We start from the raw sequence: 72,089 nt of genomic DNA on the forward strand, positions 1-72,089 counted from the left end.
CTGAGCAGTACGCATTTGCATACTAGCATAATGTATCTGATGCTGGTAACTTTGATAAGGTTGATGGGCATAACCATTATAGTATGGTTGTTGATAACCATTTTGGAAATGTGGTTGCCTGTTACTTACAAAGCCTTGTTGCTCAGGTCCTTGGTATGATTGCTAGAATTGTAGTTGTTGATATTGTACCAGCCATGGTTGTTGGACCATTTGTTGTTGTCCAATACTGGATGATTGACCAAGATGTGGAGTGATAGTACATGTTCAAGCCTGAGTCATTCCAGGTAAGGAGGCACTAACCTGAGGTTGTGATTGAATCGTGGAGACGAGGGGTTGTTGTATCGCAATTCAAGAGATTTGAGGTTGCTACACAACAGGTAGCACTTGTACTTGTGGTACAATCACAATAGCAGGTGTAGTGGGAATGTTCGACACAGGTTGGACTGGTTGCATTGAATATACAACCCTTGGTTGTTGAGGCAGTATTGGTGCCCAACCATTGGATGTAATTCTAGTTTTCCTTGAATTTTGTTGTAAACTCTCATATGGTTGTTCTTTAGGAGGGAACAATGAAAAGGCATACTGCCCCCCATATGGCGGCAATCCAGTGCTTAAAGGGTAGATTGGCCTTTGAAGACATATTGGATCAACTTGTTGAGTTTCAACATAAGAAATACTAGATGAGACTCCAGATGAAGAAATAGGAACAAACCTTGTCGTCGAAACAATCCCTGAGTGGACTCCGGCTTGCTGTTGATAACTAGTCAGGACAAATGGTATACCACTAAACATTGTAGCAACAGCAGCAAGAAGTTCCGTCGTAACCATGTCAATTGACACAGTCCTAGATGTTGATGGTTGCTCAGACATATTTAGTCTATCCAAAATATTTCCTAGCAATTCGATAGGAACTTGCGATAAAGGATGATTAAAAGAACTTACTTCTGTAGTAGAAGGATATAAGTGGATCCCAGTTCCAAGATGCAATGGAGTACTAGATGGAAGATCCTCTACTATCTCTTCTATGGAAATCAGTCCAGGTGAAAGAGGTAGACCGTCAAGTCTGTAAAATATTTCTGGAGCCAAAGAAGGTATAGCTTTTGTAGTAACAGATACTGGAGGAGTGGCACCTTCTAAATTCTGGAATTCAACTTCCAGATGTTCAGGTAAGTGAACTTCAGTCTCTGATTCAACTCTAGATGGAGCTGTCTCAGGTATAAAAGTGCCTACCATTACACTAGGATCAGTTCTAATGTCCTCTTGTAACCGTGGACCTTCTTCTGTAAAGGCAGATGTACCAAAAATGATCGAACTAACTATAGTCTCTAACGATGTTGAAACACAAGTTTCAAATAAATCAGGTTAATTAGACTCAGTTAAACAAGACTGTTTTTCTTTGAATGGTTTCATCTCTAGAGTCAAAGATGGTGTTGGCATTATGTTTTCTGGTATGACTGTATGTTACAGATGTTGTACTCGATGGCAACTCCAGTGGTAAGGCTCTCAGTTTGTTGAAAATTAAGAAGGACGCAGGCAATCGGTTCAGAAAGTGCGTCCCCGCAGGTATACCATGCAGAACCCGCATCCAGGGACGCCGGCTAGCCGTTCAGGGGGTGCGTCTACCCAGTGCACACATTTCAAGGCAGAGAAAAGCACGTGGGGGTTTCTTGTGTGGTATCTAGCCGACGGTTTTGTGTTTCTATGGTGTCGGCTCGTGGTATTGTTCCATGTTTTGGGGAGGAGCTTGCCTATATAAAGCAAAGGAGTTCATTTGGATTGTGCAATTGTCTTGGCTTGAATATCTTATTTGGTGAGATCTAGTCCAGATCTAAGAGGGCGAATCTTCTAATGGACTGTGATCTCTATGGCGCATGATCAGATCTGTAGATCTGACTGTTTGGGTTTGTCCTGAAGCCTTCATATCATTTATATCTAAAGGGTCGCAGGTTCAGTGAAGGGAAAGTGCGCCGGGACGCAGGTATTGTAAAGGGCAAGTGCGCCGAGATGCAGCACAGTAGAGAGAGACCTGTGTGGGGACGCAGGGCGATCAAGGTTCAGGTGCGTCTCTGAAGCAGAAGGACGCAGCGCGATAGTGTTTTCAGGTGCGTCTCTGTAGCGAAGGACGCGGCGCGATAGTATCTTTGGGTGCGTCCCTAAAGCAACAGAACGCAGAGCAGTCAAAGGAACAGTGCGTGGGCACGCAGCGGAGCAGAAGGATATCTGCGTGTGGACGCAGAGTAGCAGAAGGTTAACGGCGTCTGGTCGCAGGCCACAGAAAGAAACACTGCGTCTCTGTTTTAAGATGTTCTGTTGATTGAATTTCTCTATTGATAAGGTGTTCTGGGTTAGTTCTGTTATTGCTGATCTGATATCTGTAGTGATCTATATCTGTTATGTACTTGTTGATCATTTGATGCTTTATGAAAAGAAGTACGGGGTTGTAGCTCCCTTCCAGGAGTAGACTGGAAAACGAGAGAGAGAGAGAGTTGTAGCTCTCTGCAGGTTGCAGCCTGCGTACTGGTAAAGGACTACACCAGTACAAAATCATTGTAAAAGAAGTTTCTAAATTGAAAGAAGATAGAGACATATTGCAGTAGGTGGTTTTCACCCACATTGGGTTTCCACCTTACATCTTGTGTTCTTTGGTGTGACTATCTGTTTTTCATGCTCATTATTTTATGGTACTGACATGCTAAAATAATTCAAAGATCAAATAAGGAAGATTTATTAAATTGCTAGATAATACTGATTCACCCCCCCTCTCAGTATTATTTCCAACAATTGGTATCAGAGGAGGTCCTTCAGAGAAGCTTGATCGCTTGAAGGTAGATCGTTCATCATGAGCAACTACGAGAGAGAAGCATCAATCAGGCCACCGATTTTTGATGGGACAAACTTCAATTATTGGAAGGTAAGAGTTACTGCATATCTTCAATCTCTTGGTACAGAAGTTTGGGACATTGTAGAAACAGGCTATGCTTTTCCTTCAGCTACTCCTACAGATCCAGCTGAGAAAAAGAAGTATGAAACAAATGCAAAAGCAGTCAGTACTCTATTAGGAAGTATATCCCAAACAGAATTCATGAAGGTAATGCACTTCAAATCAGCAAAAGAGATATGGGACAAAATGGTCACGAGCTATGAAGGAGATGAACAGGTAAAACAAGCTAAACTTCAAACTCTCAGGATTCAATATGAGACTCTCAAGATGTATAATGATGAAAGTGTGGCTAATTATTTTCTTCGGGTAGATGAGATTGTTAATTGTATGAAAAATTTGGGTGAAGAAATAAAAGAGGCTATAGTAGTTCAAAAGATTCTAAGATCATTATCCCCCAAGTTTGAATCTAAAGTATCTGCAATAGAAGAAAAGGAAAATCTTCGTGTTCTCACTATGTCTCAGCTACATGGAATTCTAACTGCTTATGAAATGAGAAAGGGAGGTCCATCAGACAGAAGGGAAGCTACTTTTAAGGCATCAGGCAAAGAAGATTACTATGAAGCAAGCCATGTTCCAGAAGAAGAGGAAGAAGAATCAAATTTTGTCAGAAATCTTCAAAGGGGTTCTGGAAGGTTCAGAGGTAAGCTACCTTTCAAATGCTTTGCTTGTGGAAGAGTAGGTCATTATGCTGCAAAATGTCCTTATAAGGATAAAGGAAAGGAACCTGCTAGATGGAACAAGAAACAAAGTGCAAATAAGAAAAGCTACTACACCCATGAAGATAGTGATGGTTTATCAAACAGTGATGAAGATGAACAAGGTAATAAATATAAGTTGTTAATGGCATTTGAAGATGATGATTATGAGGATGCTGTAGATGTGAATAACCTCTATGATGAAATTACTAGACTCAAGAGATGTATAGAAGAAAAGAATGTGATCATTGATACTCTACAATTTCAAATTGATGAAAAAGAAAAACATCTTGAAAAACTAGAAGATGAAATTGTTGGTCTCAGAAAAGAAATTGAGAAAACAAAAGCTATTAATCTTAAGTTTGTCAAAGGATCTGAAACTTTGGATGAGATTATCAATGTGCAGCGGTCTCCTCTAAACAAGACAGGTTTGGGTTACAATGGAGAAACCTCTCAAGCATCCACCTCAAAAAGTTATCTTGATGCGGCAAGAAGAAATGAGCAGAAGAACAATGAAGATAATCAGGTAAAGCAGGGACAAAATACAAACAGAAACTATCAGGGGCAATCCATCTTAAGGGTGAACAAAAGCTACAACCAGCCACAGGTAAAATCTTCTCAGTTTGGTTCAAGAATAGATGAAAATAGAAATTACAATCAGTTGGCAGGTAGATTCAATAACCGCAGAAGCTTCTTCAATGGACAATGCTTTTCTTGCCATAATTTTGGTCACAAAGCAGCTCAATGTGTTGCATATAAAACAATCATGACTAGGGAAGCTCAAAAACAAAGAAGTATGACAGGGATGACAAAAAGGACCTATAACAACTTTTCGGTTCTTGAAAATGAAGTCGAATGTTCTATTTGCAATAACTTTGGTCATGAAGAATCTGAATGCAGGAGCAGGTTTCAGCAGAAAAAGGAGCAAGCCTCAAGCACCAAAACATGGAGAATAAAGGAACCTCAAACAGAAAGATGTGGAATAGCATTTTATGCAGAGGGACAGGAAAATCTATGGTACATTGACAGTGGATGTTCGAAGCATATGACAGGTGATAAAGAAAAACTTGAATCTTATTCTGTTCTAGAAAAAGGAAAGAAAGTCTCTTTTGGAAACGATAGTCCTGCAACTATAAAAGGAAAAGGCATTGCTCAGTTAAAAGGAAAGGTCAAAGCTGGAAATGTTTTGTATGTTGATGGATTGAAGCATAATCTTCTAAGTGTCAGCCAGATGTGTGATCAAAGAACCGAGGTTATTTTCAGATCGAATGGATGTCTTGTTCGTGATCTTGATACAGGTAAAACAGTACTCAAAGGCAAAAGAACTCCAAATAATCTGTACATATTTGAAGAAGGACAACAACAATGCTATCTAAGCAAGGATGAAGAGCACTGGTTATGGCATCGAAGGTTGGGACATCTAAGCTTCTCACAAATAAGGAAAGCATGCAAATATCAGGCAGTTCGCGATCTTCCAGATATCAAAATTCCTGACAACACCATATGCAGATCATGTCAGTTTGGAAAACAAACCAGGACTAACTTTCCAGAGAAAGAAGGATCAGCTAGCATGCCTCTTGAGCTAGTACATACAGATACATGTGGTCCATTCAGGAAAAGAACACCTAGAGGAGAGGAATACTTGATATTATTTATTGACGATTTCTCCAGGTTTGTCTGGTTAGGACTTATGAAGCACAAAGATGAAGCATTCGAAAAATTCAAATCCTTCAAAACCTTGGTTGAAAATGAATCAGGTCACAAAATTAAGTGCCTCAGATCCAACAGAGGTGGGGAATTTACTTCAAATGAATTTTTCGATTTCTGTGATGAACATGGGATAAGGAGAGAATTCTCTACAGCTAGAACTCCTCAGCAATATGGAGTTGTGGAAAGAATGAACAGAACAATCCAACAAATGGCTCGTGCTATGCTTGATGAATCAGGAACTCCCGCAACCTTCTGGGGTGAAGCTGCACATGCTGCGGTTGTTATTCTCAACAAAACAAATGTCCGGGTGAACAACACTCAAACTCCTCATGAGCTTTGGAGTGGCAGGACTCCTTCGGTAAAGCACTTCAAAATCTTTGGGAGCAAATGCTATATCAAGAATACTGATGAGCAGCTTGGCAAACTTGAACCTAGAGCAGATGAAGGCATTCTTCTTGGCTATTCTCCACATAGCAAAGCATACAAATGCTACAATAAAAGACTTGGCAGAATTGTTGACAGCATTGATGTAGTGGTTGATGAGAAGGGATATATTCCTAGGCAAGTACATCATGAAGATATAGAAGAAGATGAAGGCTACCCTCAAAGACAGAATAATGAAGAAGAAGAACCCCAAGGAGAACCTCAAGAAGAACCAGAGGAGCAGACAAGAATAGAAGAGAAAACTCCATCCAGATATGTTCAGAAGAATCATCCAGAATCTCAGATTGTGGGGCAGAAAGAAGCAGGTGTACAAACAAGAAGAACAGTTGCAGAAGCCTCAAGCTATTTGGCATTACTCTCCTCTACTGAACCACAAAATGTGAAAGAAGCATGCAAAGATGAATGTTGGGTGAAAGCAATGGATGAAGAACTTGAGCAAATCGAAAAGAACAACACTTGGGAGCTGGTTCCTAGACCAAAGGATAAGAATGTTATCGGAACAAAATGGGTCTTCAAAAATAAATTGAATGAAAATGGAGAAGTAATTAGAAACAAAGCCAGACTTGTTTGTAAAGGGTATGCGCAGCAAGAAGGAATAGACTTTGAAGAAACTTTTGCTCCTGTTGCAAGACTTGAGGCCATCCGAATGTTCCTTGCTCTCTCAAGTTTTCAAAACTTCAAAGTATTTCAAATGGACGTGAAATCAGCCTTTCTGAATGGAGACTTGGAAGAAGAAGTGTACATTGAACAGCCAGATGGGTTCATTCTTGGAAATGATCCAAATCTTGTATGCCGATTGAAAAAGGCTCTCTATGGTCTCAAACAAGCTCCAAGGGCTTGGTACTACCGGTTGGACAAATATCTTCATCAACAAGGTTTCTCAAAAGGTTCAGCAGATAGCAATCTGTATATAAAAGTTGAAAATGACAAATTGCTAATACTTGTTGTGTATGTAGATGACATTATTTTTGGCAGCAATGAAGAAGCTATGAGTCAAAGCTTTGCCTCGGTCATGCAGAAAGAATTTGAAATGTCCTTGGTAGGAGAACTGACATATTTCCTTGGTTTGCAAATCCAACAAAAGGAAGGAGGAATCTTTTTATCTCAAACCAAGTATCTCAAGCAGATTTTGAAGAAATATGGCATGGAAGATGCAAAACCAGTATGTACACCCATGGTCACAGGATGTAGTCTCAGTGCAAATGATGAATCTGCAGCAGTACATCAACCAACCTACAGATCTATGATTGGAAGTTTACTATATTTGACAGGTACCCGACCGGACATCATGCATGCAGTTGGAATAGTTGGAAGATTTCAGGCAAATCCGAAGGAGACTCATCTTCAGGCAGTAAAAAGAATTTTCAAATATCTTCAAGGGACTCAAAATTATGGCTTATGGTATCCTAGAGATACAGATCTTACTCTTCATGCTTATACAGATGCAGATTGGGCCGGAAGCGTGGATGACAGGAAAAGCACAAGTGGTGGTGCGTTCTTTATGGTTCCAGACTGGTATCTTGGTTCAGCAAGAAACAGAGTTCCATTGCCTTATCTACAGCTGAAGCAGAATATGTTGCTGCTGCATCTTGTTGCACCCAACTCCTTTGGATGATGCAGACTTTGCAGGATTTTCAAATCACTTGTACTCCACCAATCCCCATCTTATGTGATAATACAAGTGCAATCAGCATCTCAAAGAACCCTGTTATGCATTCAAAAACCAAGCACATACCAATCAAGTACCATTTTCTCCGGGAACAAGTGCTTGAACAGAAAGTCAAGTTGGAGTATGTTCCTTCCAAGGAACAAGTTGCTGATATTCTCACCAAACCATTGCCCAGGGACACATTTGAATACCTCAGGCAAAAGCTGTGGGTTGTTGATGCATCATCTTATTGTTGAACATCTTCTTATTGGTGGTACAAGGCTCAGGGGGAGCACATAATGCATTGTTGGCATTATGGAGAAGGAGATCTTGGAAATAGCTGCAATATGTCTCTATCTCTTTCATGATGGATTTCTGGTTATTTGTTGCAGATCTGGAGGAGCATGAGCTAAGGGGGAGCATACCCTTTGCCCTTGATGTCAAAGGGGGAGAATGAAGCTGAAGCTTGTAAGGTTGAGGTTGCCATCAAGTCCAAAGGGGGAGATTGTTGGCATTATGTTTTTTGGTATGACCGTATGTTACAGATGTTGTACTTGATGGCAACTCCAGTGGTAAGGCTCTCAGTTTGTTGAAAATTAAGAAGGACGCAGGCAATCGGTTTAGAAAGTGCGTCCCCGCAGGTATACCATGCAGAATCCGCGTCCAGGGACGCCGGCCAGCCGTTCAGGGGGTGCGTCTACCCAGTGCACACATTTCAAGGCAGAGAAAAGCACGTGGGGGTTTCTTGTGTGGTATCTAGCCGACGGTTTTGTGTTTCTATGGTGTCGGCTCGTGGTATTGTTCCATGTTTTGGGGAGGAGCTTGCCTATATAAAGCAAAGGAGTTCATTTGGATTGTGCAATTGTCTTGGGTTGAATATCTTATTTGGTGAGATCTAGTCCAGATCTAAGAGGGCGAATCTTCTAATGGACTATGATCTCTATGGCGCATGATCAGATCTGTAGATCTGACTGTTTGGGTTTGTCCTGAAGCCTTCATATCATTTATATCTAAAGGGTCGCAGGTTCAGTGAAGGGAAAGTGTGCCGGGACGCAGGTATTGTAAAGGGCAAGTGCGCCGAGATGCAGCACAGTAGAGAGAGACCTGCGTGGGGACGCAGGGCGATCAAGGTTCAGGTGCGTCTCTGAAGCAGAAGGACGCGGCGCGATATTGTTTTCAGGTGCGTCTCTGTAGCGAAGGACGCGGCGCGATAGTATCTTTTGGTGTGTCCCTGAAGCAGCAGAACGTAGAGCAGTCAAAGGAACAGTGCGTGGGCACGCAGCGGAGCAGAAGGATATCTGCGTGTGGACGTAGAGTAGCAGAAGGTTAACGGCGTATGGTCGCAGGCCACAGAAAGAAACACTGCGTCTCTGTTTTAAGATGTTCTGTTGATTGAATTTCTCTATTGATAAGGTGTTCTGGGTTAGTTCTGTTATTGCTGATTTGATATTTGTAGTGATCTATATCTGTTATGTACTTGTTGATCATCTGATGCTTTATGAAAAGAAGTAGGGGGTTGTAGCTCCCTTCTAGGAGTAGACTGGAAAACGAGAGAGAGAGAGAGTTGTAGCTCTCTGCAGGTTGCAGCCTGCGTACTGGTAAAGGACTGCACCAGTACAAAATCATTGTAAAAGAAGTTTCTAAATTGAAAGAAGATAGAGACATATTGCAGCAGGTGGTTTTCACCCACATTGGGTTTCCACCTTACATCTTGTGTTCTTTGGTGTGACTATCTGTTTTTCATGCTCATTATTTTATGGTACTGACATGCTAAAATAATTCAAAGATCAAATAAGGAAGATTTATTAAATTGCTAGATAATACTGATTCACCCCCCCTCTCAGTATTATTTCCAACAGATGGTTGACTCACTAGTCTTCACGAATGATGGGGTTTTGATTGAATTTCTTCCACGATTGAGGATTACTTGATCAACTCAAAATTAAAGGGGAAAATGTTATTCTAATTCAAATAAATTTTAAGACACTTCAACGCAACTTTGATTTTTCAATTTTTAAGATTCAAGAAAAAGATAAAGGTGACTCTAGTCGCCTTCGATTTTTAATGAGCCTGAAGTGAAAAGTGCTTAGATGGACATTTCCTTTTAAGGAGTTGAAAAGGAATGAAAGTGACTACTCTGGAAATATAGACAGAGGGATTACCAAACCGATCGCAAAACTACAAAATACACCTTGGTGATCAATGATAGAGAAATTACCAAGGACTTATGTACAGCAGTCAATCTTCCCAAATGCTGTGTTTAGTGCATTGTGATCGATAGGGCGGTAGACACGGCTTCCTAAGGATAAAGGATATCAGCCTATTGTGGTCTCCCAACATATACTAGATGCTACGGGGAGCACAAGTCCATACTGGTACTTGTCGTATCAAAGAGGAGGAATCACCCAACCTTTGATGAAAACGATAGTTACCAAGTTTAGGACACTGGAACATGTCTCTAGCCTAGAATTCTAGATGTGTTGCGTTAGGTTCCAAAGCGTTTTTATGTTCAATAAGATTTATTTTAGAGTTGATCTTGCTTAGAAGTTTGTCTTTCAACGTTCACCACGTGATGTAGATGTACAATTCCTAAATATGCAATCTAAAATGATAAATAGTCAGTTATTTTCTTTTAGCAATGAAAATCCTAGCTACAAAGGAAAGAAGATTATGAATTTTCTTTCAGCAGAGAGCATAGAGCACACACTCAATGCACTTTCCTAAATCGTATTCCACATGCAGTCAAAATGCAAATGCACATGCATGTATTTGTTTTTCATTTCCTTAATGTGTGAATCTCAAAAAGGAAAGCTAAGTATAGATCTAAACTATTTTCTTTTAAAGTGACATTTTAAACAATTTCTTTTCAAAACGAAAGGAAGACGAAGACGATACTTTTTGATTTCGAATTGAAAACTGCTTTCGACACTTCAAATGCTAATAAATCAAATCAAGAACAATGACAAAAGTACAATCAACTATCTAGAAGAGGAAGACTTTACGACACTCTTCTTTTGATTCAAAATGACAATTACGACACTTACATCAAAAAAATGACAGTTCAATTAAGCTACTCTTGATGAAGGAAGACTGTAAATGATTTACAAATACACAAAAAAATTTACAATTCCTAACTAATGGAGGTTGAAATATGTGAAGGAAGAAGGTTTCAAGAATGAGATACTGATCATGAATAGCAAAAACTACTGAATAAAGCTGAAAACAAGGAGGAAAAACCAAATTTCAAAGACAGAAACAGTATCACTCAATAATCGCACCTGCAACACAGGGAAACAGGGATGCATCTCACCTGCAACACATAGGAGGTGTGATGCATACAGGCTGCCCAGTTACAGATAGTACGATGGACCAGGGAGCGAAACTGAGCGCTCAAAATTTGTAGCTAAGTTCAGTGATTTAGGCTGAGTTATGATGGACAGCAAGAACAAAGTATAGGGGTATGATCTTATGGGGTTATTGAGCTACCACAAGGGCACTTAGAATGCTTGTAAGTCAAATGTTTAGTTCATAAACCAACCCACAAATTGACTGAAGCAGCATTCATCTACTTCGCACTTGCATAGCAAAGGCAGTTCGAAGGCTAGCTGGCTAACTTCAGGCTCCGTATGTGGTTTATAAAGCAAACAATAAACAAACAAAACAAACTATCCGTTCCCCAGTGGAGTTGCCATTTTATTTTAGGGAAAACTAGTGTCGATTTGAATTGCTAGTCCCACTAATATGGGTAGCTATCTTAGACACAAACAATCAAAGAATTTCAATATTTCTTTTAGGTATAATAGATAAGAGGGAAGAAAAGAGGACCAACCTGGATCTTCTGCTTTGATCCTTGCTTGATTTCTCTTTCCTTTGATAGAATTTGCCACTCTTCTCCTACTTGTCCCACTTAAAAGAGTACCTATAGAGTCAAAGTAATAGAAAACCATCAAAGCATCTCTATCTAAAACATCGTAAACAATGCAGAATCAGAAACACGTTGACCATACAATTTCATTCATAAATAATAAGATTCACAAATACATGATTATATGGAGGAAAACTCAAAGAACATTATTAATAGTAGAACAGAGAATTACAACCCAGCTGTCTAATCCAGCATCATCCTCCCAGCATAGAAGCCCTCTTCACCTCTTGAAAAGTAAGATCACCAAACAATACAATGTCTCTTTTCACAGGTAAGCCAACAGCGCTTCCTTACAAATTACAAATTTCCAGCCTCCAGATCTCTCAGATGAGGGATCCATTTATAGATGTCATGCAAGGGTGTGAGTTAGTTCTAGGTTTTTCATTAGTGTCATTTCATTGATAGTTCTTGGTTCCACTAGGAAATCTCATTGATCTCTTACTCATCCTTGGGTGAATACATAGAGGCAAGTGTCACAGGAGAAGTTTCTAGAAGATTCCCTGAGCTTCCACTTAGCAAACCATCTCTACCATTTGTCTGATCTTGCTCATTGCACCCTACAGAAGGTCATTTCAGTATGCATCGCACTCCCTGTGTGTACAAAGTGAGATGCATCGCACCCTGACCATGGAGCAGTCAATATGGTCTAGCTTTTGCCAGTTCTGAGTGGTTTTTTAGATGGAACTTCTAGGAAATGATGTAATCAGTTGACCATGATCATTTAGTGGATGAAACAACACTTTTAGGGACTAAAGTGTCCTTGGTTTATTGACATATGTGATTGGGGTTGCAATGCCCAAATATGTCTATAACAAGTATGCAGGAAGGGAAAGGAGCACAAAGATCATCAAGACTGCTCCAGCTGTGAATGTGATCAGGAGCTGGCACAACTAGCCAGAAAACTGAAGCGTGGCTTAGGAAAATATAAAGGTAAGTTTCTCTTTAACTATTTTGACTGCGGTAGAGATGGACACTTCTCTTCCAAATTCCCTTCTAAAGAAAATTCTTAAAAGGAAGAGGGTCTGAAATTTAGAAACAAGTCTTAGACACATAAGAAGAAAATCCTCTATATGAAAAAGGGGTTCTACTCCAGAGAGGATAGCTCAGCACTAGAGTCAGATTGTGAAAAATCATAGGAGAATGAGTCAAATAAGTATCTTCTTATGGCCTTTAAAATAGACTCCAAGAAATAAGGTATCATGGAATATGAAGAGGAAGAAGGAGTAGTAGTGGAGCTTGAAGGGGAACTCATTAGTGCCCTCGATGAGTTAAAGAAAGAAAGAAAGAAGAATAAGCAACTGAAGGAATAGTTACAATGTGCAAAGGAAGGTGTGTATAACTATGACAATGAGGAATTTTCATATAAAAAAGAAAATCTTGAAGAAGCTATCGAGAGAAAAGATAGTATAGTCCTTCTACTAGAAGAAAAAAAATAAAATTGTGAGAGAATCGAAGAGGAGAACAAGGAGTTGAAATGGAAGCTTCTCAAGTTAAAAAGGGAAACAATCGCACATAAATGAAAACATGATATCTTGTCTTTGAAAGTTAAACTGCAGGAGGCTAAGAGAAAAAAAAAAAGGTTCTTTAAAATCTGATCCAAGAATGGGGATAGAACTGTCAGAGTGTTGAAGTAGAGATTGTCTCTCTCAAAACTGATCTCAAGAGAACAATGATCGAGAAAGGGTTAAATGAAAAATTTACAAAAGGGACAAGGATACTAGACCAAATCCTAAATAGTCAAAGGCCCTCAGGATTGAAAACTGGTTTGGGATACTCTAAGACACAAGAATCTCCTATGGGGAAGATAAAATCCAGGTCCGCAGGAGTCGAGGAACAATGGAGCCATGGGAATATGCTTCATGAAAGAATTAATGAAGACAAAAGAGTAGGAGGGCTATGAGGAGATCGACAATTGAGAATGAACCAACAAATTAGACGATCAAGGTATTTTTCTCCACAAACTCATAATGCTTTCAATAATAGGAAAACTTATTTGTATGGTCACTGGTATAAGTTTCATACCTTTGGACATAAATATATTGATTGTAGAAGGATCAAAGTTGAAAGAGATTAAAATCTCATATATAATACACATCAAATTTCTAATTCTCAAAACTCCTGTCTCAGAAATCAGAATGTCTTCTCTCCCTTTCTAAGTGAAGTAGAATGATTCAAATGTAATAATTTTGGGCACAAATCTAGTAAGTGTAAATGTTGTTTTGAATACTTATCTAAGTCCCAAAATGTCAGACAGGCAACTACTCAAAAGGATTAAGGGAGTTGGAAACTAAAGACTAAATAGAGCAAGCAATGTGGAATCACCTTATCAGCTCATAATCAAGAAAACAAATGGTATGTGGAGAGTGATTGTTCCAAACATATGACTGGGGACAAAATCAAATTTCTGTTGATTCAGGAAAAGTATAGAGGAAGCAATGTCACTTCTGGAAACAATGCTCCAGAAAGAATTAAGGGTAAAGGTGTAGTTAGTCTTGATTAAAAAACAGAAGCACAAAATGTGATATATGTAGATGGTCTCAAGCACAATCTACTAAGTGTTAGACAAATGTTTGATAATGGCTATGATGTGACATTTCAATCTAAATACTATGAGATCCACAACATAAATAATGGAAAGCTGGTTGGAAAAGCAACCAGAAACCATAATAATGTATATTTGTTTGAAGATTCCAGGGTTAACTCCTATTTGAGAAAAATGAGTGAACCACTATTGTGGCACAAGAGGCTCAGGCATATGAATTTTGATAGTTTTATGAAAGTAAGAAATATGGGATCAATGACAGGATTACCAAGACTATCAAAGCCCAATAACACAATATACAAGTCATGTCAGTTTGACAAGCAGACTAAGACTCATTTCAAATCAAAAGAGTTCTCCTCATCGAGACCTTTGGAGCTCATTCACATAGACATTTGTGGCCCAAATAGACCAAAAGCCTCAAAAGGAGAGAGGTATTTCAAGTTGCTCATTGATGATTTCACCAAGACTACTTGGATTTTTCCCTTAAAACAAAAATCAAAAGCGTTCAATCATTCCAAGAAGTTTAAAGATCAAGTACAAAATGAGAAAGACTTAAATATAAAATGCTTAATATAAGACAGAGGGGGAGAGTACACCTCAAGATAATTTGAATAATTATGTGAACAATACGATATTAAGAGGCATTGTTGAGTGGAGAGAGCTCCTCAACAAAATGGAGTAGTAGAGAGGAAGAATAGAACACTCCAGGAAATATCTAGAGTAATGTTAGAGGAAGTAGGAGTGAACTTGTCGGGAGAAGTAGCCCAGGCAGCTATATATCTATTAAATAGAAATAAACTCAAGCCTAATAGTGAAAAAACTCCCTATGAGTTATGGAAGGGGAGAACTACCTTTGTTAAACACCTCAAGGTATTTCGAAGCAATTGCTTCATTAAAAGGAATGAAAAGAACCCTCGAAAGTTTGATTCACTTGTTGACGAAGGAATATTGATCAGATACTGTATTTAAATAAAATGATATAAGTGTTAAAAAAGGTGGACAAGGAAGATTGAGGATTACATCGACGTAATAGTAGATTTATTAGATTCACAACTTAGATGATGAAGAAATCTCAGATTATAGGTCCACTGATCTGAATGAAACAAATTCATATAGTGAAGGTAAGGAAGCAGGCATGTCTTCAAGGCCAAAGACACCCTCCAGGTATGTACCGAAAGAACAACTTGAGAGTCAGATTCTTGAAGATCAAAGACATGGCGTCCAAACCAAAAGGAAACTTATGACCAATACAAGTTATGAAAATTTGGCTATGTTATCACAGACAGAATCTATTAATGCTTTTGTACTCACCAACATGTTAGGGGATCTCCCGGTAAAAATTCCCAACTAGACTTAAGACCGTTTGGAGTGGGAGTCCTAGCAGTGGGTGTTAAAGGGTTGCCTTTATTTTGATAGTGCAATGAGGTAAATTTGATATATTTGTCGGAAGCATGTGTGTGACCTTGAAGCGAGTCAAGTGAGATGCATGGGAGGTTCTAACACATGTAGGGGAAAAGGAAGTGTATCCCTTAGAAGCCTATAATAGTACGCATCCTGAAAGGAACACATGAGCTTAATGACATCAGAAGCTAGAAGGTAGAATAGTCCACAATCCAAAGTGATGGGTTAAACCAACAAATCAACCTCAACAAGATTCAGACAATTGTATACAATACATTTCATACATGAATGCATAAGTTAAACAACATAAATTGCTAAAGGAACCATAATAGTCAAACTACAATAACAACATATGCATGAAGACATGCTGGCTCTCTTATATATATATATATATATATATATATATATATATATATATATATATATATATATATATATATATAAATTCAAAGTTCCATTCATAGATACACCATTGACATCCACTAGCCCCAATAATGGAACATTATAGTCAACACTACCTACTCCTCCAAAGAGATGTAATCACTCTATGATATGGAGAAGCCAACACTCGCCACAATACTCTCCAATCCTTCTCTAAGAAATTCTGAGCCAAAAGCTTGGCTCCCAAAAAATATGTAATATGAGTTATGAGGTTCTATATATAGCAAAGGGTGTGGTGACCCTTGACATTCCCTCTTAACTCTTGGACTACCCTCATGACTCTTCACATTACAATAGTGACTGTTAACATTCCACTAATGGCATTTGTCATTTCACTTACAATATATTTATAATAATGGAATTTCCGCATATACCCATGTGGGACAAAAATAGGCTTGCATCAACCTGAAAAGACAAATAGAATCACTCAGGGTCTTGGGGAAATACAAACACAATAACCTCCTCATGGTGATCTTTGGTGATGAAATGATACCAAGCTTGGTACTGCTCTATTGTGTCCCCATTCTCTTTGATGGCATCTTTGTCGAAGCAGACCCTTGCCTCCACGACTTCCTGGTATATTGTTCTGAGACATCTATCCAACTCATCTTGAAGCATGCACAACACTGTCTTGAGTGTGGTTGGACAATGGATGTACCCTTAAATTTTCTCTGTGCTCAACTGCAAGTCATCACTGGTGGCTTTGCACATCAACTTCTCTATGTACTTTTTGACATCCTACATGACTTGGTTCGACCTCATGTCCTAGTTGAGGGTACTGATGGAAGGGATCTTGTACATTTTCACTATAACATCCAAAGTCCTAAAGAACCGTGCATAGGAAGCCTTGATGCTAGTGATCAGTGGAGGGTAATGCTCATAATCCTGGATATGCATTTGAATTTGTGCTTTGTCGAGCTTAGCCTGTGGCTTCATCTTCTTGTGCAAGTAAAGTGGGGCTCCCTTGTACATCATTGTCTATTCTTTCATGTGTGTAATAGAAGTATAAATGTCTTTGAGTGTGTGGGTTATCTGTATACACTGCTGCTGAAAGCCATATAAATGGACAACCTATTTGTGCATGGTGACAAATATTCTATACATTGTATACATGGTGGCCTCCAAATTTGATATCTACACTACTATTACATTCTTGATATCTGTCATGATGGATCCCACTGACTACTTTTCTCTCTGCCTAGCATCTTGCAAGTCCTTCGCCATTTGATCATTATCTAATATCAAGAACTTGACTTTTGAACTAGTGGCTTCTACATAAGCCTTAGAAGAATTGGCCATGGCAACTAGATGTCTTATACCATCTAGTATAATCACCCTTTCTTCTGTGTCCGCAAGTGATGTATAATCATCCGGGAGTTTCTTTCTCCGAGTCTGTACAATCCTGTGATGTGTCTCGTCAAATACCAGATTGTACACATCTGTCACTAGATCTTCATCAAGGAGAACAACATCTCCTTGCTCACTCAGGACTGTTTGTGGTTTTGGAGGTGGCGCAGACTGTGGTATGACCACGAATTCCATAGCCATGATATTGATGTCTTGGTCCTCTAGCTCTAGCTCCGTCTCCAGGTCTGTTACCACAACCAACTACTCAACTTATTAAGCAAGTTCCTGAACCTTTATCTCCTCACCATCTTCTTCATCTGTTGGCTGCTCTGCTGTCTCCACCTATATCTGCACAGTTTGCTCTCTCCATGCGCCTCATTGTTCTTCGTGTTCCTGTTTCTACCTTTATTCCCTCTCTCTTCTCCTGAGTTCTTTTTCTGCCTTCAGCTTCTTCTCTGTCTCCTACAATCTCCTTTCTGTCTCTTCCAGTCTAAGCTTTTCCCTCTTTCTTTGTGCTACTCTCCAATGAAACTGTCACCTCTTTGCTTCTATCTACAAATCTACTCTCTCAACAAGTGGATATTTTTTGAAATTGTAGCTTTTCTCAGCCTCTACACTCTTGGAAATATTCATCTTGTCGTTGTCTTCCACCGGTTTGTTGCTTCCTGTGGTACTACTACCTATAATTCAACTTTCCATTCTACAACCATGCTGACTGGCTGACTGAGCCTAGAGGATTTATAGAAATACATTCAAGGATCTTCCTCCAGCAAATATCATGCCCCATGGACCCATGGGAAGTACACCTTCAGACAGTGATTCTTACATATGCAGTGTGGATCATATAGATTAAAACTCTTGGTGACAAATATGAACTTCTTTATGTCCTCGGTCTTGACATCTACATCCTCCAAGGTACAAATCTCATACAACCAAATCTGCAAAGGATTGCGGAAGACTAGGCCATGGTGCCTTCTTCGTCTTATGCAGTGCTATTGATAACCGCGTGGAGATGTGGTATGCAACCTCTTGCATGACCAAATTTTCTGTGGAAAAAATCTTTAGCTCATGGAGAGGCTTATGTGTGCCAAATGTCCTGATGAAGGTGCCACCGAGTGAGGCACAACAATCTACAATGTTGAGAAATTCTTGCATTGCTTCCTGGGACATGCAATGTGGGTCTTGTTCAAATATCATCCTAGAGAATGGGGCAATGAAGTGGTCAGACAACCTCATCATGACTCCTAAGTCACTACATAGAGAGAGAAACTTGCAATAAACATTCACAACTTCCTCTAATTGTCTCCATGTCGAATCCATGCCACGAAACTGTTGTTAGGCACAGATTGCATTAAGTAGGCACACAGACATATAGAATCTTTCTTTCCCATCCTTAGGTGGATTATGGGCATTGACACATGCACTTTTAGCTAAATATCCAACATGTCAGACCACTTGAAATGCCTTCCTTCATTTGAAAATTGATCCAACCTGACAACCTAACTCTAAGGTAAGGTCTTCGTGCTCTCTTGACCATACAAGAAACATGCGAATATGACTAAGAGTTGGTAAGCCTTGTTGAGTGATTTCACCTTGTACACCTAGTTGGGTGTCATCCTAAACTTCCATGGCTCTTTCACCCAATGCTTTAAGATATCTCTTTAGTTCACATTGTTCTTGGGAGTAATAACAGTGCATCCATGTAATTCACAACCTACGAAAAGTGATAAATCTGATGGTAGCTTTCCTTCCTGAAGGTGAAAACTTGTGTTGCAACTAGTGCTACTCAGTGTCATCATCTTGGCATCAATATATGAGACAACTCGTTGAATGATATCCATGCATGGGAAGGCGGGGTACCTGCATACAACCCTGTACAAGCCTAAATTGTGAATGTTGACATAAACTTGATTGTCTTCCAGATCTTCCTTGAAATTGCTTGAAAATATTTCCTCTAATTCTTGCCATGTGATCTTCATGTCCTTCTCTATGAACAGTTGTGTCTCTTCATAGATGGGAAAGTTTATTGGCACTTGTTCAACCACGTCTCCAATGTTTCTCTCTACAATGTCCTTTGATCTAGCTCTCTTGGAAACTATAATGCCTATACTGATGAGAGACTTCATAACAACTGATGTACCTGGAGATAGTGTGGACACTAACAATAAGAAAATGTCAGTTTAAAAACAAAATTCACTTCACTGATCAATCATGCAACAAACTAAGTGATTGCTGGGAAAGATTACGTAATGGTGACTCTGGGAGGTTGGGGTTTGTTAGATGAAATTGTGCATTGCACAGTTCCAGCTTCCAGTGAGCTTGTTGTTGACTGGAACTGCACAGAGTATAGCCCATCTGGAATGACTGTGGATGGGAAATATGCAATGCATAGTTCAGTCCGGCTTCACTGCTGGTTGGGACTCCACATTATGCAATCCCGGTGGGAAATACTGGGCACTGACTCCCAAAAAAAAACAAAGCACAATTGGACTTTAGCGATAGGTAGTCTCTGTGCAACTGCTAAGGAAAAGGTAGAGCCTTGAGTTCAGGAATGTGCAAAGCATGCCGGTGAGAGAAAGATCTGAGCCAAGGCAACCTAGATCTACCCAAGGGCGACTTGAAAATGAGTAGATTTGACACTTAAGAAAGACAATGAAAAACTTGAAACAGCACTTATACAAGTTAAAACAAACCAAAACACCAACGGTCGTTCAATAAAACATGTGAAACAACACTGACACAAGCCAAGGAAATAAAAGCGATAGAAAAAGCACCAAAAAACTTCAAAAGAAAAACTTACCAACTGATCCATCCTAACAACCCAACTCTGCAGGAAGGTCTCCATGCTCTCTTGACCATACAAGTGACATGTGAATATGAAAAAGAGTTGGTAAGCCTTCTTGAGTGACTTCATCTTGTAGACCTGGTTGGGTGTCATCCTCAACTGCGACAACTCTTTTACCCAATGCTTCAAGATATCTCTTGACTTCACATTGTTGTTGGGAGTGAAGAACAATGCATCCATATAGTTCATCGGTTGCAACAAGTGATACATCTGATGGTATTTTTCATTCCTGAAGGTGGCAAGTTGTGCTCCACTAGTGATGCTAAGTGTCATTGTCTCAGGATCAGTACATGAGAAAACCCAATGAATGATATCCGTGCATGGGAACACGGGCTACTTACATGCAACCATGTAAAATCCTAAATTTTGAATGTTGACATAGAGTTGATGATCTTCCAGATCTTCCTTGAAAGCTCCTACAAATATGTCCTTTAATTCTTTCCATGAGATCTTCATGTCCTTCTCTACAAACAATTTTGTGTCTGCATAGATGAGCAAGTTTATTGGCACCTGTTCAATCATGTCCCTAGTCCTCCTCTCTACAGTGTCCTTTGATGCACCTCTCTCGGAAACCATGATGCCTATACTACTGAGATACTACTTAACAACTGACAGAGCGGACATTGAAAGCATGAAAATGTCAGTTTAAAAACACAATGCACTTCATGGATCGATCTTGCAACAAACAGGGTGAGTACTGGGCAAGATTGTGTAGTGGTGACTCTAAGAGGCCGGGGACTGTTGGCAACGGGTTCCCCCAAGGATAGTTTGGGGCTAAAAGCCCGTGTTTTGGGAAAACTTTTTAATAAAGTTGTAAAGCCTCTGCATTTTGTGGTCACAGAGCACGAAGGCGTCAAGACTCATAAAGGGTTGTCCACCCTTATTTTGTAACGTGTAAAGTCGACTGTAAATATCCACCGATGGTCTGCGAATGATGGGATTGTATAAAAAAGTAGCTAAGTAAGTAAGCTCTAAGTAGTGGATAGCAAAGAATGGAGTGAGGAATTAAGCATTGGAGTTTAAGTGTTCTCAAGCCTTAGCGTTGGTAGAGGCTCTACAGCTGGGTGTGCAAAGGCCTAGGGTGGAAGTCTGAAGCTGAATGCACAGACCCCTGTAGCTGAGTACACAGGGTGGATAAAGTCTGTATTAACATAAAGATATCAATAAAGAGAAGTATTCCACAATTATAGTGTATTTAGTTCTTATTAATGCATTTACTTATACTACATTTTGGGTTTAATTTACGATGTTTATGTGATGCGCGAATATATGTGATTATATTGGTTAATTGAATGTAGGTAAGAATATCAGTTTAGGCAGTACTAACTGTGATTTATTAGTAAGATAAGTAGAACACTTAAGATAACTTGGGAACCTATACAGTATACTATCATAGCTGCGCAGAAGTACATGGATCATGGGTTAAGGCTGTGTGAAGGTCAATCGTAAACCTTCGCGGAGGTACTGAAGGGTGGAATAAATGGGTAGACTAATAGAGCCCTAAGGCTTAGCAACCTATGGAAAGTAGGGGCTAAGGGTAAAAACCGACATCACGACCATCTCAGGGTGCGGAAACTAGGTTCTAGCATCCCCCAATACTGCTTTGGGTGAGACTTTGGCCCGCGCTCCGTGGGCCGATTCCGAAAGGGCCAGTAGTGTAGGGATTTGTTTAGCTAACTAACGTTGAACTTGGGTCAGACCCCACAAAGCCAACAAATGGTTTTGTCGTTGAACTGTGATTTATTAGTAAGATAAGTAGAACACTTAAGATAACTTGGGAACCTATACAGTATACTATCATAGCTGCGCAGAAGTACATGGATCATGGGTTAAGGCTGTGTGAAGGTCAATCGTAAACCTTCGCGGAGGTACTGAAGGGTGGAATAAATGGGTAGACTAATAGAGCCCTAAGGCTTAGCAACCTATGGAAAAGTAGGGGCTAAGGGTAAAAACCGACATCACGACCATCTCAGGGTGCGGAAACTAGGTTCTAGCATCCCCCAATACTGCTTTGGGTGAGACTTTGGCCCGCGCTCCGTGGGCCGATTCCGAAAGGGCCAGTAGTGTAGGGATTTGTTTAGCTAACTAACGTTGAACTTGGGTCAGACCCCACAAAGCCAACAAATGGTTTTGTCGCTGAGATGACTGCATTCGAACCATGGAAGTGGCTCAGGGGAGTAGACAAGGTAGGTCTGCTCAACCTGCTATGGGTGTCGCATTACAATCACACCCCCATTACAGTATTGGTCATCAAGAAATTGCTATGCTTGGTGCATGATGGGTGTTTGTGGTTGGAGGAGCCAATACTCATCACTGACAGATTGCTCCATAGGATCACGTGGCTGCCCTGCACAGGCGAAAATTCAGCCATGATGTTCGGCGGAAAAGGTGGTGAGCAGGTCCTTGTGGAGGCCATGAAGGAGAAATCCAAGCTCAAAAAGAAGCCATGAGGCTATGCCATCTCGAGTATTTGTGACCCTGCCGTCAAGGTGTACACGCAGATTTTGGCAGGAAAGGTTATGAGGAAGTGTCACAAAGATGAAGTGCCAACACCTGTCATTGCTATTGTAGCCCAATGTGCTGAAGGAATCCATTTTAATTGGGTGCATTATCACTGTGGTGAGTTCCATGCAAACTGTCGCAAGGCACAAGATCTCAGCAAGACCTTCAAATATGTGTGGCTCTTGTTGTCTATTGTGCTGGTAGCCTGGGCGATGTCAGAAGACAGTTAATTCCCCTCGGTCACACTGGACCTGCCAGAAGCAGCGAAGTACGATTCACTGTTGGTGACCATGGATGCTTAGTGCATCAAGGATATCAAAATATTCTAGATCTTTATGGAAATGAAGATCTGCATGGCTATCAAATGCAAACCGCGATTGTCGCCTACTGTGTTTACCAAACTGCAAGAGTACGCAGAGTTCAAGGTAGACTTTCACCACATATTGATCAAGGAATGGAAGGACCCTGAGTAGACATGGTATGACTTGCTTTACTTGGCAACGGATGATGTGATTGATGCAGTTCTTGATCGCTAGATGACAGAGTGGCGCACTACATCAAACTTGACGGTGGTGTCAAGAAAGTCTGTCGTGTAGTGAAAAAAGGAGGAGGCCAAGCTCAATATGGCGTAGCTAGTGGAGAAAAGGAAGAAGGAAACCACTGACAAGGCCCAGGCGGAGCGTGATGCCATCTAGTAGACGGAAAAGAAGACAAGTGAAATAGAGCATGCCTCTAACAAAGGCGCAAGGTCGCCTTCACCCAAAAGAGAGGAAGAAACCCATGAGAAAATAGAGAAACATGGCGCGAACCCGTAGATGACATCAAACTGCATCAAGCATCCAAGGGAACAAGAAAAAGTTGGGTCAATGAAGAAATCCAAGGGCACTAAGGCACTGCTAGACCCGATTCCTTGACATTAGAGACACGGTGCGGGATGTCATCGTGGAAGCACTACAACAGTTCTAGCAGAAGCATCAGCTACTATTGGGGGCCATCTTGATGGGTCTGTAGGAGCTGAAGACCCCCACATCACAGGCTAGCAGAGTGTCCACCAGCCTCGCTATCGGTACTTCAAAAGCTGCCGAGATGTTGCGTGCGAAGGTCTCGGAAGTGATAGTGCTATTGGATGGAGCACTGACCACAAAAGATGAAGCTGATAGGCCCACTGTTAGTGCCCTCAAGGGAGTGAGATTGAACTTGGCAGTGCTCCCTAGTGAGGCGCTCCACCTACTACAGGATGGAGTGATCACAGAACTGAGGGCAGGCAAACATTGCGCTTTGCAGGTGATCAGTGAGTATAATATTAATAATGAACAGATGGCCTTGCAATGACACACCGCCCTCACTTCCATGGTGGAACTTACTAACACAAATATGCACATGATTTAGGCCATGATGGAAGCTTGTCGAATGGTCACCGAATTAGCCATTCTTGAGGAGGAGGAGGTAGATGAACAGGTCTACAACCTTGCTACAGGTGTGCACGATGCTCGCACATAGTTGGCTAAGGTTCAGCTAGAGCTTAACCTACAGATTGGAGATTTACAGCTGAAGGCCCAACCTTCAACTTCGCCATAAGTAAAGGAGCAGCATGAAACTATTGTCACAGAGGCGATAGCGGCGGTAGAAAGTGCAGTAGCAGACTACACACGGTTGTTTGAACAGTCGTTAGAGGTCTTGATGATGCTGAAGGAGGACGCTAACGTACAATGATTGGAGACAAAGGCACGAGAAATGCAACAACACTATGATGAAGTAAAAGGTACAACTCGCACCGTCGCTCTCACATAGAGATTGGCGAAGCTGCAGGAGCCCAAAGCATTGAAAGAACAGGTAGATGCAATGCAACACAAAGAGATGGTGTTGAGATCGTGCTTGAAGCCCTAGTTGGATGGGGCTTATTTGGTCAAGGCCTCTATTGAAGGCAAAATTACTAATCTGCAAGAAAATCAGCAGAAGCTATAGGCTGACAGTTCAGGACCAGTGACATAGTAGTTGGTTGAAGAAGCGAAGTAGGTGACCGCATATTTCATTGTCGAGGTTGTCATCATACAGGTCACGCTGGAAGGTCTTCGCGCCAAGAACTTCACACCCATAGAGTGACTCGAGGGTGAGCCACCATGTTTGTGTTGGGGGCCTATTGGGAATGGGTTCCCCCAAGGATAGTTTTAGGGCTAAAAGCCCATGTTTTGGGACATTTTTGTAATAAAGTTGTAAAGTATATATATTTTGCGGTTGCGGAGTGCCAAGGCATCAAGATTCATAAAGGGTTGTCCACCCTTATTTTGTAAAGTGTAAAGTCGGCTATAAAGAGGCACCCATGGTCCACAGACCATGGGATTGTATAAAAAAGGAGCTAAGTATGTAAGCTCTAAGTAGTGGAGAGTGAAGAATGAAGTGACGAATTAATCATTGGAGTCTAAGTGTTCTCAAGTCTTAGCGTAGGTAGAGGCTTTGCAGCTGAGTGTGCAAAGGCCTAAGGTGGAAGTCCAGAGCTGAGTGTGCAGACCCCTGTTGCTGAGGGCGCAGGGCAGATAGAGTCTATATTAACTTAAAGATATAAATAAAGAGAAGTATTCCACAATTATAGTGTATTTAGTTCATCTTAATGTATCTGCTTATATTGCATTTTGGGTTAATTTATAATGTTTATGTGAAGAGTGAATATATGTGATTATATTGGTTAATTGAACGCAAGTAAGAATACCAATTTACGCAGCACTAACTGTGATTGATTATTAAGATAAGTATAAAACTTAAGGTAACTTGGGAACCTATACAGTATGTTGTCATAGTTGCATGGAAGTACCTCGATCACGGGTTAAGGCTATGCAAAGGTCAATCGTACACCTTCACGGAGGTACTGAAGGGCACAATAAGTCTAACATAGCCCTAAGCCTTAGTGACCTGTGTGAAAGTAGGGGCTGAGGGTAAAAACCGAAATCAAGACCATCTCAGGGTGCACAAACATGGTTCCAACATCCCCCCATACTGCTTCAGGTGCGACATCGGTCTATGCTCCGCGGGCTAATGTCGAAAGGGCCAGTAGTGTAGGGATTTTTTTGGCTAACTAACGATGAACCTGGGTCAGGCCCCGCCAAGCCAACAGGGACTGTCAGCTAGAACTATGCATTGCATAGTCCTAGCTGCCAATGAGCTTGCTGCTAACTGGAACTACGCCAAGCATAGTCTAGCTAGGCTGACTATGGACTCGAACTGCACAATGCGCAGTTCAGTCTGGCTTGAGTGCTGGCTGGGACTATGCATTGAGTAATCCAGTGGGCAAGATTGGGCACTGACTCCCAGAACAACACAGAGCATAGCTGGAGGCTTGTGATAGGAAGTCGTTGCGTAATTCCTGGGGTGAAGGAAGAGCCTCAAGTCCAGGAATACGTAGAGCTTGCTAGTGAAAGTAAGATCTTAGCTAAGACAACCCAGATTTTCCCAAGGGTGACATGAAAATGAGTAGATTTGAAAGAAAAACAAAAGGATGGTGTAGAAAGCAATGAATGATCATACATGAAATCAAAGACAATACAGGAATCAGTGAAAAGGATGAACAACAAATATGGTGGAGAGGGTTGCCGCAACAACCACCGTTAGAGAAAAAATAGTGTTATGCATGTGACACTTAGGAAAGACAATGAAAAACTTGAAACATAACTTCTACAAGTTAAAAAAACCAAAACTCCAGCGGTCCTTCAATAAAACATGCAAAATAACATTCATACAATCCAAGGAAATAAAAGCGACAAAAAAAGAAGCAAAAGACTTCAAAAGAAAAACTTACCCGGAAAAGTTGCATCAATTGTGCTCAAGGTTCTAAATGCCTTAGGCATGCCACATCTCCAAGATCGAGTGTGTAGAATTAGCTTTTGGGCATTATTTAGATAGACTTGGAAGATTTAGGGTTTATGATGCACATGCCACAAATCTAGGAAAAAGCAACTTGCTGAGAAGTCTCTAAAATCGACTTTGCATGTATCTCCCTGTGCTAGAAATAAATCCCTATCTTTTTGGGGTGATTTTTTATTTAGAATTTTTTCTTTTTCAGGAAAGAATGCCATGCATGCATGGGAATATTACACAGTTCTGGAGGGAATCGAGCAACTTGCCACCACATGCATCAGACAAGAACCTGAGGAATGCTTCTACGCAATTCTTAGGTTGACCTCTCATGCTTTGCGCAATTTCCAACCTAAAGACAAGCTGCTAGCTGGTTTTGGGAAATTCCTGAACTGAAGCTGAGTGTCAAGATGTTTTGCACAATTTCTATGACGAATGTTGTCTGTTGGACCACTCTATGCATTTCTGGAGAACAGGGATTACTACAAGGCTGCTTTGTGCAATTCCTGAGGGCAAGGCTGGTTTCCCTCCAAGATTGTGTAGTTTTCCAAGACAACGTAAGAAACGCATGTAAACCAGGTCATGGGGTCATCTTGTGGTTGTTGGCAAAAACAAGTTAGTGAACACAGGCTGCAAACTGAAAGATAACTTCAAATAAAATACAAGTACCTAAGCAGTGCAAGACATGCTGCTAAGATTTTGAGGAGGGAGGCTCCAAAAGAAAGAAAAGGAAAAATTTTAGAGGGTTTTTGTAGCTACTACAACATTGGTGGCACATTGGTAGAACTCTAGCTCTTTTTATGGACATTGTTTCGTGAAAATTGAGTCTAACCCCTCCGGAAGTATTGTTCGGTTCTTTGACCTCATGGTTTCCACACTAGCTTGAGTTAAACATATAGCTCCTTTTGTTCTCTTGATTAGTTAGCACAGATACCAACAAAAGTCAATTGAGTTATTTCAATTGGGGAGGAGGGGTATATTGATGTATAAATAATATTACTATCCGAGTTTTAGTTTCATCTCTATTATTGCTCCGCTACCAACAAGCCTGGACAACACCCTGACGGAGTCACTTAGGAATGCAGAAATCGCTCCACTACTAGTGAGCTTAGTGAGTACCCTGGTGGAGTTACTTGTATCACCTCTCTACATAGGAATCCTTTCTTTTCTTTTTCATTTATTTTATCTTTCATTTTCCATTTTACATTTTATTTTCGGAGAACTGTGCATAGGCACTTATTTATTTCATGAGGCGAAAGAGGGATCCAGAGTTATTGAGAACATAAGAGGTTGTCCCTTCAGGGAAGTATGTTATATATACCTCTGACATAATTTTTAAGGTTTTCCCCTTCACCTTACTCTACTTGATTGAGCTGACAAGGGTTAACCGAACATAGAAAAACTTATTAGAGTAGGTGGTACTAGTTAAAGTGCAAGCATTGTGTTCTTAGCAAGAATCAATGTGAACATGATGCATTTTCCATTAGGGTATCATCAACTCAAGACAAAATTCTCTTCATAAAGAGAGAGGACAACAGATAACCAATTGTTGATAGCTATACAAGTCCTCTTGTACTTCACCCTGATTGCCTTAAGAGCCAAACACGGTTTCATGCGAAGATAAACTTATGGGTGCATAACAAGGAAACCAATCAAAAAAGCAAAGGACAAAAGTAAATGAAAGAAAAACAAGTAAGAAAGCGAACATGCAAGAAAAAAAAACAAGAAAGCAAAGAAAACAAGAAGAAAACACTACTCCTACTACTATGCTAAACAGTGCATGGGCCTACTCATGTAAAGTGATATTTCCAATGCAACCACTGGTGCATTGGTTGATCCATGTTGATGAAGTAATGGTTTACCATAAAATACACAAGTAAACCAACACACAAGAAAGATAAGAAAACAAAGACCAACAAGCATGAAGTTTGAATTCGTCCACAGGAAAAAAATAGTAAACGCGTGAGACAAACATTCTATAGACATACCATGGTGTTGTAACACACTTTGCGCACCGATGATCATGTACACTCTTTTGACTGTGAAATGTGAGCAAACATAAAAAAGTAAGAAAACTTTCGTTTAGCAAGAGTGCTCATTAAGTATGATTCCTCCAATGCATGAGTTATGGGGTCATGTTATTCATATGGAGGATGTAAAATCTATGAAAGAGATTGATCTTCAATGCAAATAGAGTGATGAGGAGCTTGGAGTGCTTCAAAAAATTTATGATCGGAAGTGGAATTGTCCTTAAGGCAGCAAGGGCCTGACATAACCATCAACTCAAGCTAAAGTGCCTTAACAACATGAGGGGTTTCCACTTCATCATTAGGTAGATCGTCAAAGATCGGTGGCTTAGAAATATGAACAACAAGTGAGTCAAAATTGTGATGAAATGAAGAAGTAAATAGACCATGACAACCACGACAAGAAAATTCGATAGATTCATTAGGATCCTCATGATATAATGAATCATACAAAGGGGTTGATGAGAAACAACAATGTTCACCCTCTGAGTTTTCAGAAAGAAAAGATTATAGATTGGGAGGATTTTGAAAGAAAGATGTGTCCTCTCTGAAATGAAATGACAAACTAACATCCAGGGTGTTCTGTGAATGATCGGAAGTAAAAACATCTGGGGATGGATTCTCAAAAGACAAACCAGAAATGGAAAAATCACAAAAGATGTCAAGAAATAGCGGATGAGGAGACAAAAGGGGGTCATCGTTCACCACAAGTTCTTCTTCAGGTTCCCACACATGCTCGTCATAAATGAAAACGGAGGTTGGCTTCTTAACACCAACTCTGTCAACAACTTGATCATCGTGAAAAACAAGTGTGGAGTCTAGAATGGGAGAACATAACATATTACAATCCAGAGGATCAAAGGAATGAGAAGAGGGAGGTTGAAAGAACAAGTTAACATGACAACCAACAAGCTTGGATGACAAAACTGTGCAGATATCTAGGGTAGGTGGGTTGGGAGGATGTGACAGTTCAGCAGGTGGGTTCACAACTTCTCCCACCTTGCACTGAATAGCTAGAGTTGTTTGATAAAAAGAGGACGGAGGGTCACTTATGATAGCAACCTTGTCCATCTTGGTTTTGGTAGCTCTAACACAGAGGTATGCTAGGATGCGTTTAGATTATTTTAACACATGGATTTGCAAATATGTGAAGAAGATAATGAAATATTTTAATGAGAAATTTCCAATCAATTTCATCTTCTGGGATTTGAAAGATAGATTTTGGAAATGATTCGAAAATTGTAAAAGAGATTCATCAGTGCTTTCTGTAATTGTACAAAATTTTTATTGAGTGATTTTTGGTCATAGTGATAGAAATCACGAGCTGACTCTCTGATCATTTGATCATAAGAGTGGATGGAGGTTGCAGGCAATCTAACACACCATTGTAGTGTGTGCCCTCGAAACATGGATGCGAACAACAAGAAGGAAATGTGATCCTCATGGATTTCTTTTCGTTCACAGAAACCCATGAAGGCAACACCGTGACTAAGAAAACATGCTCTGCCTTCACCATGATATGTGTTATATGAAAATTCATTGTAGATATCGTCCGACACTTCAAAATCACTTCCGTGGTACAGACATGTCGTAGGTTGAATGGTAATGTGAGTCATGAAAGATGTGGAAAGATCGAAAATATACTTTGAGGATTGACCTTGTCATCTGACCCTCCTTCTAGAGCTACAAATGTTGTTGGTGTTGGACCAACCAACATGTCAGGGGATATCCCTGGTAAGAAATCCCGACTAGACCTTATACCGTTTGGAGTAGGAGTACCAACAGTGGTTGGTAAAGCAATACCTTGACTGCTATAACACTCAGAGGTAAGTGTGATATCTTTGTCAGATGCAAGTGTGTGATCTTGCAACAAGTCAAGTGAGATGCATGAGAGGTTCTAACACACGGAGAGGAAAAGGAAGTGTATCCCTTAGAAACCTGTAATAGTATGCAACTTCAAAGGAACACACGGGTTGAATGACATCACAAGCTAGAAAGAATAATAGTCCACAATCCAAAGTAAAGGGCTAAACCAACAACACGACTTCAACAACATTCATACAATCATATACAAAATAGTTCATAAACAAATGCGTAAGTTAAACAACAGACGTTTCTAAAGTAACCAGAATAGTCGAACTACAATAACAACATATGCAAGAAGACATGTTGGCTCTGTTATGTATATATAAAGTGAATGTTTCATGTATACATACACCATTGATAGCCACTTGAACCAATAGTGAAACATTACAATCAACGCCGTCTGCTCCTCCAAAGAGATGTACTTTCTCTATGCGATGGAGAAGCCGAGGCTCATCACAATACTCTCCAAGCCTTCTCTCAGAAATACCTAGCCAAATCTTGTCTCCCAAAAAACATATACTATGAGTTATGAGGTTCTATATATAGAAATGGGTGGGGTGACCCTTAACATTCCCCTTTGACTCTTGGACTACCATCATGGCTCTTCATCTTACAATAGTGACTATTCACATTCCACTAATAAAACATGGAATTTCACTAATAGTATATTTACAATAATACAATTTCCACATATACCCATATGGGATAAAAATAGGATTGAATCAGCTTGACTAGACAAACAACATCACTCGTGGTCTTGGGGAAGACCAACTTGGTAACCTCCTCGCGATGATCTTCAGTGATGAACTGATAGCAAGATTGGTACTTCTCTATTGTGTCCTCGTGTTATTTGATGAAATCTTTGTCGAAGCGGACCCTTGCCTCCACGGTTTCCGTGTATATGGTTCTGAAACCTCTATCCAACTCATCCTGAAGCATGCACAACATTGTCCTGAGTGTGGCTAGACCAGTCATGTACCTTCGCATTTTCTCTTTGTTGAGCTGCAAGTCTTCACTGGTGGCTTCACGCATCAACTTCTCTATGTACTTATGGACATCCAACATGACTTGGTTCTTGGTGAGTGTTCTGATGGAAGGGATCTTGTGCATTCACACTATGACATTCAAACTCCTAAACAACTATGCATAGGAAGCCTTCATGATAGTGATGAGTAGAGAGAGTTACTCATAATTCTGGATCTAGATCTGAATCTATGCTTTGTCAAGGTCAACATGTGGCTTCATCTTCTTGTGCAATTAAATTGGGGCTCCCTTATACCTCATTGTCCATTATTGCATGTGTGCAATAGGAGTGTGAATGTATTTGAGTGTTTGGGTTGTCTGCACGTACTACTACTGAAATCCATATAAATGGACAACTTCTTTGTGCACAGTGATAAATATTCTATACATTGTTTGCATGGTGGCCTCCAAAGTTGATATCTCCACCACTATTTCTTTCTTCATCTCTATCATGGTGGATCCCATGGACTTCTATCCTCTCTGTTTAGCCTCTGGCAAGTCCTTCACCATTCGATCATTATCTGTTATCAAGAACTTGACTATCGAACTCGTGGCTTCTACATAAGCCTTAGAAGACTTAGGCATGACAACTGGATGTCTTCTAACATATTCTACAAGAAAACATTCCTCTGTGTGGGCAAGTGATATATGATCATCCAGGAAATGTTTTCTTCGTGCCTATACAATCCTCTGTTCTGTCTCATCAAATGCCAAATTGTACACATCTGTCTCTAGATAATCTTCAAGGAGAATAATTTCCCCTTTCTCGCTGAGGACTGGTTGTGGTTCTTGAGGTGGCATAGACTGCGATATTACCTTATATGCTTTGGGCATGAGATGGATGTCTTGGTCCTCTAGCTCTGGTTCCATCTTCATTTTAGTTACCTCAACCAACTACTCAACCTGTTGAGCAAGTTCCCAAACATGCACCTGCTCACCCTCTTCTTCATATGTTGGCTGCTCTGCTATTTCAACCTCTATCTTCGTAGTTTTGTCTATTAGTGCACCTTGTCCATCTTCCAGTTCTTGTTTCTGCCTTTATTCACTCTCTCTCCTCCTGAGTTATTGTTCTTCTTTCAACTTCTTCTTCATCTCCTGCAATCTCCTTTCTGTCTCTTCCAATATTTACTTCTCCCTCTTTCTCTTCACCACTCTCCTATCACATTATCACCTCTTTTCTTTTATCTCCAAATATACACTCTCAAGAAGTGGATCTTCTTTGAACTTGTAGGTTTTCTCAGCCTCTGTGCTCTCATCAATTATCCTCTTGCCTTTGTCTTGCATCAGTTTGCTCCTCACTGTTGTTGTTGTTGTTTCTTCCAGTGGTGTTGCTGCCTGCAGTGCCACTTTCCATTCTATGGCTATGCTGACCGGTTCATTGAGCCTAGAAGAGTTATAGTAATATCTTCAAGGATCTTCCTCTACCCAATGACATGCCCACTGGACCCATGGGAAGTACACCTTCACACAGTGGTTCTTGCATATGCAGTGTGGATCATATGGATCGAACCTCTTTGTGTTGAATCTAAACTTCGTCAAGTGCTCAGTCTTCACATCTGCATCCTTCAAGGTATGGATCACATACAACCCAATCTGCAAAGGAAGAGTAGGCCATGGTGCCTTCTTCTTCCTGGGCAGTGTTGCTAACAACCCTGTGAGGATGTGGTATGAAACCTCTTGCATGACCAACTTGTTTGTGGAAAACCTTGGTAGCTCATTCAGATGCTTCTGCTTGACAAACATCCCGCTGAGGGTGCCACGAGGTGAGGCATATCAATCTGTAATGTTGAGAAATTCCTGCATTGCTTCCTGGGACATGCAAGGTGGGTCTTGTTCAAATACCATCTTGTATAGTAGCATTATGAAGTGGTCAGACAACCTCGCCATGACTCCTTGGTAGCTGCACTCAGAGAGAAACATGCAATAAACATTCACAACTTTGTTTGATGGTGTCCATATCCAACCAATGTGAGGGAATGGCTCTTGGGAAAAGATTGCATGAAGCAGCTATGCAGACATATAGAATCTTACTTGTCCATCCTTAGGTAGATTCTGGGCATTTGACACATGCAATTTTCACTGAAGAGCCAACATGTCGGACCAGTTGAAAGGCCTTCCTTCATTTGAAAATTGAACCCACCTAACAAACTAAATTTGTGGGAAGGTCTTCCTACTCTCTCGACCATACAAATGACATGTGAATATGAACCAGAGTTGGTAAGACTTCTTGAGTGACTTCCTCTTATACACCTGGTTGGGTGTCATCTTGAACTTCGATGGCTCTTTTACCTAATGCTTCAAGATATCTCTTGAGTTCACATTGTTATTGGGATTAAAGAACAATGCATCCATGTAGTTCACCGACTGTGGCAAGTGATACATACGATGGTAGTTTTCTTCCCTGAAGGTGGAAATCTATGTTCCACTGGCACTACTCAATGCCATCATCTCGGGATCAGTATGAGAGACAACCCAGTGAATGATATCCACGATGGGAAGGCAGGGTACCGACATGCAACCCTATACAAGTCTGACTTTTGAATATTGAAATAGAATTGACAATATTCCAGATCTTCCTTGAAAGTGCCTGAAAATATCTCCTTTAATTCTTGTGATGTGATCTTCATGTCCTTCTCTATGAACAGTTGCATTTCTTCATAGACATGCAAGTTTATTGGCACCTGTTCAACCACGTCTCCAATGCTGCTCTTTATAATGTCCTTTGATCCATCTCCCTTGGAAACCATGATTCCTGTACTACCGAGAGACTGCTCAACAATTGATATACTTGGAGACATATAGGACACTCACAACAAGAAAATCTCAGTTTAAAAACATAATTTACTTCAGGGATCGATCATGCAACAAACCGAGTGACTGCTAGGACAAATTGCGCAGTGGTGACTCTCGGAGGCCGGGGACTGTAAGTTGGAACTATACATTACACAGTCATAGCTTCTAGTCAGATTTTTGTTGACTCGAACTACACAGATCGTAGTCCAACTAGACTCACTGTGGAATGGAACTGCCCAATGCATAGTCCATTCCAGCTTGACTGCTAGCTGGGACGATGAATTGCATAATCCTAGTGGGCAAGACTAGGCACTAAATCCTAGAAAAACACATAGAACAACTAGAGGCTAGTGATAGGCAATCTTTGCGCAATTCATGGGGCAAAGATAGAGCCTTGAGTTCAGGATTGCATAGAGCATCCGGGTGAAAGCAAGATCTTAGCCAAGGCAGCCCAGATCTGCCCAAGAGCAACTTGAAAATGAGTAGATTTGAAAGCAAAAGAAAAGGATGGTGTAGATAGTAGTGAATGATCATGCATGTAATCAAAACCAATGAAGGAATAAGTGAAATGGATGAACAACAAAGCTGGTGGAGGGGGTCGCCGCAATAACATTTGTTAGTGAAAAAATAGTGTTATGCATATGAGACTTAGGAAAGACAATGAAAAACTTGAAACAACACTTATTCAAATTAAAAAAAAAAACAAAACACCAATGGTCCTTCAATAAAACATGTGAAATAAAACTCACACATGCCAAGGAAGTAAAAGCGATAGAAAAAGCAGCAAAAGACTTGAAAAGAAAAACTTACCCGGAAAAGTTGCATCAACTGTTATGAAGGTTTGTAGATGCCTTGGGTATGCCATATATCCAATATCAAGTGTGTATAATGAGCTCTGGGGCATCGTCTAAATATATTTGGAATATTTAGGGTTTGTGATGTGCATCCTAGAAATTTAGGAAAAAGCGACACTTAGCGGGATGTTTCTAAAATAGAATTTGCATGTAACTCCTTGTGCTAAAAATAGATCCCTACTTTTTTGGGATTCTTTTTTCTTTTTCCTGTTTCAAGAAACACTACCATGCATGCATGGGAAGATTGTGCAGTTCTGGAGGTAACGAGGAAACTTGCAAGCACATGCATTAGATAACAAACTGAGGAATTCTTCGATGCAATTCCTGGGCTGATTGGCTCTAGCCGCCTCTCATGCTCTGCATAATTTCCCAGCAGAGGATATGCTTCCCACTGGATTTGAACAATTCCTGAGTTGAAGCCCAATGTCTAGATGTTTTGCACAATTTCTTTGAACAAGGTTGTCCGCTAGACTACTCTACACATTTTGGGAGAGCAACGTTGACAACCATGCTCCTTTGTGAAATTACTGAGAGCAAGGCTAGTTTCCCTCTAGGATTGCATGTTTTCCAAGACAACACAATCACCAGATGTAGACAAAGTCACGGGGTCATCTTTTGGTCGGTTGGTAAACAGAAGTTAGTGAACACAAGATGCAAAGTGAAAGATAACTTCAAATAAAACACAAGTACATGAGTAGTGCAAGGCATGCTACTAAGATTTTAAGGAGGAAGGCTCCAAAACAAAGCGAATGAAACATTTTGGAGGGTGGTTGTAGCTGCTACAACAGAACCAAAGTATGTCTGTCAAGAAAGTGCAGACAACTTTTGGGTGAGAGCTATCGATGAAGAAATTCACTAGATTTAAAAGAATGATACATGGGAGCTTGTTCCAAGGCTGAGAGAGGAAAATATTGTTGGAACCAAATGGGTTTTCGAGAACAATTTGAATGAAAAAGGTAAAGTAATCAAGAAAAAAGCTCAATTGGCCTGGAAAGGGTATGCCCAAATACAAGGGGTAGATTTCAAAGAAATATTTGCACCAGTAGCTTGACTGGAAGCTATAATGATATTTCTTTCTGTTGACATCCATAAGAATATCAACGTATATCAGATGGATGTGAAGTTTGAATTTGTCAATGGAGATTTCGAATAATAATTTTACATTAAGCATCTAGAAGGATTTCTGCACACCTCTGATGAAGCGATCATATGCAAACTAAAGAAGGCCCTATATGGATTAAAACAAGCCCCCTGATCTTGGTACAAAAGACTAGATAAGTACCTTTAGCAACAAGGGCTTAGGAAAGGTACATTTGAGAGTAACCTTTATGTAAAATTTGAAGCCAACCATCTACTGATAGTATTTTTGTATGGGCATGACATAATATTTGGCAGTGATATGGAACAGTTGGGGCATCAATTTGAAAATTGTATGTAAACAGAGTTTTAAATCTCCATGATCAGAGAACTATCCTTCTTCCTGGGTCTGCAAATTACTCAGTCTCCACAAGGAGCATTTATATCCCAATCAAAATATATCAAGGAAACCCTGAAGAAATTTGCAATGGAAGTTTGCAAACCAGCCAGCACGCACATGACTACAGGCTACAAATTGTGCAAAGAATATGGAACATCGCGGGTAAATCAGAATGAATACAAGTCAATGATAGGAAGCTTACTCTATGTAACAACTTCAAGGCCATACATCATGCAAGGAGTGGGGATTGTGGCCAAATTTTTGGCCCTTCCACGGGAGATTCATGTTGTTGTTGTCAAGTAGATTTTCAAATATCTTCTAGGTACATCAGAATATGGATTACGGTATGCTAAGAGCGAAGATTTAAAATTGAAGGCCTACACAGATGCAGATTGGGCTGGAAGCCTTGATGACACGAAGAGTACTTCTAGTGTTGCCTTCTTCCTGGGAAAATGCTTGGTGTCATGGGTCAGAAAGAAACAAACCTCCATTTATCTATCAACTGCTGAAGCAGAGTATATTGTTGTTGGTACCTGTTGTACGCAGATTCTATGGATGAAGCAAACCTTGAAAGATATACAGGTAGATTTGCCTAATACCATTCCAATAATGTGTGACAACACAAGTGACATCAACATCTCCAAGAATCTTGTCATGCATTCAATGACTAAGCATATTCCTATCAACTTCCATTTCTTGAGGGAGGTTGTAGCCAACACTGTCAAACTTGAAAATGTATCCACTAAAGAGAAACTGGCAGATATCTTTTCCAAGCCACTGATAAGAGAACCATTTGAATATCTTAGACATCATATAGGAGTTGTGACTCCTCCCTTCAAATGACTTCATTTTGGTAGAAGGTGGCATCTACTGAGGATGTGGAACTCATGGGAGAGTAGGATGCAATGGTTTAGGGGGAGTGATTGAGAAGTATTATTTTCCATTGATGTCAAAGGGGGAGAATATTGGCATCAGAGTAGACAATGCCTAGCCTGAGGGGCAGCTTATGATGTTTCCATCAATGCCAAAGGGGGAGACTGTTGGAACTTTGATTGTGTATGGCTGGTTGTGAAAGTGTTGGCATTGATGTCAAACAAGGGTCAGCATGATGATTAGGTGTTTGGGAGGAATCCCATGGTTTTTGGAGTGATTTGTAGAAGATCATCACAGTAGAAGGCTTACTCAAGAAAACAGAAAATGATGATTACAGTGATGCAGCAGATGGAACTGCATGGTACGTGCATGATTCTTGCATAAAATCATCACAGTGGTAGGCTTAGTGAAGAAGCCATAAAATGATCACCATGGTGATTGAGAGTTCAGTTGTCTAAGCACAAAGTAAAAAAATTCAAGGAGAATAAATGTTTGCAACCATCTTACAAGTATAAAATGAACTCAAAGCCTACATAAGACCCCATCCAATGCAAATTTCTCTCAAAAACTTTTCCAATGATATGTGGAAGTTAAAAAATGAATTCATGGATCAAAAGATATGGTCTGCTAAGATTCAGGGATTTGAAGCTTTATGAAGGAAGGAATATCAGAATATCAGAGGTTTGGGACACCAAGTATATTGACATATCAGAGATGTGAATACTAGAACATTAGAGGATTGGCGCAAGTGAAAACTAAAAGAATGGGACAACGGTATATCGAAATATCAGAGGTCTGGGACATTAGAATATTGACATATCATAGATGTGAATATCGAAACATTGAAGGATTGGTGCAAGTGGCACCGTGAATATTGGGACATCGACATGTCGAAATATTGAGATATCGGAGGGCAGGGACATCGGAATATCATAAATTCTTAACTAAGGTACTCTAAGAAGTTGCAAGTGTCCAGCGGTTCCGATAAGTACTATGAAGTATCAAGCAATGCCAAAGTAGATTAACAAAGGATTCCATTCCAAAACCAAGGGATGACGGGTCCTCTTCTCTCTCCTCCAGTAGGACACATGGTTGCATGAGATTGGCTCTGATAAGACACAATCGCATCTGACATCAGCATGACATTGCAATATGACTAGACACGTGGCAGGTTGACTCAACAATAATGGGTACCCTAATGAGCCAGATCCAAGTGACATGTGACATATCTATAAAGACACCACGTGGAGTGATGACGTCATATCGAAGCTTGGTATATCACAGGATGCCATATCGGATCTTGGCATATTGGAGGATGAAGACCTCAGAAATCTAGAATAGGTCATTATGGAAGAGTTTTGATAGAGAGGATTTCCAATATTGTGTTGGCTCTTGGTCATTTAAACCAAAGAACCAAGAGCATAGAGCAATAGTGAAGGAATATTGGCCCTGGGTAGGAAAGAAATGCCTTAGCACCTAAAATCTAAGCTATAGGTCACAACTCTCGGTCCCATGGAGAAGAAATTCTTAAAGAGATCAACATCAGAAGAGACAAAGACATTGGGACTGAGGAGTATCGACACACTACACCACTATGAAATTATGATATGGATTTTCTCTGATAAGGAAGCAGCTACGAAATTGAATTCATGCACAGAGGAGTTTGTAGTTAAAATGGGATAAACCTACAGACGACTCTGTAACAAGAAATTGAGGACAACATCTGTACCAAAGATGAATTCGAGAGCATGAAGGAGTAAATCGACTGCTTCGTGTGCACAAATGGGCATGATAAATGAGAAAAGAGCAGTTACCTCTGTGAATTGTCAAGATCCGTGGAATGATAAATGAGAATGGGTCTCTTAGAGGGGTGTGAAAGTTACTCGGGAGTTAATTTCTCAGAATGAATCTCTATACAGTGAGATGATAAAGGATTGCAAGGTCAATATATGTTTATGCACTATTGCAAGAAACTACCAAAAGACACAAGCGTGGTAAGGGGTGCCATGCCTAAGTACAGTTGGAAACTAATGTATAGACAACATAGATAGCTTGGTGAAGACTACCTCATTGGATCAAAACCATCACTGGAAATGGATAATGTGGGTGATTCAAGAAAATTGTGAGAGACTCATGTTGTGAGAGGTGAGGATCGAAACAAAGAGGTTGAAGCATCTAGGAGGACTCTATGTAATACAATAGCAAGAGTAGCAAGAAGGAGGTGTGGAGAATTGCAAGGGTAGTGCTAAAACGGAGTCAGTGAAGATCCCTTCGTAGTGGTGGCAGAGCGGAGAGGAAGTGTTGCTATGAGCAGCAAGAAGAGACCTGTTGCAAGTGAGCACAAAAGGCAGAGTGCAAGTGTCGAATATGCAAATAGCCATTGTTGGTATTTTACTTGTATTATTGTATGCTTATGTTTTCAGTTTGAAAATTGTATGGAATAGTAGAGTAGTGGCAAGAGCAGGTTGGTGCCTGCATATTGAATAGGTTTGTTCCTCTTCGCAAGTTAGTGCTTTCTAACCAGAGGGGGTCAGTGCCTCTTGTGAGTGGGTTCTCACAGGAAAACAAACGTAATTAAGAGGGTACTTAATTTACATCATAAACCAACAACAAAGTTTGTGTTTTTTTCCCTTTGGGTTTCCACGTGAAAAACACTGTGTCAAATGTGTGCTACTCATGTGATTGTTGTTTAAACATGTGTGTCTAAAATATTGTTGGCTCATTGTTTTTGTCAATGAATGCTCTCACACGTTAAATAATATAAGAAGGGAATGAAATCATAATAATAAAAAAGAAATAGTTTCTTAATTACTAATGCACCCCCCCCCAGCAATTCCTTATTTAACCGCATCCATATATGGAGTCTTTGGAAAAGAGTATTTTTTCATATTAATCAATAAATGAGATTGTATTTTAAAGGTTTTTTCTGATAGTATCTATTTTAAATTTTAATTTATCAAGGATTAAGAGATATTAAATCTTGTTGTATTGTGTGGGAAGATGATCCAGGTGGACGTTGGTGGCCACCGACCTATCCCATTTGGACCCCCACAACTGTCTCTTTCAGTTTTTCAGTTTCCTTAATTATAGCACAGTTTACTATTTTTAGCAGTTTTTTCGGGTCCTAAACTTCCGGAGCCGTTTTGAGGCCCTAAACGACGTTTTTTGGGAAATCCACCGCCAGCGTTTTTTTTGATAAAAATCGTATTTTCCGTCGTAGTCCTCGGAGAGATATTTCCAATGGGCTATCATGCGCATCAAACGGAGATAATACGACCAATTCGCGACCCCGGGAAGTTGGCTGACCAACTTACCCAAAAACGGGGCCCACAATTTGGCGTTTCATCTTCTAGGGTTAGGTTTTGGAATGTGAAGGGTTTTCCATTGTTTCTCAACAATAAATAGGCCCTCGAGCCTCATTGTAATACAGTTCGAAACAGTTTAGAGGCATGTAGCCGACATATCTCTTCTCAGAGATAAGCTACCATCGCCCTAGCTAGGTTATTTCTATTTGTAAGCATATTTCAGTATTCTCCATTAATGAAATGAAGTATTATTTCCGCTGCATCTCTGTTTTTATGGTTATCGCATCTCTGTATTTATGGTTATCTCTGTAATCTATTGCGTTCCTGCTTAAATCCGGATCAGTGGTATCAGAGCGGTCTGCTTTTTCTCTGTTTTTCTTTGCATGTCCCCAACGAGGTCGGTATATAAGGAGTTAGGGCTTGAATTGGTCGAACCTTTGCAAGACCAGCCTCGCAAATCTCGACGACCTTGTTATAGACATTTTTGTGCCTTGCATCACTGAGCATGAAATGTCAATAATTAAGGGATCCAAAGTCCCTAAACATGTTGTTCCTACCCCTAGAGGAACAAGACCAGCAAACCACAGCAGTTTACAAAAGTTCTCCACCTGAAAACACTCAAAACAAGGCAATTCTGGATCATGTCAACTGCTCCACTGAGCATCTGCGCTGAATGTCAAGTGCTCCACTGTCTACCTGCGCTGAATGTCAACTGCAAAGAAGGCTACCTGCGCTGAGCGTAACTGGACAAGTGGCAGACTCATTTCTCAAGGTGTCAATGCCTAGGAAGCTTCCAAAATGACACTTGTATCAGGGAATTCGACTGGTGATGAGTAAGAGGTTCCAAATCTCCAAGTGGAAGCAAGAACCTCCAAGTGGACTCAAGAACTAAAGTGGGAGAGGACACTAGTCAGCTCCATGCAAGCCTCAAGCTGACTCATTCTTTCTCCAAAACTCCTATATATAGAGCTCTCTCATGAGGTCTGAGGAGGCTGGAATATTGTAATTGCAAATAATTGCTGTTGGATTGTGGTTAGATCATTGGGTGCTTATGCTTTGAAAGGGGCTGAAGAAGGAATTCCATTCTGCTGGGAAGGAGATGCTGGGTTGGAACCTTATGGGTTGTATCTCTTCTTGAACCTTGTTTATCAATCAATAAAGCTTCTTGGTCCTTTCCTATATGCTGATGTTTATTGTATGATTTGCATTAGTGTATTTGATTTACTTCTAATCCTGAATCATTTATGAATATGTATATTTGCCTTTGTATTGTGTCCTTCTCTTGTTGCATGTAGCTGTTCTCTTGTCACAGGTAGTTGTTCTCTTGTGATCTCATGGGAGCAAAAGCAAGGAGGCAAGTAGCTGTGGACACACAAAGAGGAGAGGATCTAGATCGAGGGACAACCGAAAGATAACGGTAAGTCTACCAATCTCCTCTCTTTCATATTTCATAAAGGAAGAAACCGAAGTAGCTGTGTTCGTTTGTTGCTAAGGTACTGTCACACCTTAGGTGGATAGGATCGTCCTGCATAGGCATTTTTCCCCACAACAAATTGGCGACTCCACTGGGGAAAAACTTTGTTTTAGTCATTTTGTTTGTTTGCATCATTGTTTACCTCATAGACTCAACAGCAACAATCGAACTGCTTTGCAAAGTAGAATGTTGCTGCTTTGATCCTTCACTGGGTTTTTTGTCTATGATCTCAACAATGGACTCACAAATGACTTGATGATCCTTTGTGATAGTCTTTAGTACCCTCTCAAAGCATCCCTCTGTTTATACCTTGCTTGTGTTTCTGATTTGGCCTGAAACAGTTGATTTTTGAGCATTTTATGACCCGGAAACCAAGAGAAACGAGAGTTTCTCCTTTCAGCGTAGACACTGTGAAGGCAGTCTGCATTTCAACGCAGGTCCCGTGAAGGCTACCCGCGTTGAATTTCAAACTGACAGTGTTCTACCTGCGCTGAACCAGTGTGGCCTTGTGCAGCTGGGGTTCCTTGCTGTCTTTTTCCCTGTTTTGATCTCTGTTTTTGCTGCCTTTAACCAGCATAGGTACCACATCTGAAACCCCTTTTCTTTGCTTGAATTCCGCCTCATTTTTGTACAAAAAGACTGTAAGTGTTTTTATGTGTTTGTGGCGTCATTTACAGTTTTCCTTTGCATGAGCGAAATAGTCATCCTGTAGCCTTGATTCAGATCTGATTGATTGATTGATTGTGATCTTAGGAGAGAGTTAATTGGCTGTTTGCAGTTTGATTATCATTTGTTTTTGCTTATTGGTTTGAATTTGTCACTTTTAAGTGTCGAAACGAGTATTTCTTTCGAAAAATCGCAAAGTGCTTGTAATCTCTTCTACCCTTGCTGATTTTGGGAAAAAGTAAACTTGTTTATTTTACAATCATTTAAAAGCAAATTCAAAATTGTACAAAAAGCTTTCTTTGTAGGCATTTATACTAAGAAAGTGAAAACAAACACCTGCATTGTGCATTTTCATTTTGATAAGTTTGCATGTGTGATTTAGGAAGTGTGCATTAGAGTGTGCTGATTTCTCTTTGAGAAAAGATAGTCGCTCCCTTTTCCCTTAGTAGCTAGGATTTTCAAAGTTGAAAGATTATAAAGCTTGCTTATCATCTTAGACTGCATTTAGGAATTTGTACAAATACATCTCGTGGTGATCCTGAAAGACAAACTTTAAAAAGATCAACTTAAAATATATTGAATGAACCTAACAACGCTTTGCAACATAATGCACAACATAGAGGTCTAGGTAGAGACGTGTTCCAGCGTCGTTAAACGTAGTGACTATCGGTCTCTAAGAAGGTGGGTGATTCCTCCTGAGGGACGATAGCACTAATATGGACTTGTGCTCCCACGTACCGTCGCGTATATATTGGGAGACCCCTATAGGCATATATCCTTTATCCTTAGGAAACCGTGTCGGCCGCCCTACTGATCGCAATGCAGTGAACACAGCATTCACGAAGATCGACCACCCGTACCGTAAAAAGTATTCTGTGGTTTTGCGAAAAGTTTGGCACACCCTCTGCCTAGATCTCCAGAGCAGTTTCTTTTGGCCTTTTTCAGACTCTATAACAGAAAAAGTCCAGCCGAGCATTTGTCACTTCGGGCTCGTTAAAACATCGAAGGAGACTAGAGTCATCTTTAGCTTTTTCTCGACTCTTTAAAACTGAAAAAGCAAGTTGTGTCTAAAGCGTCGTTAACAATTTATTTTAAACGGAACAATCACCCTTATTCCCGCGTTGATCTTTAGGTTGAAGAGATGGAGCACACCAAACAAGGAGTCCCCCTTGATGGGAATCCTAGTCCTTTCTCCTCTTGGGGAGATGTTGGTGCGCCCCACATGGCCACATTGTCACTTCCAGGACTGACAATTGGCCTACCAGTATGGCTCTTTTCAACCAATGTCGTTCAGAATACCAACATTCCTAAACAGTCGAGTCAACAGTTAGATCAGACAAAAGTTGCCCACCAGCCTTCCACTTCATCTTCCTCTCCTCCTTCCTCTTCTCTTGATGGAACTGGTCGTTCAAAGAACCGGGTTCCTAAGGAGAAGAAGGAGAAGAAAAAGAAAGAAAAGAAGCAGAAGGAGCCTAAGGCGACTGGGGGCAAACAAGCGTCATCTAACGAAAATCCACACACAGCACTCGTAAGGCCTAAATCGCCATGCATCATATGCAGGGGAGACCACTTCCATAGAGATTGTCCATGTATCCCCCGGATACTAAGAGACTGGTCCCCCCATCTGCACAATCCGGTAGCATCGACTTCTGATAGCCATGTCGATTGTTCATCGTCAACTAGTGGGAGTGAAGCCCCAGGACAGAACGGGAAAGCTAAATTTCCCTGCAGACTGTGTGAAGGCGATCACGCCATCCACCGTTGTCCCTTCTTAGACGAGGCGAAAAGAGTTCTGGAAGATCGCCCGATATTACGAGCGAATCTTCCTCCTGGATATCAAAAACTCTTGCCAAGTCCCTCGCTAGTTGATAATCCGGTTGACCCGCCCAGGTGGTCAGCCGAAGCACTTGTCATTGAAGATGAACCGTCTGAATCCATACCTGACGAAAGTCTAAAGGTTGAAACGGCAGTTGACCCGGTTTTGCCTTCAAAGGCTCTATCTTCGAATGACACCATCACAGAGGAGAGTAAAGACGACACCATCCAAATTCTCTTCATCAGCACTGACTCTAATGATCAAGGGGGCAATGCCGCCATTCATTTATCGCAGGAAGGAAGTTCATCAGAGCGCTATCCAGCCGTTTACTCGGTCCCACCCCCAAGCAACCTGGTTGTGTCCTGTGACTGGAACCAACTAGGCAGACCCCGCTTGCCAGCTAGCATGCCATTCAAAATCATTGTACAAATATACAGAATGGTAATGGCTGGTACAGTTATTGATGAAGGGGCATCTGTGAGTATCCTTTCCTCTATTGCTTGGAAAGCGCTTGGTTCGCCTGCGCTTTTGCCTGAAATGAGAAATCTATCAGGCTTTGATAAGGGAACCAGTCGCCCTTTAGGGATCCTCCCCAATGTGCTAATAACATTGAAAGGGAAGACCGTTCAAATGAACGTGATGGTCGTTCAAGGACCCTTGGATTATAACCTACTCCTTGGACGAGACTATATATATTGCATGGGAGCAGTAGTCTCCTCACTCTTTAGAGTAATGTGTTTTCCGCATCAAGGAAGAATAGTCAAGCTTGTGGACCAACTTTCGTTCCCCGGATCACACATCGCAAATAGTCATATACCATCCCTAAATGGTCTATTCATGCAAGAAGTGTCTCAACCCACGGTCCGTCCTCCTGATGAGCGCGAGTAATCCGGGAGGATATGACTGGAACCCAGGGGGTATGCGTCCTGGTCTGCTTCGGCAGAGAACTTTGGGTATAAGGTAGAATTTCCGCGAGAGAATATGACTAGTCCGTACCCCGTCCAGAGAGGAAAGAGGGTTGTTCTAGAATAAGATTCTTTTGTCAAAGTTATGTGAGTTGACAGACGGAGTCTCTCACCTTTGTCTATTTCGGTAGGCATTGCCGAGGAAGTGTTTTGTTTAACGAGACAATCTTTAGGTAACCTGAAAAAGGTAGGCCAAGGAAGTGTTTTGTCTAACGAGACAATCTTTGGGTAACCAGAAAGAGGTAAGCCTCCCTCAGTAACACAAATGTTTTGTCTTTGAGTAGTGTTCTTCTCTTGTCGTAAGTAGCTGCTCTCTTATCGCAAGTAGCTGTTCTCTTGCGATCTTGCGAAAAATCTATCGTGTAGACCCGTTAAAACTAACGAGAAGACAAGTATCGTTAAAACTATACTAGCAAGACGACAAGTAGCTGTGAACACCCAAAGAAAAGCAGAGGTGAGAAGGAGGAGGGGCAACCTTGAAATTGTATTTTATACCTCGGGGCATGCAAACCTTTTGGAGTGCAAGCAAAGAGCGGTTATTTACCTGTTTTTTGGGTTAGCCGTTTCCGAACTTGCGTAAAGAAAGGATGCGGAGCAAAGCGTAGTGAGATGAAGCTCCATAAAAAATAGCAATCTCACATGAGACAATCTTATCTTATGACTAGTATAATCGAGCAGTTTTACCGCGGAATTTATGCTCATTAAAAAATAGAAAAGCGAAGATCTGAGCAGTTTTAGCACATAGTTCATGCTCGTTAAAAAATAAACATAAGATTGAGCAGTGTTTTTGGCGCATTCAAGCTCGTTAAAAAATGAACCCATCCCGGTAAATAACCATTGAAGTATGTAACCTGATCAACCATAAAAGCCTTGGTCGTGTTTGTGTACCGTCACCTCCACTTTTCATTTGGCCGATCGTTTACCTCCATATGATTGTTTACCCATTTTGAGGAACAGCTGCGAAGAGTGATTTCACCTAGCCATCCTTGTGACACTACTGTGATTGGAAAATTCCAACCTGTACCTGGAATCAGCTGTTATCCCTGTTCATCACTCGTTCCTGAGAAGACGAGTCTTCTTTAAGCTCTTTTCAACTGACTCGTAAAATATGAAAAGATTGCCAAGTTTTGGCCATCCAGCTCATTAAACGACCGGATGAGCTATCCCTCCTCTAGATTTTAATCTTTTTGGACCTGAGGGATTATTGCACAAAAAGATCGAGCGCTTGTTTTGTTCGGCTCGTTAAAACTATCGAAAACTCATCCCTTCTGTATTGTTTTATACTTTTTCGGACTTAAGGGATTAGATGACGAAAAAGGAATTTTGGAGTTAACTTTATGTACTTTTTCAGACTCTCTAAAAATGAAAAGGGCCGAGTTTTCCTTGTCGTTAGACTCGTTAAAATCACTAAATAGCGACAAACTTGTCTTTAGACGAGAACGAGTTTCCCTATCGCTAGGCTCGTTAAAACATAGCGATAGGCTTACCCGAAGGGCAGGTTATAGAACAAGCATATGTTATCCTCCTCAAGCTTGACAAAAATAAAGAGGTACTGCTCAGCAATGACTGGGGAAAAATTGGGAAAAATCAAGAAGTCTTTGATGGTAGCAGGTCGCTCTTGAACATGACACTTTTCCTCCGTGTCACATCGGGTTGGGTTGTTTCATTCACCGGTCACATCACCATGGTCTTTGCCACACCATCCATACTTGGGGTAATGCTACCAATCCATCGCATCAGTGTCGCCATATGTTCAAGAGAAGTCGTTCAGAAAGAGTCAACCAGGTCCCATCCACTGCCATACATTATCCTTCATCCATTTCATGACCGCCACCCTGAATCATATGTCACAGATTGTTTTCACCTCCATTAAAATCATTAGCTCCGTTCCATGTCACTGATGTGGGATTCATTAAGGCCCTCCTTTGACGGATCGCTTCTTGTCGACATTATCTCATTATCCAAGAAGTTGATCTAGGAACAACCCCTTCAGTACTTTGAAGCTTGCATGCCTCAATGGCAAGTTTCTCACTTCCGGCGACAGGTATACATCAATGACCTTCGACCAGAAGATTTTGCGTGGTGTTCGACACCAAGTCCTTTATTCACACCACGTGAATTGTACTGCAGTACCTTGAGGGTCATTATCATTATTGGTGATTCCTCTCCCGCTTGTTAATGGTTTACATCATTGACCGGTAATCAAGCGATGTCTTTCCATGTTCGACTTCAGCCCAATTCTCACATGGATCAACTTGTACTTAGAGTGAATATCGAACGAGTTTGAAGACCCCGAATCTAGTTTCATCCATCCGGGCTGCGATATATATTCAGGAAAATAAAGAAATTTGACATGTACATCATTGCAGCAGATGATCATCCTTCTCAAAGGATGATAGTTTCGCCAGAACTATCAGTCTACCATCAGACAATCGTCTGTTCTATGTACTAAAATGTATTTATAAAGCTGAGCATGGGAATGCCCGCCTCAGCTAGATCATGAAAGCAGAATGAATCATAATGTATTGTATTGTATCTTATTACAGGTCTCCTCCCAGCAAATGGATGAAATTCGGACTCCCCTGGATAAAGCATTTCACCCGATAAACGGCCTCATACTTTAGGGGGCAACTGTTATAGACATTTTTGTGCCTTGCATCACTGAGCATGAAATGTCAATAATTAAGGGATCCAAAGTCCCTAAACATGTTGTTCCTACCCCTAGAGGAACAAGGCCAGCAAACCACAACAGCTTACAAAAGTTCTCCACCTGAAAACACTCAAAACAAGGCAATTCTGGATCATGTCAACTGCTCCACTGAGCATCTACGCTGAATGTCAAGTGCTCCACTGTCTACCTGCGTTGAATGTCAACTGCAAAGAAGGCTACCTGCGCTGAGCGTAACTGGACAAGTGGCATACTCATTTCTCAAGGTGTCAATGCCCAGGAAGCTTCCAAAATGACACTTGGATCAGGGAATTCGACTGGTGATGAGTAAGAGGTTCCAAATCTCCAAGTGGAAGCAAGAACCTCCAAGTGGACTCAAGAACTGAAGTGGGAGAGGACACTAGTCAGCTCCATGCAAGCCTCAAGCTGACTCATCCTTTCTCCAAAACTCCTATATATAGAGCTCTCTCATGAGGTCTGAGGAGGCTAGAATATTGTAATTGCAAAGAATTGTTGTTGGATTGTGGTTAGATCATTGGGTGCTTATGCTTTGAAAGGGGCTGAAGAAGGAATTCCATTCTGCTGGGAAGGAGATGTTGGGTTGGAACCTTATGGGTTGTATCTCTTCCTGAACCTTGTTTATCAATCAATAAAGCTTCTTGGTCCTTTCCTATATGCTGGTGTTTATTGTATGATTTGCATTAGTGTATTTGACTTAATTCTAATCCTGAATCATTTATGAATATGTATATTTGCCTTTGTATTGTGTCCTTCTCTTGCTGCATGTAACTGTTCTCTTGTCACAGGTAGCTGTTCTCTTGTGATCTCGTGGGAGCAAAAGCAAGGAGGCAAGTAGCTGTGGACACACAAAGAGGAGAGGATCTAGATCGAGGGACAACCGAAAGATAATGGTAAGTCTACCAATCTCCTCTCTTTCATATTTCATAAAGGAAGAAACCGAAGTAGCTGTGTTCGTTTGTTGCTAAGGTACTGTCACACCTTAGGTGGATAGGATCGTCCTGCATAGGCATTTTTCCCCACAACAGACCTCCCATGGCGGATGAGAAGAAAGACGAGGGGGCAGGAGATCCTATCAGAATCTTGCTCGAAGAAGCCCTCGAGTGGCAAAGGAACGCGATGATGGATAACTTTGCGCAGATCCTTCAGCGGCTACCCAGAGGTGATGCATCGGCTTCCAACAGCTACTCTGGAAACGCCACACTGTTTAAGGTACAAGTTAATTTCGAAATCCCCATCTTCGAGGGTCAAATAGACGCAGATGCCGTAGATAAATGGTTAAATCTGCTAGATGGGTATTTTTCTGTTCATGAATTTTCAAGTCGGGAAAAGATTATTTTCGCTCTTCTCAAAGCAGCCCCCCACGTCAAGGACTGGTGGGAAACATACTACGAGCAGAAGGATGAAAGTACAGGCTCACTGTTTTCAGCCGCACCCACTTGGAATGACTTCCGGGATGCCATCAAGGAGCAATACTACCCTGTCAAAAGCTATGAGGACAAATACATCAAATGGACCACACTGCGGCAGGGACGAGACCAAGATGTACCAGAGTTCACAAATATTTTTCATACCCTTCGCACACAGTTGGGTATCAAAGATTCTGAGCTGCATCTGGTACTCAAATACCGCGGCTGGCTACACAGATACATCCAGGAAGAGATGGAGTTCTTGAACATCTCCTCACTCGGCACAGCATACCGACATGCTGTCAAAGTCGAGCAAAAGCTCAAACAGAAGAAGCGAGACTTTGGATCTGCAAATCCGAAGCCCAAAGGACAAAGCCAAGGCGGGGTGACCCAAGACAACCCCTCTACGCTGCAAGAAAAGAACAACACCACGAAGCCGAAGAAGGACATAGGAAAGTGGTGTGAGTTCCACAAGAGTCCCACTCATAACACAAGTGAGTGTCGGACCAAGCAGTCACTGGTGGCCAAGTTGAAGGCTTCCGAATCAGATGCATGTTCCGACTCTGAGTCAGAACCCGACAAGGGGAATGACAAAGGGAAGCAGATCATTGATGCGGATCCCAGCGCCACCGTTGCTACTGCCAAGATCCAGAAAAATGAGCCCGAAGATCCAGAAGAGGGGGAACGTCTTTTCCACTCACAGATGTGGGTGAAGGGTTCGCCGCTGCAATTCATTGTCGATAGTGGCAGCCAAAAGAATCTCATTTCAGCAGAGGTCGTGAAGCGGTTGGGCCTACCAACTACACCACACCCACAACCGTACAGTATCGGTTGGCTTCACGAAGGACGAGATCTCAATGCTCGCCAGCAATGCCGCCTTCCCTACAGCATCAATCCCTTCACAGACGAGGTATTGTGTGATGTTACACCTCTGGATGTTTGTTATGTACTATTAGGCCAGCCATACTTGTGGAGGCGACATGCTGTGTATGAGTCAAGGCCTCGCGCTGTCATCATTTCGTTGGATAATTCATTATACAAGATACCGGAGGTAGCCCCACCTACCGCCACCTCTTTGATCACTGCTAAGAAAGGCAGCAAGCTCATCTCACAGACTAGGAAATTTATTTTCTGTCTGGTTCGCTCCCAAAGTAAGGGGAAGATCGGTTCTACATCCAAGACCCCCGTGAAGGGTTCCTCCACACAGCAGCAGCAACAGAGGGATACAGTCTTGACAGAACACAGGAAAAACTTCTCCTTACCCGGAGGGGTACCACACAAGTTTCAGGCGGGCGACAAAGTTTGGTTACATTTGCAGAGGGAGCACCTTACTAGAACCCATCAGAAACTCAGATCGCTTCGACATGGTCCTTACACCAGTAACAAGGCTGTGGGAAACAATGCTTTGAAGCACAGCATTCCTCCATTCCTTCGCTTGCACCGATTGTTCAATGTGGACCATTGTCGACCATGCTTCCCACTATTTCTAGACACATCAGAGATTGTAGAACAGCTCACTAGAGACCCAGCTCAGCAGAAGCTTCCTCATCTCAGGGAGGAACTCAACGCAATGGGGACCATTGCTTCCTAAGGGGGGAGGAATGATCCAGGTGGACGTTGGTGGCCACCCACCTATCCCATTTGGACCCCCACAACTGTCTCTTTCAGTTTTTCAGTTTCCTTAATTGTAGCACAGTTTACTATTTTTAGCAGTTTTTCGGGTCCTAAACTTCCGGAGCCGTTTTGAGGCCCTAAACGACGTTTTTTGGGAAATCCACCGCCAACGTTTTATTTTATAAAAATCATACTTTCCGTCGTAGTCCTCGGAGAGATATTTCCAATGGGCTATCATGCGCATCAAATGGAGATAATACGACCAATTCGCGACCCCGGGAAGTTGGCTGACCAACTTACCCAAAAACGGGGCCCACAATTTGGCGTTTCATCTTCTTGGGTTAGGTTTTGGAATGTGAAGGGTTTTCCATTGTTTCTCAACAATAAATAGGCCCTCGAGCATCATTGTAATACAGTTCGAAACAGTTCAGAGGCATGTAGCCGACACATCTCTTCTCAGAGATAAGCTACCATCGCCCTAGCTGGGTTATTTCTATTTGTAAGCATATTTCAGTATTCTCCATTAATGAAATGAAGTATTATTTCCGCCGCATCTCTATTTTTATGGTTATTGCATCTCTGTATTTATGGTTATCTCTGTAATCTATTGCGTTCCTGCTTAAATCCGGATCAGAAGAGATGATACCCATGGGATTAGGAACGCCGAGCATTCCACCCAGCACTAATGAGAGGGGATATTCCACGTAGGCCCCACATAGGTTATTAATGCCACAAGATGGTGAAGAGACATTTAGGCTGAAGCATGGCATTGGTTTGATGTCTCACTCTTAGTTTTTCAGTTGTTATGCTGTGAGTATTAAAGTTGCATTGCCCCTATGCACCTCCCTAATTTTTGTTCGTAGTTTTGAGATATAGGTGCCTTTAACTACAATTATTTCATTTTATAAACAGATAGCTTCAAGAAAGCTTCTTTTGAGCTTTGTTGCCTCAATTGTCATTTTACTCGATTAATTCACTCTATTATTCCATCATGATTGGGTAGGAGTTTCATGGTGTCTGTGGGATACCCCTCTTCTCTTAACCCTCAGATCATGATTTCCTCCCCTTCTTTTATATCATATATGCTCCTAAGGAACTAGTCTCTAGTTTATGGGTTCCTTCTAGTACTACTTGCACACATTAATTCTTTCACTCTATTTTCATCTATACTTCTTTGGAAAACCTAGCAACTCTCACTAATAATTTACCTCTCTCGCAACTTCATATTTGGCTCTAAGCATCCACCATGCAATGATAGTGATTGAGATGCCAATGCAGAGCAACACGTTATGAAGCAAGAGGGGACTCTCATGCTTGATAGATAGTGGAATCCTCAACTTACTTATATCACTCTCATACACCTCTGAGCATTAAAGAAATGTTCCTAGAGGATGAGAGATATATTGTTGGGGAGCATATATTCTTTTGTGACACAAACATAGGAATCAAATTTGTGCTTTAGGTCCCTAAAACTGGTCACACCCATGGCCACCAAATTAGTACATGAAAATCATCATTTTAGACATGTATTCTAAAGACGTTGTTGGGCAAATTTTTACTAGATAGAAATCACGCAAAGGAGAGAACTCTCCTTATGCTTGGTGAGCTACAATTATTCTTTAAGTCTCTAGACTCTCACATGTAGTCGATTAATGACCATCTTGGCCTCCCTTTGGACCTAAGAAAATCTCTTGGCAAAGGGTAATGCACCCATGGAAATAAGCCCCTTTGACTCAACATCAGCATGAATTGGTGCTATCTTTTCTGTTTTCTCTCTTGGTTTTAGGCTTCTCATCATATCATAGTTACTAGGTAAATAAGCCAACAAAAGATATATTTTATATGTTGTTTTCATTAATGAATAGAAATTTTAATTCTACAAGAAAGAGGAGATAGAGACTTATTTTCAAAGTTAAATTTCCTAATTCTTAAAAACCTACAAAATTGAAAACAAATATCATTATATCCAAACCTTTTTTCTATAGAAAATAGTTGCTATGGATAGCACCCTCTTTTCTAGAGGAAACTTAGAGTCATAATATTTCAAAGTTTATGATCCCAAAACCTAATAATCTTGTGAATAAAATAATTAGAAAAAGAGAAAAAAGAAAAAGAGAAAAAAAATGTGTGTATATGAAATTAAAAATATAACAAATAAACCTTACTTAATAATCTTGTCAATAAAATAAATAGAAAAAGAGAAAAGAAAAAGAAGAGAAAAAAATGTGTGCATATATGAAATAAAAAATATAAAAAATAAACCTTATTTAATAATCGTGTCAATAAAATAACAAGAAAAAAGAGAAAAGAAAAAGAAGAGAAAAAAATGTGTATATATAAAATTAAAAATATAAAAAAATAAACCTGGTACCTTTCAAAAGAAAAAACTTAAATTAAAGAAAAAGAAGCAGAGAGAAATATCTTTAAAAGATCCCACTTGGGTTTTGCAAAAGAAAATAATATTATTATTTTAAATATGATTTTTTTTTTTTAATTATAAAAATAATTAAAAAAACCAATAATTAAAAAATCTATATTAAAACTATTTTCCAATAATATAAATATATTTAAAAATGGATGAAATTTCTCCATGTCAGGGGCTAATAACATGTGAGCTTGGTGGAAGCCCATGCCTACTTGGTGTTGGCACCTGGTGGATATTACCTTCCGAACGCAGAGAACGCAATATAAACTGTTTATAATATAAACTTGTCAAGAAAGCAAAGAAATTCAAATACATTTAAAATAATAAAACAATTAAATAGGTAAAAAGTTTATAAATAAAAAGAATTTACTTTATATAATATATAAATTTTATATCTTGATCAATTCTCGTTATAATGCAAGTGAAATTGATAAAAAGGATAAAACATGGTTTATCGGTTTTTAATTAAAAAATACTTTGCAACTCATATTCTGATATTAAAAAATTGTAAATTAATTATTTATATATTGTTCTCATTCTTAGCTTATATATTGTTATGTTAGGTCAATATGGCTGGAGCTAACCAGCCATATATTGGGTATTTAATGCCCTCAGAGCAGCACGCCACTTAGCCCGATAACACGGGAGCGGGCAAATATTATTTAATGCCGAATTTACCTGCTCCCGTGTTATCGCGTTAAGTCGCGTGCTACTCTAAGGGCATTAAATACCCAATATATGGTTGGTTAGCTCTTTCCAGGTCAATATGGCCTACCTCCCGAGAGATCACTTTTTTTTTTCACTTACTGGTTCACGGATACCCGGGTTAGTGGGTAGCCACTACGTCCAGGGTTTTAAACACTGAGTGGACGCTGCCCGAAGGGCATCAACACCCCTCGGCGTATTTACTGACCTAACCCCAAGAGCTTTCGGGATTCAACCCTGTGACCTCCCATTGGCGAGGCACTTGATTTGACCGATTGAGCTAACTCTTGGGGCTTCCTGAGAGATCACTTATTATTCAAGACAGCTAAATTTAAAACAATTTAATTAAATTTAACATACTTTTGTCTATTAAAATGTAACCACACAAATTAGCAGTACGAAGTTTACAAACCTCTCTCACGCTCAACCTATCATTTTAATGGAAGAGGATCGCCAGTACATTTCCAGGAGATCTTTGATCATAGAAAAATATGTTATAAAATGGAAAAGCTTTACATACTGAAAGGTCTTTTGCAATTTACTAGCGAAAGGCCGTGCCAAAGCTTTACATAACACTGCAGGCGTGTGGATTCTCGTCACTGAACAACCTAGTCACTTTGTCATCCATTATAGCGTTAGAAGAAGGAAGTTGAGACTGATTGCAAGCATGGACAGTCTCATTATTATATCCATGTAATTCCTACTTATATGTGGAAGGCGCAAGACTGCTCCTTTGTTGATAATGATATTGAGAAACATAAGAATGGTGGAGGGCATTTTCAGGATATGGTTATAATTACATCTTTTTGTTGAAGAGGTTTTTCGTTACGCCAAAAGCCATAAGTGTTGGTAACCATTTCAAACCAGTATCTAGGATCCCCAATTACTGATTCCATAGAGGTGCAGTAATTCTTCCAACACCCCCTTTAACGTCCTGCGGCTCTACCCGGAGGTGCGACCGCGTTTGGCAACGAGCGAGCATGGGCGCGCACGTGGTTAGAGGCGAGTTGCGATGTGTGATGGTCTTTTGGAGCATTATGAGACGATATGCGATGTTCTCTTGGATGTTATGCGACGATGATGAGGGAGCGTTGGTTTTATATGCGTATGGAGCATGGAGCAATACGTTTGGAGGACGACCTATGATGCGAAGGGAAGCCGACAAGTTAAAGCGAAGTTTTATGATAGCGTTGGGGCATTGGGCAAGTCGGCCAGGTGCCAGACTTAGCCCCAACACTTGGTATATATTGTAATGGCGTAGAGTCATTTGATTCATCACATTCGATCACTTCACATCTTCGCTACATGGAGTAGAGGCGCAGTCTTGTGCGCAGATTCAAGAAGGTGAAAGCGCAGATATACATGCACCCGTTCTTGGGCGGTCGTGCACGAAGAAGCATTGAACTTAGTGCTGGGAGAAGGTGCGGGCGAAGGTGCACCCGGTGGTCGGGTGAGGCGTGCACGGTGAACATGTGGCGCCCGAATTGTGCGACGACTTGGCGTGGGTGTTTTGGCGACTCGGGTGAGCGCCCGCCCATCGTGCAAGTGTGCACGAAGGTGAACGAAGATTGGAATCGGAGGTCGTAGAGTTGGGCAGATGGTATTACGTGTTGTTCACACGATTTGGGCATTTGTCAAGGTTGGCAAGTGGGACTGTGTGTGGGCAGGTGTACACGGTTTGGGCATTTGCGACCAAACAAAGAGCGAACCGGCAAAGACGTACGATGAGGTGAACGACGGGTTGGTGAGTCGTGCGGCAACCGTGCGGAGGTGCCGACGAGTTGGGCAACCGAGATTGCCGAAGTTGTGAAAATTGACGAAGTGTAAATTTGGGGTTTCCCAAGATTTAGCTTGTACATTGTAAAAATGAAGATTATGTAATATATTGATTTGGGCAGACTCATATTGCAAGAATTTGCCCCTCCCTTTATACTGTTCAATTGTTGTTCTCTTTTATAATTGCTGATGATAATGAATGGGTATGGGTGTTCATTAATATAAAGGATAAACATAATATTACTTGGTTGCAAAACACAAACTAAGTAAGGAAAAGTGAATTAGGCGTAGTCCATGAACATTAGTATTGGTGAAAAGAAAGTGTTTGGTGGTGCCGCACCTCGCTATAAGCGGTTGGAAGACTACCGCAGGTGTAGGGGCGTGACAGTTGGTATCAGAGCAGATTCAGGGTTGAAGAAGGTTGACGAAAAGCTGATACCAACCTTGACAGTTGGTATCAGAGCTTGGTTGGAGCTGGTGAGTAAGGTTGCTTGTGACGAAGTGACAGTGGAAGCAGGTACTTGCAGGTGAAGGAAGCTAGTTTCACATACAAGTGGAACAAGGGCCGGTTCATAGTAGCAGGGAACTTGGTGAAGCTGGTGAATGGTGAAACAGGTTTAGCAGAGGTGAAGCTTAGTGCTTGGACCAAGCTGAACGACAAGGCATGGTAGGTTTGGAAGAATGTGAAGGGAAGCTCTTGCTGACCTTATACAGGTTGAAGCGGATGAAAGAAGAAAATCCCCAAATTCAAGATAAGCTTGAAGTCTTGGAAAAGAATTTTGAAGACGAACTTCTTCAACTTGGTTGGAGAATGGAGCAAGGTGAAGTTGTAGATTGTGCTATCAAGGAAGAAGAAGTGAGGATAGTTGAAGATGTCGCAGATGTGACAACGATGGAGGATGAACTTGAGATTGATCAAGATGGACCAGGATCGTGCAGTTTGCAGACATGGATGAATGAGGATACTCACATGGAGGAGCCTCATGATTATGATGATGATGAAAAGCAAGGATTGTTGATTGTTGCAGGACTTGTTGGGGTTGTTTGTGGCCTTATGATGAAAGGTGCAAAGGCCCGTGACAAGGGAGGAACATGATGATCATTGTGGAGGAGTGGGTCATGTTTTAGCCACTTTGGCTAAGTGCCCGACATGGCTCATGGACAGATTGAAGGGCACACTCTTGAGGTACGATGATGCTTGCGTGGACTTCTCAAGGGCGAGACCAAGAGAAAGTCTTGGTGGAACCTTCAGTGGGGGAGCTATGATAGAAGGGACTCGTGATAATGATGATATGGTTGGGTGACCGAGTTCACTAAACCAAAGATAGCAGACTTGGATGAGATGATCGATTGTTGTGATGGGTCTACTTGGTTGGAGCACATGGGAAACTTGAGTCATGGACATCAGGTTGGAGACATGGAGCATGGCAGTCTTATGCAGGGACATTGTGCAGGAGCACTTGAGGAGGTGTCACTTATGGACATCCAATGAGGAGTGACAAGGCAGGGATGTTGTGCAGGTGGATTTGTTGATGTGACATGGAGACTTACTATTTTTGAGCCGATGGGGAGGTTGTGCACTTATGTACAACAAGGCCATGGACTTGGATGGAGTTGTGAGCAGGCTATGGAGCATTCCTACTACATGGAGAGCTGAGGCATCTTGCAAAGACCTTTGGGCCGAGACTTGTATGCTTGCTGAGGTGTTGATTAGGGATGGTTTATGGAGTTCATGATGACATGAGATTGTTGTGACTTTTAGGGACTTCATACATGGTGGACTTAGAGGATTTGAGGCATTGAGGAGCTGAGGTCAGAGACTTTGATGCAAGATGGGGTGCATACTTTCAAGTACATGTATGGAAATGGCTTGAAAGAGTGACTTGATGTGGAGGATCGATATGAGACACTTTGGAGTGATGGAGTTACAACGATGATGATACCTTGGTGGTAACACTTGGGCATGGGTTGAGCCGTGACTCAACTACTTTTGACATGGAAGTTGATTGATCTATGATCATGGGCAGCACATGGATAGATGGGACAGGTGTATACTTGTTCCTATGGCAGACTTGAGGGATGACACATTGTAGATATGATGGAGGTTGCTTCATGGACCTGGATGTGACACACCGAGAGTTGGAGATTGATAAGATGATCTCTTCACATGGATGATGATGTTGGGATAGATGTGGCTGATTTCATGTAGCACATTGACACTAGACATCATGGACAACATGTTGCAGATGAGATGAGGACTACTTCATGGGCCTGAGCATGGCTTACACTTGTATGGAGATGGATTCTTGATCGAGTTGAGGATGTGGCAGGATGTTTTGAGAAACAACTGATGGTGGCATAAGGATGTGCATTCTCATGGTTTGGACGTGATGGTTGGATTAGCTACCCAACTAGTTCAGACATGGGGGCTATAGCATGTACAGAGATGTGTTAGCATTTGTAGGAGTATCATGGCAGTAGTTCACATGATAACACATGATGAGGTCGACACGAGATGTTGCAGTGGTCATGTAGCTTGAGATGGAGGGGCCAGCCTTCCGTGATGGAAAGCAGCATGTGGAGATTGTGACAGGGTGATCGATGATCATGGATTGAGATGATCTCTGATGGATGACATACCGATGAGGTGTATACCTTGGTATGGTGATCTTGGTGACATATGGTTTCCAGGGCGAGACATGGTGGAGACGGTGGTTCTACATATGTTGCAATGATGTTTGCAGTATGTGGAGGAGTTGGCATCATGGATATTGATGATCTTGGTGGATGGCTACCAGGATGATATGTTGTCAAGGACGACAACGACTTCAGGTGGAGGAGGATGTAACGTCCCGCGGCTCTACCCGGAGGTGCGACTGCGTTTGGCAACGAGCGAGCATGGGCGCGCGTGTGGTTAGAGGCGAGTTGCGATGTGCGATGGTCTCTTGGAGCATTATGCGGTGATATGCGACGTTCTCTTGGATGTTATGCGACGACGATGAGGGAGCGTTGGTCTTATATGCGTATGGAGCATGGAGCAATATGTTTGGAGGCCGACCTATGATGCCAAGGGAAGCCGACAAGCTAAAGCGGAGTTTTATGATAGCGTTGGGGCGTTGGGCAAGTCGGCCAGGTGCCAGACTTAGCCCGAACACTTGGTATATATTGTAATGGCGTAGAGTCATTTGATTCATCACATTGATCACTTCACATCTTCGCTACATGGAGTAGAGGCGCAGTCTTGTGCGCAGATTCAAGAAAGTGAAGGCGCAGATATACATGCGCCCGTTCTTGGGTGGTCGTGCACGAAGAAGCGTTGAACTTAGTGTTGGGCGAAGGTGCGGGCGAAGGTGCGCCCGGTGGTCGGGTGAGGCATGCACGGTGAACGTGTGGCGCCCGAATTGTGCGACGACTTGGCGTGGGTGTCTTGGCGACTTGGGTGAGTGCCCGCCCATCATGCAAGTGTGCACGAAGGTGAACGAAGGTTGGAACCGGAGGTCATAGAGTTGGACAGATGGTACTACGTGTTGTTCACATGATTTGGGCATTTGTCAAGGTTGGCAAGTGGGACTGCGTGTGGGCAGGTGTACACGGTTTCGGCGTTTGCGACCAAACAAAGAGCGAACCGACGAAGACGTACGATGAGGTGAACGACTGGTTGGTGAGTCGTGCGACAACCGTGCGAAGGTGCCGACGAGCTGGGCAACTGAGTTTGCTGAAGTTGTGAAAATTGACTAAGTGTAAATTTGGGCTTTCCCAAGATTTAGCTTGTACATTGTAAAAGTGAAGATTATATAATATATTGATTCGGGCAGACTCATATTGCAGGGAGTTGCCCCTCCCTTTATACTGTGCAATTGTTGTTCTCTTTTATAATTGCTGATGATAATGAATGAGTATGGGTGTTCATTAGTATAAAGGATAAACATAATATTACTTGGTTGTGAAACACAAACTAAGTAAGGAAAAGTGAATTAGGCATAGTCCGTGAACATTAGTATTGGTGAAAAGAAAGTGTTTGGTGGTGCCGCACCTCGCTATAAGTAGTTGGAAGACTACCGCAGGTGTAGGGGCGTGACACCCCCCCTCAAACTCAGTGCGGGGGAATCGAACCTGGCTCCAGGCTCTGATACCATGAAGAGGTTTTTCGTTACACCAAAACCCGCAGGTGTTTGTAAACATTCCAAAGCAATAACTAGGATCCCCAAAATGAAAGTTATGGATTCCATAGAAGTGCTGTGATTCTTCTAACACTTGCGAGTCCTCCTCACAGCACTCAAAACAATCATCTGATCAGCGTGGCCAGACACTGACACTTTCTGTTTCTTGATGTCAACGTCAATTACTTCCACTCCTGAATTAATTCTAATTTCAGGTGATATAACCATAAGAATTCAAAATGTAGTTAGACCAATATACTTATTTCAAACTCACATAACACCAGCTGCTTTTCCTCTTTTTTCTTCCTTGCAAAAAAAAGCTTAATTTTATTATTAAGTCACGTTCTTTACAACTATGTTCAGCATGTATTTTGTAATAAGCTATTTTGATCCCCAAACTGGCACATGCACTGCATAAAGGTCGAAAAAGCAAAAACTAAAGGAAGTTCTACACAGATCCATCTAAGCAGGTTTTTATATGGAATTGTAGGTTTGCAAAGTCTAGACAGCTCCCCGACTCATATAAAAGGGGTTGTGATATAAAACTCTAACAAACTTAAGAGAATAGTTGCATAAACTTGAAACATGCGTAGATCAAGTTTGTTAATGTGCGTTTTGTTGGCCTTCAACAAATAGATACAAATGATATAAAGATATATGAATCAAGAATAAAGAGAAGAAACTTGGTAGTGGAAATTTTATTATATTATATTAGTTTTTCTTTATATTACATTTACATTTAAAATACAAATGGTTATTTATTATATGTGATTATAACAATAATGTGAATTATCTGTTATTTTTTCCTACTGAAATGTATAATTGTTTATTCTTAATTTTACATTTTTTTTCATTTCTGGGAAGTGGAAGTTACTCCATTTTAATATTTAATTTAATATGCTTTTTTCAACTCGTTTTGTCTTCACTATTATTACCTTTAATACGAGGAAACAAACATATATGAAGAAGGAAAATAGCGATGGCTGAACATTTATTATACCATTATTTACTCTTACATTTAAAATACAAAAGAGTGACCATAAAAATTAATATTAGTTATTTTGTTGCAGTTAAATACATAATTGTATCTTATTTTTTTCCAGTTAAATACATAATTGTATCTATAACTATGCTTATGGGATAACTATGCCTATTGGATATGGATTGACTGTGGATGGATGAACCGTTAAACCATTCTATCAGGGAAAAATCATAAATTAAAATCCCATGGATAAAAAATTCTAAATTACTAGAACCATTAACACTTTCCTTTTTAATATATTTGATGATTTTAATATATTTCCTTTCTAAGTTTTCTATATTATCACAGAGTTTTGAGATGAAAGTACAGGTTTATATCAATATATAATACAAGGCCATTTGTGGAAATTTATATATGGAGACTGCAGTACTTTAGTAGTTTGGAATTGTATATCAAATCTGAGATTACATGCGCCTATGCGATGATTTTATAACTGCATAACAAACTTGAGTTTAGATATGTCTATTTAGCGGAGTCTATCCCATGTTGATGCAATACATTCAAAGAATTGTCAAGTACAACACAAAATTAGGGTCAAAATTGTTGATGGCTGTTCCAAGAAATCAATATGATATGATTTATTTACTTGGCAGCATACACAAAGCCTCGCGTGTCTTTCCTCCGCACCCGTTGCAGTCCATGTGCACTTCCATTGCGATAGCCTAAAAGAGCAATCTAATTAACCTGCATGATTTTTGTGTTGGAAAAGCTTTGCAATCCAATTTCAAATCATAACTGTATATGTTAAAGAAATAATACGAGGTGCTTTCTATATGCTTGGGATGAAAGAGATTTGTATTTTTGAATGGAACGTTAATATATTTTAAAAAAAAGTTAGAACTCATATGAATTCCTAAAGGACATTAAGTTACAGAAAGATTACAATTTGCTTTTCCCCTAAACCATTCAATGTGAATGCTACGAAGGCTCACCGACATCGCTGCTTTTATCTGATCCCCTCGTTACAAAAGCGCAATTAAATTCAGAGAAGGAAATATATGTTGAGAATTTTTTGGTAAATTCCAAAACAAAATCACTGAACAGAGAATAATACTCCGTTTTTGCCACAGGATCTTTAACACAGGGAAGCATAAAAAATATTTCGAGAGAACAGAGGTTCAGCAACACACATAAAAACTTTGTTTTTATTAATAAAATGCCTGATACAAATTTCTTCCTCTCTGTCAGAGGGATTCACCAAGAACTTCCAAAAAAATACTTTATTTCTTCTTGCACAAAATTACACTGCTGTGTGTGTAAAAATTTTAACTAAAAGAAATTCATACAGTCATTCACAATGTTGTGCGTTCTCCCTTTTTGTTTTCACTCACAAGCTGCCCCTGCTTTCTTTTGCATATGCGCTGCTGCATATTCCAAACTCCAGAACCAAAAAAAACATTACGTTGCCTATGTTAAAACAACAAAAACAAAAACTTATGGCTTTTACCTTTTCTTGCCCAGTAAAACAAGAATTACATCCGTGCAAAAAAAAACATTAAAATTAAAAACATTTACCTATGATCTACAAACCAACGTAAATACCATTAATTACTTTACTGCAGTAAACGGCGGTCAAACCCAAAACTTCACGTAATGTTCATGTGCAGGCCTGTACGTAGCTTTGACTTTAATCAACAGACATCATCCATCCTTCCAATCGAATGAATATCGCTTGCCCAAACCAAACAAACAATACGTCCCGATAAAACGTTGTTTTGCAAAAAGTACTTGGGACGCGTCAAATTTTGATTGTATCGAGGGCGTTTGAGAAAATACCACTGCCTCAGCAAAAGCGGTTCGATGGGAGACTGGTGGTTTTGCTGAATTAAATGCGGCAATTGGAAATTATATTTCAGCACTCCCCTTTAATTTCAACTGCTGGGGTATCAGTCATACCCAAACATTTCCTCAAAAATTCAAAACTTTTCTGGTCCAATGGCTTGGTCAGAATGTCTGCAACCTGCTCTTGAGTCCTACAATGTTTTAAAACAATTTCTCCATTCTTCACCAATTCTCTGATGTAGTGAAACCTTGTATCAATGTGCTTCGTTCTCTTATGAAACACAAAATTCTTGGATAATGCAATCGCTGAGCTATTGTCACAAAAAATTACCGTTCCTTTTGCCTGCTCTTGGCCTAAGCTCCTTAACATTCTTCTCATCCAAACTGCTTGACATGTTGTTGTTGTAGTTGCTACATATTCAGCCTTTGCTATAGAAAATGGTACAATAGGTTGTTTCTTAGAAGCCCATGAAATGGCTCCTGAACCCATGTGAAAGACATAACCGGAAGTGATTTTCCGATCATCTACACTTCTATCCCAATCACTATCAGTGTACCTAATTAAATCTGAACATTCTGAAGCAGTATATAAAATGCCAAACATTTTAGTACCTTTAACATACCTTAGAATTCTTTTTGCTGCCTGCCAATGTGCTTCTTTTGGCCTCTCCATGAATCTAGAAATTAAACTAACAACGAACATTATATCTGGTCTAGTTGCAGTTAAATACATGAGGCTGCCAACTATACTCTTGTACAAACTAGGATCAAAATCCTTGCTGCTATCCTCTTTGCTGAGTTTTAATCCCATCATTGTGGGAGTGATTGCTGCCTTGTTGTCCTGCATGTTAAATCTTTCCAACACTTCATTAATATATTTTGCTTGTGAAATAAAAAATCCATTTTCATTTTGATCTACTTCTATTCCTAAGAAGTATCTCAGCAAACCCATGTCAGTCATTTCAAATTCCTCTTTCATGACTGCTTTGAAATTTTCAATGAGATATTCATCATTACCTATGAAGATAACATCATCAACATATAACACGACAATTAGTATTTTACCATCCTTTTCTTTGATGTAGATGGTGGGTTCTCCCTCACACTTTGCAAATTCATTTTCCAGTAGATAGGAATCTATCATACTGTACCACGCTGTTGGCACTTGCTTCAGCCCATAAAGATTTTTCTTCAATCTGCACACTTTGTGCTCTTGGCCTTTCTTTTCATAGCCTAGAGGTTGTTCAATGTAAACCTCTTTCTTTAACACTCCATTTAGGAATGCTGACTTCACATCCATTTGGTAAACTTTCCACTTGTTTTGTGCTGCTATGGACAACACTGCTCTCACTGTTTCCATTCTTGCAACCGGTGCAAAAGTTTCTTCATAGTCTCTCCCATACTGCTGCTTATATTCTTTGGCAACAAGCCTTGCCTTGTATCTTCCTATTTTCCCTTCAGCATTGCTCTTGGTCTTGTAGACCCATTTGACTCCAATGACTTCTTTATCTTTTGGTAGCTCAACTAAATCCCACGTCTTGCTTCTCTCTATGGCATTGATCTCTTCATCCATAGCTTCTATCCATTTCTTATCCTTAATTACATCTTCGAAATGAATAGGGTCATCAACATGAAAATATAAAGCAAATAAAGAGTTCATACTTTCATCATAAAAGTCACTTAAATTTCTAAACTTCTTACCTATTTCATTTGGTGTGTAAGTGCTTGAAGAAGCACTTGAATTTCCTCCTTGTGGTGTGCTTGTAGAAGCACTTTCATTTCTCCTCAAGGGTGTCTCTTGCTGTTCTTGTGTTGACGCTGCTGTTTGGAGATGTATTTCAGCCATCTCCTCATCATCTTCATCATGAGACAAACAGTTTTTAACATTCATTGTTTTCTCTATGCTTCCATTCCAATCTTCCTCCTCAATGAATTGAACATCTCTGCTCACAAAAAGCTTCTTGTTAGATGGGATATACAACCTGTAAGCTTTGTATTCCTCACTGTATCCAATGAAAATACATTTCTCCCCTTTGCTGTCCAACTTCTTCCTTAGCTGATCTGGAATGTGTGCATAAGCCACACATCCAAAAACTTTCATGCGGGTGACTCCTTGCTTTCTCCCACTCCATGTTTCTTCCGACACTTTGTTCATCACTGCTTTTGTAGGACACCTATTCAAAATATATATTGCACAGTGTACAGCTTCAGCCTAATAATCATTTGGCAAATGCTTTGCGTTTAACATACTCCTCGTCATATCCATGATTGTCCTATTCTTTCTTTCAGCAACTCCATTTTGTTGCGAGGTGTACCTTGTAGTAAACTGTTTGTGAATTTCATTTTCTCTACAAAAACGTAGAAATTCTTTGGAGATATACTCACCTCCTCTATCAGTTCTTAAAACTTTGATATGCAACCCACTTTGGTTTTCTACAAGTGCTTTGAAATTGCGAAATTTTTCAAACACTTCACTTTTGTTCTTCAGGAAATAAACCCAAATCTTTCTGGTGAAATCATCAATGAATGTTAGAAAATATTGGCTACCTGCAAGTGATGGAGTTTGTATCGGTCCACATAAGTCTGAGTAGACAATCTCTAAGGGTTCTTTTGCCCTGACGCTTTTCCCTGATGGAAAACTTTCTCTGTGTTGTTTCCCTAAGATACAACCTTCACAAAGGATGTCTGGTTTCTCTATCAATGGTAATCCTCTTACCATTCCTTTTCTACTCAACAAGTTAAGACCTCCAAAGTTGAGATGTCCAAATCTCAAATGCCACAACCAATTTTCATCCTTTGGTTGGCTTTGGAAAGCCTCTTGTGTCACTGATGCTATTACTTCTTTATTTTTCAAATCTGCCCTTATTCTGAGAGGGAACATTCTGTTCCTTGTCATCTTCACTTCAGCAATACATCTTTTGCTGGATGCTCTATCCATGATGGTGCATACATCATTCACAAAGAAAACATTGTACCTCTTTTGAACAAGTTGTCCAATACTTAAGAGGTTACATCTCATTCCAGGAACATAATAGACATCTGCTATGGTTTTCCTTTCACCTTTCTTTGTAAAGATTTTTACTTCTCCTTTTCCCATAACAGAAACTTTACTATCAGTCCCAAGTGTGACTTGTGACTTCACACTCTGATCTAAAGCAGAAAACAGGGCTATGTTTCCTGTCATATGGTTACTACCACCAAAATCTAGAAACCATATATCATCACTATTTGTTTCAGCGATGTTACAAGCTAAAAGCACATTATCTTGGCTAATATTTTCTCTAGTGATATTTGCACTTGATCTATTACTCATATCATGCTGCTTCTTCCTACATTCATTGGCATAATGCCCATATTTTTTACAATAATAACATTGGACATTGGATTTCTCATACCTTTGTCCTTGAGTATGATGTTGTCCACTTTGTTGATTGCTGCCTTGGCCTTGGTTCTGATTTGAATTACTGCCTCTTCCTTGAGCATTTGCTGGACTGTTCCTTCCACCTCTGGTTTGGCTTCTGCATCTTCCTCTTCCAAATGACATATGGGTCATGAAGGCTTGCTCAAGAGATGAGTTTTTATTTCTACTCAACCTCTGCTCATGTGTTATCAGTGATGCATGTATTTCATCAACTGAAAAGTTTGAGAGATCCTTTGTCTCTTCTATGGTGGTGACAATCACATGGAACTTTGAGGGTAGGCTCCTCAATAGTTTCTCCACAATCCTCCTTTCTTCAAGAAATTTTCCATGAGTCCTTATTTGTGTGACCAAACCAATCACATGTGTGAAGAATGAGTCAATATTGTCTAACTCCTTCATGCACAGGTTCTCAAAATCTCTCCTCAGCAACTGTAGTTTTGTTGTCTTCACTTTCTCCATGCCATGATACGCTGTCTTGAGAGTTTGCCGTGCTTCTTTGGATATCTTGGTTGCTGCTATCCTTGGAAACACACTCTCATGCATTGCTTGATATAAAAATACGAGGGCTTTTGAATCCTTCTTCTTATTGCTCTTCAACAGATCTTTTCCTGCCTGAGTTAAGTTATTAAACTTTTCTTCATCTGCTGGTTTTTCAAACCCATATTCAACAAGTTCCCATAAATCTTGGAGGCAAACAGGGCTATCATGGTTATTGCCCAATAGTCATAGTTTTTCCCATTAAACTGTGGGAGTTGAGTATTAAACATACTCATGCTAGTGCTGGTGCTGGTGCTGGAGCCAAGGATTCTTGCACTTTAACTATGGTTCAAATACTTGACTGTATTTAAAAATCACTCACCGTCTTCAACAACTACTAAAAAAAAACTTTGAGAAATACCTGAATCCTTTTGCCTGAGACTTCACTTTGCTGGAGAAGTTGCTGCAACAAAAGGAACCTTCCTTCAGCTTCTTTGACACCTTCAAAGAGCCTGGACAAGCTCTGATACCACTGTTGGGAATTTTCTGGTAAATTCCAAAACAAAACCACTGAACAGAGAGTAATACTCTGTTTTTGTCACAGGATCTTTAACACAGGGAAGCATAAAAAATATTTCCAAAGAACATAGGTTCAGCAACACAAATAAAAACTTTGTATTCATTAATAAAATGCCTGATACAAATTTCTTCCTCTCTGTCAGAGGGATTCACCAAGAACTTCCACAAAAATACTCTATTTCTTCTTGCACAAAATTACACTGCTGTGTGTGTAAAAAAATTTCATTTACTGCTGTGAAAAATTTCATTACATATGTCCTGCTGTTACATACATTTTAACCAAAAGAAATTCATACAGTCATTCACACTGCTGTGCATTCTCCCCTTTTGTTTTCACTCACAAGTTTCCCCTGTTTTCCTTTGCATATGCGCTGCTGCGTATTTCAAACTCCAGAACCAAAAAAAACATTACGTTGCCTATGTTAAAACAACAAAAACAAAAAACTTATGGCTTTTACCTTTTCTTGTCCCGTAAAACAAGAATTACATCCGTGCAAAAAAAACATTAAAATTAAAAACATTTACCTATGATCTATGAACCAACGTAAATACCATTAATTACTTTACTCCAGTAAACGGCAGTTAAACCCAAAAATTCACGTAATGTTCATGTGCAGGCCTGTACGCAGCTTTGAATTTAATCAACGGACATCATCCATCCTTGCAATCGGACGAATATCGCTTGCCCAAACCAAACGAACAATACGTCCCGATAAAAGTTGTTTTGAAAAAAGTACTTGGGACACGCGTCAAATTTTGATTGTATCGGGGGCGTTTGAGAGAATACCACTGCCTCAGCAAAAGCCGTCCGATGGGAGACTGGTGGTTTTGCTGAATTAAATGCGGCAGTTGGAAATTACATTTCAACATGGATAAGCTGCTTCAGGGATACTGAGCAGTACTCTGCCTGAAGGTTGTGGTCGATGACATACTGTGGCAATAGATGCAACGTTCTTATAGAGAACATGGAAAGGTTTAACGCTCTTGCGCCGAAGGAAAAAAATATAGGAAAGAAAGAGAACCGGATGTTATAGATGATATGTGCAGTATTACTTTAGAGTCAGTCGATGCTCTATTGGATTAGGGAACCACAGCGATGCTTTTCTTGTTTTTTCTTTTCCTTTTAGATTTTCCTTGCTTGTGATACAACTTTTATGAATTCAATTTTACCTCCTACAAATTTCATGTTGACACCAAGGTCTCTTTCATATTCTCCGCTTTGTTGGATGGAATTTTTTCATCAAAACCGATATGCCGCTTTGTTGGATGTTCCATTTTAAATCCATCCTTATGTGGAAAGTAAAGAGAAAGTGATGTATAAAGCTTCTCGTAGCAATAATTTTAAATTTAAAAAGTACGGTTTATGATAAAGCTTCTCATGGAAATAATTTTAAAATTATAAAATACGGTTTATGATATTGATTGTTATTGATGGTTGGTGTACATACACATTAATATGCGGTATATAGTTTTAGTTAGATTAGTACTTTCATGTGGGGTTTATGTAACATTAACATAGCATAACGTGTATTTAGTTTTAGTTTTTGCATACACTTAATTTTAAGTTTGTTGTTTTATGTATTGATTCTATTGTTACTACTATATGTTATACAAAATTCATTTCTAGTTGAGTCATTACTTATGCAAGCTATAATTTAAGATGGAATGAGAGAGATGAAGAGCTTGATGAAGGTGCATATTGAACATGTTTTTGGATGTTTGAGATCAAACCATTGGAAATTGTTGGGAGAATGAAAGTGCTCGAATTTACACAAATTAAATGTGTCAAAAACTGTCGAAGAATATAATTGGTGAAAGAATGGAATTCACATCTTCTTCCATTCTTGCTCTATACAATTACTATGAATAGAAGCCAATGATGTTTCTTCATCTTAGGAGTAACGACTTGTACCAGATAGTCATGGGAATTGAGGTAGAACCAATGTCAGAGGATGATAAGTTCAATTGGCCTAACAAATATGTCATGGCTTACCGAAGATTGTTTCTATCTATGTCTTGTAATATTCTTTATCAGATCATAGAATTTGAATTGACACATGAAATCTAGACTATATTGAAAGGATTATATGGTGATGAAGATGATCTAGAAGAACATAATTTCGAGATGGAGAACTCGATCGATCATAGCAGTCAAGGAACCAATGAAAATTTCAACAACATGGACAAATATTCTTGAGACAGTGTTGCACATGAAGACTTCTTCTTTTATTATTGATGAAGTTATTGGAGATGAGAATTTTATCCTATCTAATAACAAAGATGTCGCACATGTAGAAACCTCTTCCTCCTCTGGTGATGAATGTAACAACCCTAGGTTAAAAGCTCATGTAATAAACTTAATAAAAGAAAATAAGAGCAAGGCCATGGGATATATATTTCTAGCTAAATGTTGGACAAATCATTTTAGTGGATATCACTTGTTGTTTATTATGGCTAAGGAAATTGGAAAAGGCATTCAGAGAGGCTTTGAAAAGGAAAAAATACATTATTGGCATTTTATTTTTTGAAATAAAGAAAATTAGGAGAAAATGGAGGTGAAAGGTTAGAGGTTGCATGTGAGGAGGAAAATGAAGGAAAATAGTGGAAAAATGAAGAAATTAGAGGCATCAATAATAAAAAGACATCAGAGCATCAATTTATGGCCTTTTGTCTCTTTGGTTTAGGAATTGGTTTGAGACAAAAGAAAATCACCAAGAGGAGAAAGCAAGAAAGAAAGCAAAGGAAGGACATGAAAGAAAAGTAAAGAAAAGATCAAGTAAGGAAGAGTTTGACCAAGCATCTTCAACAAGAATACTTCCAGGTAATAATTTACATGTGTGATTTCCTAGCTAGTTTTCACATGCATGTGTGTATTTGGTTCATTTGTTCTCATTGGCATGGGGTTTTCTAGGTTTGACAGTGGTTTCAACCTTGCCTTGCCATTTCAGGATAACCATGGTCTGATGGGATTAATTCATGCTTGAGCTTTGTATTGTCGGAAGGTTTTGGATCTAGGTGAGATGGCCACAGGAAAATACCAATGGTTGGGGCAGAGATGGTTTTATCTGGGAAGCTCTCAAGAGGTGGGTGGAGATAGGAAAATTCCTCAAGGGATAGTGAAGGAATACTAAGGCATCCAAGCTTAATTTGGTTTTGCGATCTCGAGACCGATTTAGGTGAGATCACAGTAGTGAGAGGGTGGACGTGGTTTAACCTATGGATTCCCTTGGTTGTTTATGAATTGGTTTATCCCATGAGATCCCACATTCATGCTTGGAATATGGCACGGGGGTGATTGGTTGAAAAGAGTATTTGGTTCAACCCAATCTATGGGTCAGGTGGTATATGGAAGTCCCTAACTTGATTCACTTTCGCATATGTTAATAAAATTTAATTTCCTCTTGTGTTTTATGAGTAAATTTACTTGTTAAGATGCAGCTTTGAAGCTTGTTCTATCATTTTTATTATTCTAGTTATATGCTGGTTATAAGCATGGTTTAATGACTTATTCAAGTTATTGCTCTTATCATGTTTGATTTGCAAATGAATGGTTATTGAATGCATGACCTAATAGATATTATTGTAGCTACTATGAGAGGGTATTAGACATTCTTAATGATTCTGAAATAAGTTTCAGATCTCTATGTTTAGATATGCATTCATGACTTGTAGATTGCACGTTCACTATGTGTTAGATGGAATGACTGTCCTGGTTAGACCTAGTTAGGTCAGGTAATTGTCTAAGTTTCGTGTTAAAGGATTTTCTCTTGAGTGATTTATCATTTTTGAAAGTCCTGTCAAGTTCTCGGAAGAGGTCTGGATCCTAGCCCTGAAAAAGTGGCTCGGACCTTCTGTCGCATGCACTAAACTCGGTAATTTAGATAAGAGTCACTAGGAGGAAAGGTTATCCATGCAATTGGAGACTTGCATTTGTTGACTTGCCTTATTATCCAATTGCCTAGGAGTGAAAATCACTCAAAAAACAAGTTAACTTAAGGTTTGGGCACCTGGAGTGGTTGTTTAGCTCCCGGGGGACCTGTAGCACTTGACGGAAGTAAGTAAAGTGTCAAATTATCAATTCCACTTCCTTAAATATACTTAGGGAGTGGGTTCATGTCATAGTATCCGTCTGCTCATATTTACCTTGGCAAGCTAGTGAAAGTGGGTAAATATGGGAGGTAGCATTACAGAGTGGTATCAAACCATGGTTCAAACGCTTGGACTAGATATGATTATGGTTAGCCCATTCAGCCCAGGCGGCTAGATGCATGTGGTTATGCATGCATTCTCATGGTTATGGTTTCCATGCATGAGGTCATGGTATGCAGTTGATATTGCCATGCATAATGTTGGCATATTGATGTGATTATGATTATATGTGTATCATGCTAGTGTGGACTGATTTTGCAGATGAGATAAGCCTCCACTGAATCTCATTGAGGTATGATTTTGGTTATGGTATCTATTTGGTTTATCTGACATCGTATGCTTGCAAGAAGAATAGAATCAAAGATGACTAGAAATGGTGGACTACAGTTCATGTGACTCTCCATACAGATCAGTTGGATAGCAAGGAGATGAGTATTC

Source organism: Pinus tabuliformis, chromosome Q (assembly GCF_031772625.1).
Source record: "Pinus tabuliformis cultivar Carrire ecotype Pingquan chromosome Q, CPIR1, whole genome shotgun sequence".
NCBI classification, from domain to species: domain Eukaryota; kingdom Viridiplantae; phylum Streptophyta; class Pinopsida; order Pinales; family Pinaceae; genus Pinus; species Pinus tabuliformis.